Genomic DNA, 55723 nt, shown 5'->3' on the forward strand with positions numbered 1-55723 from the left:
TAGAATGAGTTTTCTAAAGTATTTTAACAAAAGTTAATGTTTACTTCATATCTTTTTAATAAAAAAACATAGTCAAATATAGATTTTATAAATTGGGTTACAGTCCAAGACGACAGAAAAGGGAGCAGTACGATGGTTCAACCTCCACAGCCAAAGCTATGGCGCTATCCAGCTAACAGGGTTTACCTATTAGGAGCATGTTAGCTGAGTAATCATTGGTCAACTGTATCTAAAGAAAGTGATATCTCGATATCTCTATCGAAACCAAGATCAACCCCTGAGAGCTGTCATGATAACCCAATCTACTAATTATCTATACACCCTCCTAGCCAATTATAAAACGTACGGACAACAGCTAATCATGCCCGCCCAACCTAGCTAGCTAGAGCCGTTGCTCGTGAACTGAACCTAAATTAAGCAGCCAATCAACGGAGATGATTCACGCCTGGTGCTAGAACAGAAAAACGTTTCCTTGCACGACTTCCCGCTGCTGATTGGGGCGCATGTGCGCGGGGGCGTTCGCTGCCGCTATTAGCGCCGGGCATTCGGGGGCGCGCAGCAGCATATCGCCATGATCCATCCACGCGATCGCGAGCGCATGCAAAGGCCTTCGCCTCCATACGTATGTGTGTGTGTGCTAGCTAGCCGTGAAAGTGAAATCAAATCATCGCGCCGCCCGCCGCGACGCCGGATCGGCCTGATCATCGCGCGCGATGCCCGCTTGGTGGCGGTGGCGCCTGCTGCATATTATGCGCGCAACATCCCGGAACATGGCGGCGAACGGCAAGGTTCCAAGGAAGGGCGCGCGCCGAGGTACGGTTGACACGGTTAATGTCTGAATTGATGGTCGCCACCACGGCGTCGTGTTGGGGTGGGACTTTGAGATGAGTTTGATCGCCTTGTAACCAAACGAGTGCTGCTGATTGAGTGATTGGTTTCGTTGGTGATTTTGTTGTCTCTAAGAAATGATACGAGCTATAAGTGGGTTTGTCACCAGCGTTACCGTTTCTTATGACTGCAGCGTCAACGGAAACAAAGTCATGCACTCATGCGTACATGATGGTGAGAAAGCACCTGGGATGTCAATTCGTAAGTCAACGTGTCATGTTTCTCACTCGCATTTTTCAACTAAAATTATCGTATACTCTCTCTCTCTCTTCAGTTTAACATTTTTTGTCGTTTTGGACAGTAATATGATTTTTAAAACTTATCTATAAATTATATACATTATCTTTTCTGTTAATGGAAAGGGAGGGGTTGTTGCCCTTCTTTCTCAAAAAAAATCTATAAATTATATACAATAAACAAATAGGTGTTTATTTTTATTAGAATATTATTAAGACTTATCTATATATGTTATTACAGTACTTTAAGTTAAATATTTTAAAAGTTATTAATAATAAAAGTTTTAAAAGTTTGACAATTTGACTGTCCAAAATAAAAATAATTATTATAAAATTTATTAATAATCAAAGTTTTAAATATTTGACTATATCATTATCCAAAACTACATGAATTATTAAACTAGAACAAAGGAACTAGAACATTAGCACCCTCGTCTCTACGTGCTTCTGCTTATAAGCTAAAATTTAATTTTCTTAACCTTAAATTTGAAGTTGAATTTGAGTTTTTTATAATATTTTATTTTTCTGCTAGAACATGTATATAAAAAATTTATTTACAAAATATTTTTCACTTGCAAATATGACATTTACAGGCCAATTGATCACCCCCTGTACGTAACTGGAGGAGTGCAGGCTCCGAAAGAAGTACTCTCTCCGTCTCTAAATATTTGACGTCATTGATTTTTTTTATACACGTTTAACCATTCGTCTTATTTAAATATTTTTTATAAAATATGTAAAACTACATATATGCATAAAAGTATATTTAACAATAAATGAAATGGTATAAAAATAATTAGTAATTATGTAAATTTTTTAAATAAGACAAATAGTCAAACGTGTATTAAAAAGTTGACGGTGTTAAACATTTAGGGATGGATGTAGTATGATATATCTCAAAACTAATCCAAATACTTGAAAAAACTGATGTATTATTTACAAAGGCTTGTGGCGTGGGTTCATCTCGCAAATACAACCCGAAATCGCTAATAACAGAAGCACGAAAGTAACCAGAGCAAACACGAAGGCCTGCAGTTTTGAGTATGGACGAGGGGTGTGACCGTGTGATGAGCCTGTAATAGAGGATGCGTGAAAGATTGCGAAAAGCATGATTGAGCTTGTTCAGCGATGCGATACCGTTAGTGGGTGCTACTTGCACGTACCATATTAGCGAAACTATTATCAGCATGATTTGACGTGATGCACCGTTACTGCGAATGCACACCATCCGGTATCATCTAAAACATCCAAAGAGCACAGCGATGCGACTCTACGCCCAAGCAAGTTGATACACCAGTAGTAAAAATATAGTAGTAATACTATCGCAAGCCACAAGTGACCGCTTTGCTGTAACCTGTAGACGAGCAGCGAGCACCGAAAAGAAAAGGAGAAGAAACTGCAGTGTCTCTACATCTGAAGACACACTCCTGAGTAAGACGGCCCCACCAGCCCAAACTCCGCCCCACACGGAGAGAGAGCGTACCCGGCCCCGTCCATCCAGCCGAAACCCGGCGCAGCGAGCGTAACTGTGACCCGCGTCGCGCCGAGCAGCGGCAGCAGCAGCAGCCATCCACCCAATCTCCGAGCCAGCACGGCGCGCACAAACACGCGACGCCACCAAGACTCCACCCCACCCCACCACCTCCCGCAACAACTTTGAGGCCAAGATGCGCGAGCGGCGCGACCCTAAACTAGAACGCTGGCACCTGCCCCATCAACACGATAAATACGCACTCCCACGCTGCCGCATACGGACACACACGGAGCCCGAAACGCGAGCACACACAACGCACGGAAGCGGCCGCCGCACCGCACCACCGATACGATACAGCGAGCGAGCGCATCGCTTGCGAGTTGCGAGCAGTGAGCCGCGGCGGCTTTCGCTTTAGTGGTGAGGAGTGGCGGGGAGACGCGCGCGCGCATTGGCGCCGCCGCCGTCGCCCGCGCCATTTGTTTGACCCCCCCCCCCCCCCCCCGGAGGAACACAGGCATTTTTTTTTTTTGCCGGGGCGAGCTAGCTTAGCCGCGGGCGGCGGATCGGCAAGAGGCTCCCGTCGCGAATGGCGGGCCGCCGCCGCGTCATACTGCTGGTGGTGGCGGCCGCTCTCGTCGTCGGCGCGGCGTCGGCCGGGGCGAGCGGCAAGTCCGCGCGGTTCGAGCTGCTCCGTCTCGCGCCGGTGGCGTCCCTGGCCGACCTGGCGCGCATGGACCGGGAGCGGATGGCGTTCATCGCGTCGCGCGGGCGGCGCCGCGCGGCGGAGACCGCGTCCGCCTTCGCGATGCCGCTCTCCTCCGGCGCGTACACGGGCACGGGCCAGTACTTCGTCCGCTTCCGCGTGGGCACCCCGGCGCAGCCGTTCCTGCTCGTGGCCGACACCGGCAGCGACCTCACCTGGATCAAGTGCCACCGCGCCGCGGCCTCCTCCAAGAACGCCTCGTCGCTCCCGGCGACCGCCTCCCCTCGCCGCACGTTCCGCCCCGACAAGTCCAGGACGTGGGCGCCCATCCCGTGCTCGTCCGCCACCTGCAAGGAGTCCCTCCCCTTCTCCCTCGCCGCCTGCGCCACTCCCGCCAACCCGTGCGCCTACGACTACCGGTCAGTCCCACCACCACCATTCTCTTCTCATTTCTTATCATCCGCATCCCGCATTTTGCTCCTCCCTAATACAGAACGTTAGCCCGCGCATTCCTTATACCGCTAAATCTCGCGCGTAATGGCGATTCAACGGCGACCGATCGATCGGTCCGGGTGGGCCGCGGTTTGTTCATGGCATTGATGAGATGCGAGCAGCAGCAGCAGCAGTCGCTATTAGTGGCTGGATGGTGGGCGAGTCGGATCTCGCCTCGCCAATACGCTCAAGACCATCCATGGCAATTGCAGGAATCAGACACCCAGCGGGGCCGCGTTTAATGCGGCGCCATCGATGCACGCAGCAGCTCTCTGCTCTGCTCTGGGCAGCAGCTCCGGCCTGTCTCTCCACAGCGATCACTCCCCTTCTCTGTCTAATTACCAGTAGTAGTAGAGCACGGCATTGATTAGTTCCGGCAAGTAGAATACACGATGCAACTCCTCCTATGAAAGAGACGGGGAGTCCGATCTCAATCGCAGCTCCGGTCGAATCTGTTTTGCTCTCGTCGGATCGTCGCTTTCCCGGGGAGCAGTCATTGATTTCGTCGACTTGTCATGAGGTGTGGCGTTTGCTCAGACTCATCGGCTCATCGCGTCTGCTTCTTTCCCTTCCCCCGCTAAGCTAATCCGAGCTGTCAGTCCGTCACTCGCACACGCGCGAGGGCCAATCCATCATCGCGTGTGCTCAGCTCAGGAAAGGGATTAGCCGAATCACGCCTTGATGCTGATCTCCGGGCTCTGGAAAAAAGCGAGAGCTTTAGACACAGAGAGACCGATCACATCAGCTGCATCCCTGTGCTGCATTGGATCCTAGTAACACCGGAGGAAAAGGACGCACCTCCCATCTCGGCACAGGATATCGATATGCATGCCTGCCCCTGGCCCGGCCGTCCTCCATGTACTAGTATTTGTTTGCTGCTGCTGCATGCCTGCATGCACGTTGCCGGTGTTCATTCCTAGGCCAGCCATTTGTTGTTTACTCGGGAGTTTTTTTTTTTAATTAGCACTGGAACAAAAGGAAGAGGCGCAACGACGTCGTAGAACGGCAGGAGAGGAGCTTAGCTGCGGCCTGCGGCTCATCGAGGATGGTGTAGCAGCGAGTGCTCTCCCGGCTTTGTTTTTCCTCTCTTCGCCATGTGCAAGGTGGATTGGGCTATACTCCATTAGTGTCTGTTTCTGTCAGCACATTGAACATATTCCTTAGGAAAGTGGAGGGCGTAAACATCTACTACTAAATCACATATCATCCAGGCGTTTATCCTTTCCTTTTCGTTGCCACCAAGAGATATGTGCACAATTTATCATCACCTCCAAAGCACATACTCTAATCAGACCTTTGGGATTCCACAAAATACTGTGAACTCTCGAGACTGGACAGGCGTCATGGAGACATCGAGTTCGAGTACGTGGCGCACAACAATGTGTCCCAGTCCCACGAAACGGCCAAAAGAACAGCAAGAGACCGCCCACATTGTCATAGTTTTGGATTTTTGCTTTGTCGTGAACCAAGGGAGTTTAGTCTGTTCTTCTGTAAGGGAAGATACCATGTGGCGGGTTGGGGTTTGGAATTGGACGACCCAAAAAACAAAATGCTACCTTTAATCTGCATAAATAGTGTTTGATTTTGTTAGTGTAATTTTTCTCGTCTTCTATCTGCGCAAAAGTAAAAACAAAACTTGTTTCTTACACGATCTTTGCTATCAACTCTCACAATTGATCTATTGGTCCTCCTGGAGAGACGGAGAAAATGTAGCCCCACATAAGATTGTTTGTGTATTGTCTTAAGAGTACTGTTGGACCATACCTGGGCGGTTGGGCCACGTTCTCCTTGGTCAAAGCTTGTTTTGACCGTCATAAATTAACTAAGGGGTTGTTTAGTCGGCAAAAATTTTTGCTAAAGGGATCACATCAAACGTTTGACCGGACGTCGGAAGGGGTTTTCGGACACGAATGAAAAAATAAATTTCAGATTCCGCCGGAAAACCATGAGACGAATCTTTTGGGTCAAATTAATCCATCATTAGCACATATTAGTTACTGTAGCACTTGTGGCTAATCATGTCCTAATTATGCTCAAAAGATTCATCTCACGATTTTCCCGTAACTGCATAATTAATTTTAATATTCATGTATTTTTAATACTTTATTTAGGCGTCAAAAAATTCGATGTGATATTTTTGGAAAAAAAATTTGGGAACTAAACGAGGCCTAACCCTCCGGTTCAAAGGTAACTGTACTACCTGAACACAAAGAGATACCAGTACTTTTAAGAAGCACAAACATAGCTTGGAATGGAGTTGAGCTGATACTAAACATCATTTGCACCGTGCCACCGTCCACATCCTGATATCATGACATTCGACAGCTTAATCAGGTCGCATTGTGGCCCGAAAACTCTAACAGACAGCTTCCCGCATAGTTAACTCTTACCGTAAGTGCGGTTACCGTAGACTGTTAGCTCCGCTTCTTGGATGCTATGCGATACAGTTCACGGAAGGACATGGCTTTCCACTTGCTCAATGATTGTGCTGTAGAGGATTGCATTTGCTTCAAGGATGTGCTAGCTTGCAAGGCAGTCCTTGTGTGTGTGTGCCACTTGTGTTGCCTTTCGGGTGTCCAAGCATACTCCATACTGCACGCGTGAATGTCTGGCGTGTTTTTTTTTTTTGGGAAGCAATCACTCGGCCAAACTTTGTAGTTTTCAGGATGTAGTTTGATGTTGACGATAATTGAAGCATGGTATAACATTACCTGGGAAATCTGCAATGTTTTGTTAGAGTCTAAAGTGGATTCCTAGATGATGTTTAGGCAGTGGCGCGATCCTTGAATCGCGCCATGTGCCATGCTGTCAGTGCCATCCTGCACGTAATTAACCGCGTGTATTTTGACTTGCTCGATCGGCGGCAGGTACAAGGACGGGTCGGCGGCGCGCGGCACGGTGGGCATCGACTCGGCGACCATCGCGCTGGCGGGTCGCGCGGCGAGGAAGGCGAAGCTGCGGGGCGTCGTTCTGGGCTGCACCACCGCCTACAACGGCCAGAGCTTCCTGGCCTCCGACGGCGTGCTCAGCCTCGGCTACAGCAACATCTCCTTCTCGTCGCACGCCGCGTCGCGCTTCGGCGGCCGCTTCTCCTACTGCCTCGTCGACCACCTCGCCCCGCGCAACGCCACCAGCTACCTCACCTTCGGGCCCAACCCGGCTTTCTCCACCACCGCGCCGCCGACGCCGGGCACCGCCTCGTGCAAGCCCGCGCCCCCGCCCGCCGACGACGCGCCCGGGGCGCGCCAGACGCCGCTAGTGCTCGACCACCGGACACACCCTTTCTACGCCGTCACCATCAGGGGCGTCTCCGTCGCCGGGGAGCTTCTCAAGATCCCGCGCGCCGTCTGGGACGTCGAGCAGGGCGGCGGCGCCATCCTCGACTCCGGCACGAGCCTGACGGTGCTGGCGAAGCCGGCGTACCGCGCCGTGGTGGCGGCGCTGAGCAAGAGGCTCGCCGGGCTTCCCAGGGTGACCATGGACCCGTTCGACTACTGCTACAACTGGACGTCGCCGTCGGGCAGCGACGTCGCCTTGCCCCTGCCAATGCTAGCCGTGCATTTCGCCGGGTCGGCGCGCCTAGAGCCGCCAGCGAAGAGCTACGTGATCGACGCGGCGCCCGGTGTGAAGTGCATCGGTTTGCAGGAAGGCCCGTGGCCGGGCCTGTCCGTCGTCGGCAACATCCTGCAGCAGGAGCACCTCTGGGAATACGATCTGAGTAACCGACGGCTCAGATTCAAGAGGTCGCGGTGCACGCACTGATTGAACGTGCTCATCGTTCCCTCCACTTCTTTTATTTTTTTTCCCCCTTGTGGTGGTTGGTGGTCTGGCTGATTTTTTGTGTTTTACCCGTGTTCAGATACTAATGCAATGAGAAATGTATGGTGCAAAAAAGTGGTAATCTGTAATAAGTTTTCCTTTCTTTTATTTCACCCGTCTGTTCCTTCTCATTTCGGCGAATATAAGTGTATAGTTTTTCTTCGTCCAAACACGTGCCTTGTGCCCTCGTCACCTATTCACCTTGCAGGAACTCTATTCTAGGAAGTGCGAATAGCTGGTACTGTTATTGAACATTCAATCTACGGTCAATTTTTTGTGTTGTTCAAACAAGTTCCTAAACTCTATCATAACTTAATCTAGTTAAGTTCATAAACTTTGTCATAGCTTAACATAGTTTATGGACGCAAAAATCATTATGTGGACACGCTATGTCATACTCTCATATAACGCATTAGATACACATGGTATATCCAACATAATACAAATCGATGTTTCAGTTCATACACACACGGTTTCTATAGTTTGTTCAAAATAAATTAGGAGGATTGTACAAGCAAGATTATTGACTGTGCTTCGTTTATTTTCTTTCTTTTTTAGGTGCCCATCCTTTGACTTATTCAAGAATGTATTTGTAAATAAGAAAATAAATTGTAAATAAATTTTTTATATATGTGTTCTTACCGATCTAGAAGTAAAAACTAAAAATAATCTACGGTAGTAACCCTAAATCAACTCTAAATTTAAAATTGAAAATTTAAATTTTGACTTATAAGCATAAACACAAATGGAAAGATGAGGTGCAAGGGAATATTGACTATTCATCCTTCTAGAAGAGTAAAATGTTAGGCTGTTGGGAACGAATCCATAACATTTTGGGGCTTGGATCGCTCATGCCTGCTTCAGCGTCGCAACATATCACACTCCACTGCAAATCGGAAATACTAAGGATTTGTTTTAGCTATAAACTGAACTTTTAAGTAAAAGAAACATAAGCTTAAACAAAACAAACAATTTTTATTGAGTTCTTTAGAAGCCATAAACCATTGTTATACTATTCTCCAAAAGTTATTTTTGAGTATGTTTTTTGACTTCTTTCGAGTTAAGGTAGCACCCTACTATTAAATTTGAAATTTAAGATGTTCACCCTATAAACCATATAAGCCAAAAAAAATGAGCTAAGAGCCTTAAAAAAGGGCCTAAATAGGTTGCTCAGTTTGAGAAGCCCAGACTGAAAAGCCCAAGAAGAGGATGCGAGTCAAACAGAGGAAGTGGCCAGCGGAAAGTCCAGAGATCGAACCGGAGAGGCGGAGTCGCGGAGGCCCCGACGAAAAATGGAAGGCGCCGGAGCACCCGCACAGCCGCCGGCGCCGCACCCGGCGGTGGCGCCGCTGGCGTTCCTGCTGGGCAAGTGGCGCGGGGAAGGCGAGGGAAGCTTCCCCACCATCGCCCCCTTCCGCTACGGCGAGGAGCTCCTCTTCTCCCACCACCCTTCCAAGGTAATGGCCCCGCGCTGTACTAAGGATAGCCCATCTATCCCTTTCCTTCGCAAAAGCTTATTAGATGTTTTTTCCTTGCCTTGCCGGGTTCGCCTTTGGGCGTCGGCACACGCAGCCGGTGATCTCGTACACGCAGAGGACGTGGAAGGCGGCGTCCGGCGAGCCGATGCACGCCGAGAGTGGGTATTGGCGGCCCCGCCCCGACGGCTCCATCGAGGTAGTCATCTCGCAGAGCACAGGCCTCGCCGAGGTTCAGGTGAGCCCATTCCCTCATAACAATTCGCTCCAACCAAACGCACCATCAGCTCTTTGGGTACGATTGCTATGCTGGCTAGTGTAAGCATTTCTGCTAGTTAGTTTTGTAGGTTACCGAACCACTACTGGCTGATGCAGCAGGGCATGAATTGATTGACTTGCGCTGCTTCAGAATAGGGACACTGGTCTAATTGAAATGTGACCTTATTTGATGTGAAAATTGTGTTGACCTCAGATGTAGCTATTCGTATTTGGTAATACTCATGTTTTCTAGCTGAAACATATTGACATAATGTAAAGCCAAGAAAATTAAATTTCTTAGTTCTGACATACATTATGATTAGTACCTACAATAAGTGATTTGATGCGGTGATTCCTTCAAGGTTTTGATGCCTCCATGGTGCAAATTTTGTTCATCTTTGTGATTCCTCCCCTTATGTTCTTAGGAATAGTTGCTATTACCTTTTATATACTAATATTGGTTCCTACAACATCATGGAACATGTCTGTTGATAATGTTGAATGCCCAAAAGATAGTTTTTTTTCCTATACATATATGGTTAATAGGGCCAACAGGTTATGAAAACATATTCAGGTAATCAGGCTAGCAAGCTATGAATTAAGATTCATCAGTTCATTTATAGTGCATTTCTTTTAGAGTAAACTAGCATGGTGGCCCGCGCATATTGCGCGTGTAGCATCATTATAAATTTTTCTCTCATAATTACATATATGTTTTATGTTTATTTTTAAAAACATTAAAATTGGCAATATAATTTTTAAACTCTGCCTTGACTTGACCAAATTTATATGTTTGATATTTTAATTATTGACATAGTAATTCATATGTATATAAAGCAAAAGTGATGGATCTTTTACTATTGTCATATTTATAAAATAAATTAATGATATCTAACATCTATTGTATATTTGTTTATCTTCATTTTTCCATCTTTATCTTTAGAATATTAGTGATGTCTTCTTAGTATCAGAATATTATTTATTACCAATATTCTTATATTTTATTTCGTCGTTGTTGGTATAGCTTCGAGAATTAAATCTCATTTGTTAGTTGCATTTTTATATGGACACAATTATAAAGCTATTTTTATTTTCTTTAATTAACATGTGTAACAATTTTCAACTAATGTGAAATTATATTTCTACATAGACTTGTCTTTTAGTTTTCTCAGTTTTTTATTCTGAAATACAATTTAATCACCTGTATTTTTCTCTTAATTAATAGATAAGAGTCCATGTACAAACATTTCTCTCTATTGTGATTATTTTTAGTTTTGAATCCAAATTTTAGTTTTTTTTCCCTAAATTGTATTTCTACCTGGACTCTTATCTCAATACTAATTTTAAATTTTTATCTGAATTTTACCTTTTTGGAATTTGTATTTCTACGTGGACTCATATTTTAATTGTTATTCATGATTTCATACTTTTTTAAAAATCGTATTTCTAGTTGATCTCTGATTATTTTTTATTTTTGACATTAGTTTGATGATTTTTACACCGTCAGAGTGAACATAGTGTGTAGTCAGTATAATTAGCAAACAAATACTTGTATAGCTCCTAGTTGGTGAGAGACCATAAATGACTATTGTTTTCCAAATATAAAACATGCTTCTGATAGAAAAGAGTCCAAATTTTCTACGTCAATACATGTACAGTCTGATCGATCTTTTTTTGTTTTTCCTATTGTTCCTACGTAACGTAAACAATACATGTATAGTCCGATTGATGTTTTCCTTGCTTGTCCGATTGATGTTTTATTTTTTTTTAAATTTTTCTCCGATTAATCTCAGAATTTCTAGCCCGTGAGGAGCAATGTGGAGCCTCCTTTTCCTGTTACTTTATATATATAATAGATTTGACAGAACTATAGATACTTTGACCAAACTATTGTAAAACTACAGATTTAAGTCAGACCATTGCAAAACTACATAGTTAGTAAAATGTTTCACAAAACTATAGGTTTTGAGTCAATTTAATCACAATAATCCAACATTTGTAACTCTGACATAGTAATAGTGTTAGCGATTTAATCCCTAAAATATGTAGTTTTGTGATAATCTACCTTAAATCTGTAGTTTCATAATAAGTTTTATGTTAAATATGTAGTTTTATGATACATCTCCTTAAATCTGAAGTTTAATGATAATTTGGTTAAAGTATTTGTAGTTCTATGAAATTTACTCATTTTTGAACAATATAGCACTCAGTGAAAAAATTTTTAGGTTTTTACTTTCCTTTAGGACGTGTTTGTTATTGTTTACATATTCCTAAATCGTGTTTTGATTTATGGCCATGTATCCACTTCCACCAAATTGCAGAAGGGTTCATATGACTCTGAAAGGAAAACAGTGACACTCCAAAGTGAACTTGTTGGCAATGCATCCAAGGTACTTGCTCAGAAGAATATCGTTGATAAATTACCACATATCGTTATCTTCAAATGCACTCATTTCATTTGTCTAATACGGTGCACCGTTTGAAAACTATTCTGAATCTTGCTATATGATTTTACTGCATTTTGCCGTGTACATTAACCACCGGGTCTCTTAGATTGTGTCCAACCACTGCAAGCTGCTATACATTGGATAAATCTATAATGATATTGTTTTTTTTTTCCTGAGGGCTGAGGCTGAGATGAATTTAGCTCGTGCTTGTTCATTATTACAGATCTTGACAAGGTCGTGTGTTCTTTATCAGGTGAAACAGATCACGAGAGCTTTTCAAGTGGTAGATGGGGAGCTATCATATGTTGTTCAAATGGCAACAATCACAAGTAGCCTACAGCCACATCTGAAAGCCCTTCTCAAGATGGTTTGAACGATACTGCCCTCGTAGACCTGTGCCGTGGATGTCTGTGTGCCAGTCAAATATTTTGGTGTCCACTTACAACTCAAATATTTTGGTTTTCACTTACAACCTGTACATGCCATTATCTGAGAATTGGGACAACCTGTGCCAGACGCTGAATAATGAATATGTACTTAAGAGTTCAGACGCTGAATAATGTATAAGCATTCATTAGGGTTCAGACCTGAGACTATACAAGTGGAAGAAAATTTTGAATCACGCAAATGCCGACCATTGGTGCATTAAAGTACCCTAGGGGAATGGTGTGGTATTGAATTAGTTCCACCAAAAGCTCGTATCGACAGCTGACTCTGATTGCAAACACAAACATTCAACCGTGAGATAACTTTAGAGCAAGTTTAATAATATAGCCAACTACTAGCTTCAATTTATTTATAGTCAATCTAATAGTCAATTCATATAATAGTTATCTACAAAATATCAATACATGGTTTGTCTCACACGTCATAAACATATTTTGTCTTGAAGCCTATGTGCACTTGGCTACAAATTAATAGTCCACCTCTCTTTTCTCTCCCATCTTATTTCTTTAAAATATATTTATAGCTGGCTTATAGCCTGCTATTGTACCTGCTCTTAGGAGACTACCGAAATATGAATATATGGGAAGAAATGATACCTTGTGGTAGTTCCAATGCTACATTAATGATGGTTTCTATTCTCGTTAAATAGCTTGTCACATAAGTAAAATGATGATATGATAACATAATTAATGAAGAAAGAGGAAAAAACTTAGAAATGGTTTTCTCACGAAGAAACCCAATACACTAAAAAAACAATAAATTCACCATTAGAGATAAATCACTGTTTTTAAAAAACACATGTCATGCTCATCATTGGTGGAATATATAGAGTTAAGAAAGAAAGAGAAAACCATTATTATTTAAAGACATCTCTATTATGAAAAATTGTTTCTATAGATAATTTCTTATAATATGGCAACCGTATCGGTTTCTATCATTGGAACTGTCCTTAGAGCATCTCCAATAGATAACTAAAAACTTACCTTCAATAATCTTAGATTGGGGTCATCCCAAAAGAAATTGGCCTTAAGAATAACCTTCAATAATCTTGGATTGGGGTCATCCTAAAAGAAATTGGCCTTGAGAATAACTGCTTACTCCAATAATTCTCTTAGGATTGGATTCTAAAAATTTGTTGATTGACTACTTAGAAAATATTAGTTTACGGCAATCGTTCTTCTCTAGTTCCCATGGCACTGTGGCAATTGTTTTCTCTAGTTTCTGTGGCATTGTTTTAAGTAATTGTTCAAAGTCTCAAATAAATAAAATCAGAAAGTATTTCACATGCTAGTAACTAGTAGTATATAGCCATTACAAAGAAATGTTTTTTTTTGTCAAAGGTATACATATCATCTGAATGACACGGTTGGTTGATTTTTGATGAGAATACCAACATCCAACACAGCTATTGTAAAATTAGAAACCCGCTAGAAGACCAAAATTTGGTTCAAGAAATGCCTGATTTTAGAAATGCTAAAAACTTAGAAGCTTTTTTGGGCAATTGTTGGAGAAATCTTTTAGCCTTCAATATCAATATTTAATTTTTGGGACCTATATTGGCCTATTGTTGGAGATGCTCTGAGACCACGGCTAGCTACCACTAAAACCCAAAAACGAGAAGTTTGAACCGCGCACATTGGATCATAAATAACTGATTTAAGTTCACCATGGCTTGAAAGTACAGATTTTGGTAACATTCTTAGGAGATCCTAAAGTAGAAAACAAAAATGCTAAACGATGTGCTTCGGCTAAAGAGCCAATATAGTGACTGGTAAGTCTTGACTCGATACAGAATCAATGGTACTGCTTAGGACACAAACGATAGTTGAATCACGCTTAAGTCTGCTCCCTCAAAGACACAAAAGATAGTTGAATCACGCTTCAGTCTGCTCCCTCAAGCGACGGATTGTACTCCTGACAGTGACCGCACTAGCAGTGCTGCAGAAACATGATATGAAATATGCATCATTAAGATGTGAAAAGTTATAAGCTCATTTGAAAGGTTAAAGTGCTGGTAACGAGAACATACTTCATGGTGTAAGCACCGCCAGCCTTGACCTTGCCACAGTCCTTGCATCCCCAAATTCCAACCGCTTTCCTCTTCACAGCAAACTGTAAGAACACAGAACAAGGATTAGAGATAAGCATAGAGCTTTTTTATAGAAAAATTATACCAGCTAGATAATCCTACAAGAGGAAGATGTAAGATAATTATCCATCGTCTAATGGCAATACCATACATTCTAGTATAAGCAACTCCCTAAAAGTCTAAAATCAAGATTGAAACTGTGTGTCTACGATGTAACTACTCAAAATGGATCAAATAAAAAGCACAACTCTATCCTTCTCTCTTACCATAGCCAGTTAGCCACGACATCTTGATTTGCAAAGCATTTGACATGCATACAAGATACATGATGTAATTATAAGACCATCTTTCTAGACAATGATACCATACCATAACCAACAAATACAAATCATTGCACAAGATATTTTATTAATAGTTAAATGAATATATAATAAAAAAGGTAACTATTCAGCACTTAGCATAAGTTATATAGCAAATCAGACAAATGCACAACCAAGAAAGCTAAGAAAGACATACCTTCCCACAGAACTCACAGAAGTACTTGGAGTGCTGAGATACCTCCATCTTCTTGATTTGCTTACGCAAACTGGCACCATACCTAGTGCCTATAACATGGGAACGGATAAGTTTAGAAAGCTCTCGATACACAAATGACATGAGCCAACTTGCACAACCCCATACCGTATTTGCCAACAATTCCAGCCTTCTTGGTGCGCTTTGTCTGAGTAAACATTGTAAAGACAATTTAGTTAGAAATGAGGTACTAAATTATCAGTCATATTGAGCTGGTAATTATGATTGACAAAAACTGGGGCATTCAGCTAAAACAAGAAAAGTTAACGATTACTAATGTGGCAAACACATAATCAGGCAGAAAAGGCTTGTTACTTGCATGTGGACCCTTACAACCCTCTTTGAAAGTATGATGCTGTTAGGTGCAATATAATGTGAATTAAGGCTACTGGCAAGCAGCTACGGCCTTCATTATACAACAGAGAGGTGAATCATACAAGAACATAAGATGGAACCGAAGAGTTTGGTGGATAAAGGTTAACCTATGATCGTTTTCCGGGAATAATTCAGTAGAGAAATATAGCACGAAATAGGTACAGTAAGTACAGTGGGTTGAAAATAGTGCCTTGTATCTGGAAAAGTTAATTTGACATCACATTTCTTAAGAGACCTGGTGCTAAAAAACTAACAGACCGAAAAACAAGCAGCATCTCCTAACGTGCTTAATCCAATATCACATTTCTTGGCACTCTTTACCCATTGATACATACCAAACTGCGGCAAACTCCAATGATTAACCTATTATATCGCACAGATCAACGCCTACGGATCCACCCAAGAACACCAATACAAGAGCACAAGTAGTAGTACTAACCACAAAATACAGCGTTACCACCAGCACAAATTTGTGCCCCCAACAAGGGAGAGCACGCAAATATGGCACGAATCTTGGAAGGCCGGAGGCGAAGTGAGAAGTCTACGACTTTCCAGCGTGCGAGGAGAGGGAAACAGGGGAGAGAAGATGCGACGTACCATTTCGGCGACGGGGACTGGGACGGAGGCGCCTGCTGTAGCGAGGTCGTGGTGGCGGCGGCGGCGGCGAGCGTGTGAGGGCTCGATCCTGAAGCGCGAGACGGAGATTATATAGTGGAGGCTAGGGTTAGGGTGTTCGGGTGGCTCGAGTACACGGGCTCATATATTGGGCCAGCCCAAATGTACAGAAGTAATGGGCCTCTATTGAGGCCCAGGAAACTCGACACTGTACTTCTACGAGTAGGGAGTGCAATTCAAAGAGTTCGCTCCGCCGATGCCGCTGTCCACTTGTCCAGCAGTATTGCAGTAACATGATTATTGTATGGTAACAGAGTGTGAATTCAATCTCCAAAAATCTGAATTCAAATTTTGGGATAGGGATAATTTTAGGGTTAATTAGATTCGTGGCATTATAAATTTGCCAGTTTTAAAATATATCATTATTATTCGACTAATTGTAAAAATATCATTATAATTTCAGAATTATTTCAGATATGTCATTTAGACCAAATTATCCTTTGCACATGCCTTAGGCGCAGTGAACAGTAGAGAAGCAATATGGTCTAATTTTTTAAAAAAATACATCGAAAGGGTATGAAGTGACATATTTCGAATAGTATCCTTACAATTAATCGAATAGTAGCAAATTTATAATGGCATGGATCTAATTAACCCATAATTTTTTAATGTAGTTTTGTTACATTAATCACATGAGTTGCCACCGTGTTTGCATATTCTGAAGTGAAAACCGCCAATGTGCTTGTTAAACCAAGAAAATAAATTGAAATTCACAATAGGGATGGTTTTGTCATGATCTCACCATGGTAACCGCGCGGTTTGAAGTGAAAACCGCCTCTCGTTGAACCAATGAAAGATTGAATTTGGATAGATTTTATCCAAATGAAACCATTGGTTATTGTTACCATACCCCTATGATAAGCTCATTTCCATAATTGGAGGTTTCGGGAACCCAATCTCTAGTCGTTCAGTGCAAGTGGCAAATATTATGAAGTTCACTCACAGGGCACAACTACGTGCAAATGTCTATATAAATACAATTATCGTTTCAAGTACTCCCCGGTTTCATTTATTTTAATAATGTTTAAATATTATCTAGATTTATTTATTGATTGGTGCATACATTATATTTATTAGTGTCCATATAAATATAAGTAAAATAATGAATATTTATATTATGAAACCGAGAGAGAGTAACACGTAAATGAAAAAATCGCAGAAAACAAAAGGAAAGAAAAGCGAGGCAAGGACCTCCGAGACAAGGAAAGGACCTGAAATCTCCACCCTCGTCCGTTCATCGTATTCTCAGGATCAGCATGCAACGGATCAGGAAAGAGGAGAAAAAATTAGGACGGAAATGCGACACATCGTCGCGGCCACGTTAGGCGTTACAAGTCAACCAATCGGCAGCAACTTGACACAGATCCTTTGCTTACCTCTGACTCGTAATAACTTTATTTTTCGTTTTTCCGTATCGAACGTTTCGACGTTTGGCCATTTATCCTATTTGAATATTTTTATGATTAATATTTTTATTGTTACTAGATGATAAAATATAAATAATACTTTATACGTGACTAATTTTTTTAAATTTTTGTACAAAATTTTTAAATAAGATGAATGATCAAACATTGGACACGGAAAAACAAAAAATAAGGTTATTATGAGACGGGGTAGAAGCTACTTCTGGAGAGCAATGAAGTTTAGTTGGCTGTAATCACACGCACAGGACCATCGATTATACATGCTCGTGCTGCTTGATTGGTGTTAGCTGATGATGATGACAGGTAGCCAGTGCCAGATTAGGGTAGTGCCTTGATCTCGCACATGCTTATAACGAGGCTTATCAGCTGGTTGTTGGTTCAATTAATAGATGTTAGTGTGGGTAAGCACATGGTTATAACTAATAACTGGAGTATATGACATGGACTCTCCTACCCTGGCTCTCTGCCTCTCTGCTATGACTCTCCCTCACCTAAAACAGTGGCAGCGAAGCCCATCGGCTAATTCGTCGGCGTTTACTTAACTCAATCGACAAAGTACTTCTGCTTTAAGAACCAGATGCTTGTGGGTAAGCAAGCTACGAAGTTTCGGATGAATCTTATTTACATCCTTAGCAGGGCACGGCAACTTCCGTCAGGTGGGGACGATCGTTTGGCAAACAATATATTTATAAATAAAAAAATCTATAAATAAAAAAAATCTATAAATAAAAAAATTTATATATTTTCTTAACGATATAAAAACAAAGGCAGTAAAATAAACTTCGGTAAACAAATTAAAAATCAACTTTAAATTTAAAGTTAAGTTTTTTAAATTTTGAGTTATAAGTAGGAGCATAATCGAAAAGATGGGTTGATTGCTAGAACCGGCACGCCACAAGTTATATGAAGACGATGGCAAGGTTACATACATCCATGCGGTCCTGCAGTGGATCGTATTCAAACGCCATCGTTTACCTGCGCTTCATCTGCATGTATGTTCTTCTATCTGAAGAAACGTCAGAGTTCACAGGGTTCATGGGGGTCGGCCGGCGTGGTAGCGTGAGGATTTTCACCGTGAACAACGATCCATGCATGCTCGCGAACCAATTAAGACTGTCGTCGAATTAAGTAGTAGAGCATTAGGCAGATCGATCTCCCATCCAAGCCTAGATAAGCAGCTTTAACATGTGCTAAGCTGGCACCTTGCGTGTACGCTTCTCTTTTAGACAACATGACTATCTGGCGATGAACTTGTGTATAGAGCCACCATGCTCTAAATTCAGAATTATATAAAGAAGGCAGCATGTGCTTAAAATGGATTCTAAAACTAGATCAAGTTATATACCTGAAAGGAGTTAGGCTGCGTTCTTTGTGAGCAGATTATTTCTTAGTTTTATACTTTGCGCTTTCCAAACTGCTAAACGGTGTATTTTCTTAAAAAAATTTGTATGCATAAGTGGATCATCTCGTATTCCTAAAGTGGATTTTAACTTTGTAGTATTTAATTTTATCGTTTATGTCATGAAATAGCTATCAGAAATATCGTACAATTTTTTAGCTTTCATCTTCATCGAGCAAAAGAATGCAGCCTTGTTACTCCATTGCTTTGCTTTAGTACAAACTTTTAGAAAACTGGAGTAACATGGCATAAAAACATTTAGAGAAATCCTGAACTAGATTTCAGAATGGGATCAACCGACGACAGAAGATGTGAAAAAACGCCCCGAGGACGCCCAGAAAACATGCGTTAGACACCAGCACTTGCCGTTCCCTGGTGTAGGGTAGCCTTTGCCCACCACGAAGTACAACAGGCTGTGACATCGCAACAGCATGAGCATATATATCAATGTAGGTCCCAAGGCGATAGATATATTCTGCGATCAGAGAAAGGAATTTTTTCCAAGGAGAGGTGATGGCTGTACACTTGAGTACTTGACCACGGACTCGTGAAGACAACGATATATTCCGAGACAATAATGGAAAGAAATGAAAGAGAAGATGCCCTGGAAATAATAATAATAATAATAATAATAATAATAATAATAATAATAATAATAATAATAATTAAAAAGGCATAATGTTTTTTTTTTGCACACGGGAAAAGATGCTCTGGAAAAGCTATATATACCTATCCACTGGGCAAACATACTATGCACACAGGGCCATAGTACACCCCGTGCAATTGGCCATTCTTGTGTCTCGATGGCGATCGAATGGATAGGTTAATCCATCTGGAGTTATTTTGCAAATAACTGTCCACCGCCCTTTTGTCCTTTCAGAAAAGAAAGGGAAAAAACAACAAATCCCTCTCACATCCTATACCTTCCTTCCTAAAAACAATCTCATATGCCTTTTGATTACTCCCCTATTTTTTCGACCCACGAAACAGTTTGTATGTCAGTTGCAAGTGAGAATTCTCTCCGTCCCATGAATAATTAATTATTTTTTCTATTTATTTGTCCATAAAAACTTCATGCTTGAAACATTAATTTATTTGAGTTTGAGAAAGTGAGAGATAAATGCATTGGAGTTTTATAAAGTAAGAGATACATGTAATGAAATTTTAGGGCATTCACAATGTGTGCTAAAAGTGGTCCTTATAACTCTATATAGACTATTTATCAATGTGGAAGGGGGCATATAACATGAGATTCTTTTAGCTATATGGACTATCTATGAATTATAATATATTATCTCTCTCTCCTCTCTCTCTCTTCTCTCTTGTGAGAGACTTAGGACTATTAGATGTGATTTGTGAGTCTTACCTTACATTCATTGCTATCTTTATACATTGTGTAATTTGAAATAGCAAAAGATCATCTATGTAGGTCTCATCTATATGGACTAAGCAGTCTATATACATTAGGGATGTCCTTAGACAGGATGCAAATGCTAAGTTTCATTTTGCTAAATAATATCAATTAAACGGTGTATCAATTCCATAAATTGGATATAGCCATAAATAAATCAACTAAATTCTTTTATTTTAGAATTTCTTCTATCTAAATAAAAGAATATACCCTTCTATCCAAATCCAGTTTGCATCAATGAAATAAACCCGAATTCAAGTAGTAGATGAATAATTACAAATTTTTATGTGTACGAGATTAGAATAACTTCAAAATAACTGACATAATTTTTTAATTTTCCTGATTGGAAATATACATGAAAAATAAAGGAGATGGAAAAATGGATTTATGGTTAAAAAAAGAGAAGAAAATTGGGGTTATGTTGAATTCCAAATATTCAGTTTCATCAATAAGATAAGGAGACTTGCTTCACATTTTGAATTACCCAAAAAAAGATTTTTCATCGGAAAGAAGTTTGGAAGACTTTTTGGGAAAATGTCATAAACTCTAGTAAACTTATATTTTTGCTTTTGCTTATACTTAAAAACCAAAATTTAAATTTTCAACCTTAAATCTGAAGTTGATTTTAAAATACTTTCATCGTAGTTTAATTTTCAGGCTTGGCTTTTAGATCGCTAAGAACACGTATATACAATTTTTAGTCATAAAATATTTTTTGTTTCCAAATATGTTCTTTGGTTTTTTTTTTTAGCAAAAGCCAAACAATCACCCTTTTTTTTGGCTTTGTATTGGCATATGGTACGTCTAAATAAAGCTTTTTTTTTGTGATGAAGGTGGTAGATAAGAAACTCACTGTTGATTGGTTGCTCTGTGCCACAAACTAGATCCAAGGCATATCACCTACAAGATGTGTGCTTAGACACCGATTATGGATACCATATCAAGATTCTTCGATCGTGTATGGGCATCATATATGGGTTACCTTTCGCATTTGCAATGTGCTAGGATAGTGGTGTCATATAGTGTGAGCAAATAGTGGCCTTGAGTGGCATCGTGATGGGACCTGAGCAAAGAAGTATGTTAACAGGTAAAAGATGATGTATATCACCCAATGAAAGTGGCATTGTGGCCCTGGAAATGGCTGAAAGTTGATCGCATATCTTGGGATTAGGGTTAGAAGAGCATGGAAGGGTTTGAGGTGTGAGTTTTTAAAGGTACCCTTCAGTGATAGTGATAGTGAGCCGTCCATTATTTTAGATACAACGGATCTGATTTTCTTATACTACACGGGTAACATGTGTTATAAAAATTTTATATGAGTAAAATTGGAACTAAAATATATAACACTATAATAAATATGTGTATAATATATCATATTGAAATAGATGAATTGGTAAATATATCTTACCAAAGTTTAAAATAAAATATTTAATATACTTATAAAATATATAGTTAGATTTAAATTTTACTACAATGTTAGCTATGCTGGTAAAAGTGCCGTAAAAATGCCGTTAAGCTAAAGGGTTTTCTAAAGAACACACATGCAAGTGGGATATGGGTTGGTAATTTCAGAATACGTACGATTGGACATCGATAGTTGCATGATGTGTTCTATCTGCATGAAAATATGAAATGATCTAGATTCTATGCATTACCGTATAGTCACTGTAGCAACAATAGAAATAAGTTAGCCGAGGTGATTCGATGCTACGAACAACATCAATCCTAATAACTAATTCTCTTGCGTATCCTATGTATTATCGCAATAAATTATATCAACACTATGATCTCGTTGGTCTATATATTCTAGAACTGCTTTATAAAAGCATAGGAAATACTCTATACTTTTCATCTGCACCATACAAAATAAGGGGATTGATTATATATCGTACTATACTTTTGTCGTGCAATTGCTTGCATATGAAACCGAACCTACCTTTCAATGGTTGTTATTATAGTAGCTTACTGTAGCGATCTGTGTTCATATCAAGTGTCTTCTATAGATGACAAGTTAAATGGGATCTTGTTATGAAGAGGGGTTTAAAGTAGAGCTCTTCGAAGAAGATATGCACAAGTTCTACGCAGTAGTTGCAGTAGAAATTAATGCGTTGTGCAATTGTTATTATCTACTTTGCTTGTTGTCGATTTAAATAGGAAAAATATAAAAAACATGGAAAATTTACAACCATGTTATTATAACTTTGTAAAATTGGAGATATATCACTAGTATCTCAATGACATATAAGACACATATAAGCCAATAACACGTGGATTAAGATAACATATCTCAAATTTAACAAAACTATAATGACAATATTACAATTTTCTAAAAAACAACAAGTTACTTTTCTTTCTCAATCCGTTTGGCTTTTTCTTCCAGCAAGTGGAGCATCACGTAAAATGCTCCTGATAGTACGTTCCTAGTCACTAGGCCCCCTTTCTGATATCAAAAGCATACAAGAAAGACTGCCTTTACAATGTAAAGTAGACGACTACTGACTAGTAACTCACTACAAAATGTTCATTTTCAGTTTTCACCAAGGCACATGTTTGAGAAAACATTAAGCTTATTCGCCGGATTATTGAAACATACTATTTGCTCTAGCTTTAAAATACATGTTTTCTCAAAGAAAGTATAATGTATTACTTAAACCACCCTTAACATATATTTATTAAGCTTATTCTTTAAAAGGTATTTTAACTTATCTGTATGATCCTCCTATTCAATTATTTCAACCATTTTCGAGCACCCTATATCACTTGCAAGGCATACGATAGTTTGATTATTTGTGGAAGATTTTTTTCTCAAATCAACGATTCTTGAGAACAATAAGTGCAATCATTTATCTAGCACAAAGTTTACTGAAAAATAAATGTAAGATCAAACCTCATGCTTTTATTTTTCTTTGAAAAGTCTAATGCACCTCTCTCTGCTAAATGCAAGGTCCTTTGAAATTGATCACCCCTATTTTTTCGCTTATGCTTACGCTTATAAGCCAAAACTTAGATTTTTAACCCTAAATTTAGAGTTAATTTTAGATTTTTTCACTGAATATTATTTTCCAAATTTAGATTTTAGATCATTAAGAATACATATATAAAGATTATTTACAAATTATTTTCCGTTTGCAAATAATTTCCCTCGATGTGTGTACTTTCCAAGAACCATCCAAAATCATTAATTCTAGCACTGGTGTGTTTTAGGGTCGTATAGGATTCTATAAAATGTGACATTTTATTAAAGCATTTTTAGAATCATATGTTTCAAAGTAGCCATAAGAGGGAGTTAATAACAAAATAGAAAATGGTTGAGTTAGAGTAGGATCGGAATAGCCATTTTTTAGAGTTGAGTAGGAATGGCTGGTTCCGTTATTTCTTATTTGAAATGAATTTCATCGTGTGTTCATATCTCATAGGTAGGAATATGAGCTAAAGACTGCAATAAAAAGTAGGAGTAGAAACTACAACAAAAAAGGCTTATAACCCTATCTTTTTGCTTCTGCTTATGTTTATCGAACAAAATTTGATGTTTCAAATTTAAGTTTGGAGTAGATTTGATGATTTTTTGTTATAGTTTATTTTTCAATATTTTCTTTTACATTGCTAGGAACGCATGTAGAAAGATATGGCAAACTTAGCTCCATATCGCACATGCCTCTACTCAAAATCAAAATTAACCCATGCCACTGCACATATAATGAACTCAATCAGAAAAACAGAAGTCATGGGATGTTCTCATCATAGCACAAATACAAATCCCTTTGTACAACAACAATAGTACTTATCTATCCTAATGGATGTTTGAATGACATACTCATAATGCATAAAATTGACATACATTTCTAGCTAACATGATAAACTTATGACTAATAAAATTAAAGGCACACTTTAGTCAGAATAGTATAAAGATACCACACTTTTATAAGCAATGACATGTTAGACACTTATAATGATGAAAAAATCATGCTACAAGTGTGACATAAACCATCGCCTAAATCGGTCAAGTCTAACTTGAGTCGTAGACTTGTGGCATGGCAAGGTAGAATATGGCAATGAACCAACTAATTCCATAGATAACTAATACTGAATCCCAAAAAACTAATACTGAATGAGATATAATCTAATACTGCATATTGAAAAAACCCTAATACCTGATATTCCATTGAGTACTGGGCATCTACATTTGTACTCCATTGAGCACAGTGCCACGGCCAAATTACCAGCAAATGATTGGTCCGTCCGACCGGTCCAGATTCCCCTGGCCTCTGTACAAACCACAGCTGAAGTGGAAGCGGAAGCATGGGGCTCACGGGCAGCAGATCACTCGCCCTCGCCGTCACACCGCGCATCGCAAATGGTTGGATGGATGGGACGATTCAGTTTTATTTGGTTCGATGGATAATGTGTTTTATTTGGTTCGATGGATAATGATGGATGAGATGAGCATATTTAATTACTAATAAATAATAATATTAATTAATCAATATAAATATTATCATAATTTGTATAAATTAACAATGAAATATATCTATCATCACTAATTAACACTAATTTAAACTTGTTAATTACTAATTAATAACAAAACATGCTAATTATCACTAAACAATCACTAATGAATACCGTTGGTGAAGGTGGATGAGCTCATCCAACCAATTTGGCCAGATATATCCATCCAGCATCTTTATAGAATATTCCTATCCTGGGCCATCCTATCTAGCTTCGCCCACGAACCAAACACAACAAAAAAAACTAAGTGACCATCTCCCATCTAGGCAAGTCTAGCCAACCAAACACACCCTAAGCTAATTCCTAGGTCACCATAAAGGACTAACAGGAAACACCACCGTCTCCCGTTCCCCCGGCTCGTTTGCACACACTATAGCCACTTATTAGAGCAGGTACAATAACAGGCTATAAGCCAGCTATAAGCATATTTTAAAAAAATAGTGAAGAGAAGAGAGGTGAACTACTGATTTGTAGCCAACTACACATGGGCTCCAAGTATTTTTGTCCAAGACAAAATGTGTGTATGATATATGAGACCACGTATTGATGTTTTGTAGGTAACTATTGTATGAATTGCTATTAGATTGACTATAGATAAATTAGAGCTAGTAGTTGGCTATACTATTGCACTTGCTCTTAGAGCAAGACTAATAATATAGTCAACAAGTTGGCTATAAGATTTCTTATAGCCTTCTATTAGCTCATTGATATAGTAGTTAGCTCTTTGTAGTTAATACAGGGGAATGAGTTAGTGACATTGCACCGTGACATTATCGGTGACATTATGTCACTGACGTGTGGGTCCAGGCACATACGGATCTCACGTGTCAGTGACATAATGTCACCAAGAATGTCATGAGACAATGTCATTGAATCTGGATCCTAATACAAGACCCACTTATCACTCTCACAGAGTTTTTTAGTTCTTGTGCTAGAGCTGGCTGTAAGCTTATAGTCTGTTTCCCTTCTCTCTCCTCCTATCTCTTCTCCATCTCAGCATTTAGCCAGCTTATAGCCTGCTATTATAGTTGCTCTCATGTGTCGAAAGCCCAGCATGCTGCTCGTCGCTTTTCTTTCAGCCTCATTTTATTCTTTTGGTTACGTTTATAAGTTAAAATTTAAATTTTTAATCTTAAATTTGAAATTAATTTTAGAACTTTTTTATCACAATTTATTTTTTAGATTGTTATTTTAGATTGCTAAAACATGTATAAAAGTTTTTTTAGAATTGTTTTTTGTTTGCAAGTATTTCGTTTGCTTTTTGTCTATAAAAGCTAATCAGCCCTATTTAGTCTCAAAAACTTTTCCTAAAAACATCATATTGAATCTTTAAACACCTAAATAAAGCATTATATATATATGGACATTAAAACTAATTACACAGTTATGAGAGAAACCGTGAGATGAATCTTTTAAGCCTAATTATTACATGATTAGTCATAAGTGCTACAGTAACCAACGCATGCTAATGATGGAATAATTAGACTCAAAAGATTCGTCTCTTGGTTTATAGACGGAATCTAAATTTTTTTTATAATTAGACTACGTTTAATACTTGAAATGTATTATCATACGTGTCGATACGACATCTCCCCAAAAAAATTTTGCAATCTAACCGGCGCGTCAATCGCTCCCTTTCATTGCTTTTATTGAGAATGGAACAGGTGCATTGCTTTTCTTTCGTTCGCTACATAATTTATTGAATCAGAAGATGCTTGTTTTAGATAAACTAATTAATCAATAGATTGTTACACGCTGCGCACTGCGTACGAGTAGTGTGTAATAAAGTGATTATGCCTGTGTCTGGAACGCAGAAATTTTACCGCGGTTACTGGTTGGCGCCTTGTTTTCAGCGGAAGAGGAGAAAGACAGAAGTTGTACTGTAGAAGCAGCTATTATGCGTACAGCTTTGAGCTTTCTGTAGCGAAAGGCTACAAATATTCGGCCGCGGCAGCGGCAGCGGCTCTGCGTTTGCTTGCCCCCACTAGATTTCAGGAGAGACCGCTTCGGCCGCGTCCGTCCGTCCGTCCGTCCGGCGCCGCGCTCTCCCACCCCGGCTACGCGCCCGCTCGCCAGCCGTCCGATCTCGCCCGCCTCCCCCCACGTGGCCGCGCCCCCGCCGTGCGTCCGCGCGGCCGGCGGAAAGCAGGGTCTCCTCGGCTCCTCCTCGTCCGGCGGCCCGCAAAGCCGGAGCAAGGCTTAGGGTTCCCGCGAGAGCCCACCCTGCCCCCCCGTCGAGCTGGAGGACACGCGTAGCCCCGGGTTCTTCTGCGGCGACCTGTGGTGCGGCCTCATGGAACCCAAGGGCGAGCACGAGCAGCTGCGCCAGAACCACCACTGTATCCTTCTCTCGTGTTCTGCTGAGCTCCGCCGTTTGCTATCGAGGGGGTGGATCTGATGTGTTTGGTGGTGTTCCGGTGCGTGTTTTTTTGGCTATGGATCAATGATATTTCTTGATGTTCTTGGAGCTACTATAGATTTTCAGTGGGTGGTGTGGCTTTGGTGGTTCGGCTGCTACATGCGACCCCATTGTTCCTTCCTCTTGAGTTCGCTGATCCATGGGAAATGATAGTACTTTTTGTGTTTGATCAAAACTCTCGATTTTGTCTTGTAGTATTGTTCAGTGAACAAAAGTACTGGATATAATGATCGGCTTGTGCTCCTTTTCTTTCTGTGTTTTTTTTTTAGAAAAATCGGCGTGGCGTCTACTAGAGCAAAATCTCCAGGTTTAGAGTTGAGTTCATCCGAGCCTTGTTTGTTGAAAAAATCTTTGGTTTTGATCTGTTTCCCAACCTTCTTTTTGTTGGAAAAAGAACTTTTGGCTTTGATCAAAAAGTTATTATCTCTTTATCGCGGTTGCTATTTAGAAAAAATATGCGGGGCTATTATTTTTCATCTCGGTTGCTATCTAGAAAAAAAATATGTGCACTTTATCACGGAATTATGGCCGCTTGTATAGGCTTTGATCAAAACTTTGGTCTACTTCAATCTCGATATTATTGAGTTTTGCCGGCCTATCATGTTCCTCTATTATTAGGATTTGATTTGAGAGATGGTGAGAGGCGAGCCAACTCCCATTTATGCGGCAGGTACGGCAAAATTTTCTTTAGCGGGGAGGTACGGCAATTATTTGGTTTTTCTGTGACCATAGACTCCAACATCTTAACGGTTAGGTCTGGTGCAAGCCTTGTCTCCTAATCTCCACGAATCTCAGCTACTTGACCAGCCTCGTTTGCGAAATGGGTAGAAAATTTTGAAGTGATGTTCTTTTATGCTTATTCAAATGATCCGTGTGTTTATTTGTAGAGATGTTAATTTGATGAGTTCATGAAAGGCAATTATTAGCTGATCATGATTGCACTAGGGAAATGTTTATTTGTCATTCTGGCTTGGTTCGCGTACTTTATTGGTTGCTCATGGACAACGACCTTTTTCGATTTGTTTTGCGATCCTTGACTTTTTCTATCATCTAGCTATGCAAGAAGCAATGGAGAACTTGAAGATTAATGCTAGCACAAAGACAAGTAATGTCAACTTGGTAAGATTCCCCTTCTTAATGGATGATACACTGGCTTGCTTGTCTTAGCGTATAAGGAATATCTTTTTTCCTACTTTACTCTGGTTGGTTGGTTGCGCTATATCTGTCGTCTCCTCCCTGATTCCTTTCCTCTCCAACATCTGTAGCCTGCTAGAAAAGATGCAAGTTCTTCTGATGCAATATCATGCATTTCCTCGGGCGATGCAGCTAGTACTGTCAAGGAAAGTGAAATGAACCAAGAAGCTTCTGTGGGGGACCAAGGGATGTATTACTATGGATATTATTATCCTGGTGGGTAGATTAATACTTATGACGGCATGACCTGAAAACAAAGCATACTGTTCATCTATTTGATGATTCGAATGTTTATTGTAGCCTCATTTGGAGGATGGGATGAGAATGGATACTTCGTTGGATACAATGGACTAGAGGTGCACCCAACAGTAAGTGATCAACTAGCATACTTTATAAAGTGTAGCATATGCTTTTCTTACAGTATTCACAAGTGGTCTATCTAAACTAAATAAATCTGGGGTGGTATGGTGGTACCGACGGGTTTCGAACCTATCTGCTGTCATCTTTCCTTTGATGTTTGGGAAAGTGGCCGACATTTTTATGTATTGATACTCTTTATTCTTCAGTTGTTATCCTTGTGCAAAAAAAAAGTATCCTACACAGTTTTATGATTTTCTGGTGCACCTGTTGTAAGCACAACAATTTCATGAACAAAAGATTATATTACTGTAATGACTGAGTAAACTAAGATGAATGATGGAACCTTTTTATGTTCCATGCTATACAGGAATTTGTGGTCAAGTACTATGGATATTTTCACGACACTAATCTGTAATGATGAATTGAGATTATAGTGTCATTTGGAACAATCAATTAAACAGTTTATATTGCATTATTGCTGTTAATTTATTTCCTTTATAATTGAATACAGTATCATCCAGGTGAACTATTCCTTTAAGGTGCACCTGCAAAAGTGGCGGCATTACTAGAGAATTGTGCTTATATCTGTTCTACAATCTGTTTCAGGTGATTCAAGGTGATAATGGGTCTTATTTGTGTTATCTTCCGGGGTATGAAAATGGATATACTTATAGTCCGATTGTTCCTGGTGTTATTGCTGGTATGGATGGACAATATGTCAGCAAAGAGCCATATTACTCCACAATTTCTATGCAGGACCCTAGCACGCCTGGCATTTTTGCTCAACCAATGGCTTATGGACCTGAGCTAGTCCCTGCATACACATGGGATCCTTCTTTTGCTCTTGTTGATGGGGTTCAGGGACGCCCTGTTGGTGTGCATCAAACAAATTACCCTGCAAGACCAAAATACTCTTCTAATAAGCATGCTATTCCTTCATCAAAAGTTTCCCGCAACACAAAGTCTGCATCAGATACCATCAAAGGATCATCGTCAGCTCTAGACACGATGTCAACTTCTGCTAATGGCTATCCATCATCTAAGCCTGCAAACAAGGTACTTGTGAATTCCTGTAAAAGCATAACTTAGTGCTCTTAGCGATGAAAGTAGGAAACTGGTGCTGATACATTTATTCTTATGCTAGGCATCTGGTGCTTCCATTTCAAAAGGGTATCCTCTGTCTAGCAAGTTTGTGGTGCATACTAACCAAGGGAAAGGCAACCTTTACCAAAGCAAAGACATTGGTTTGAAAGAAAGTGGTAGAAACTGGAACAGTACTGAGAAGTTTAAGGCTAGAAGTAAGCTAAATGGATATGGTGACTGTGATGTATCAGATAATGATAACTCCAAACATAGTTTAAGCCCTCAAGCTGGTACTTATGGGCTATCAGGTGCAGGGGAGTGTAATGATGTTACACCTTCACCTGTTGCAATAAGCCGAGATGCATATAATCTAACAGATTTTGTTACGAAGTATGATCAAGCTTTATTCTTTGTGATTAAATCTTATAGCGAGGATGATATTCACAAGAGTATCAAGTACAATGTCTGGGCAAGTACTCCTAATGGAAATAAAAGGCTTGACAATGCCTTTAGACTTGCACAAGAAAGAGTTACTGAAAAAGGAACCAAATGTCCTATTTTCCTTTTCTTCTCTGTAAGTTAAATATTACTCACACCTAATATATTCACCTGAATATGTCAGAATAGGAGGCGCCTAAACCTTTTCCTTTACATTTCTAAATGAAGCTGATTGTTGCTTGGGTGCTTTACATCGGGAAGCCATGCTGTTTTTTCACAACTCTATATAGTAATACTTGTGATGATTGTGAACCAGTATATCCTGTCAGATTATTTTATTCCTTTGTTCTTTTAACTCAAATACTTTTGCTTTAGTTATTTCAGTTGTGCTGAGTGCCTGCTGGTTAATATGCATCAACTTGATACACACACACACACACACACATACTTTCCTTGCAATCTTGTTCCTTGTAGCAAGTTCAGGTTGCCCTTTTTTTTGTGAAAAATATACTTTTGCCAATTCACGTAACTTTGTTCTAAACTTATAATTATCAGGTGAATGCAAGTGGCCAGTTCTGTGGTGTGGCTGAGATGGTCGGTCCGGTAGATTTCAACAACAATATGAACTTTTGGCAACAGGACAAGTGGAATGGATTCTTCCCAGTGAAATGGCACATTATCAAGGATGTGCCTAATCCACAATTTCGCCACATAATACTGGAGAACAATGAGAACAAGCCTGTGACAAACAGCAGGGATACACAAGAGGTATTTATTCAATTAGCTAGAAATTCTTGATTTTTTTATAACCATGATCTCAAAACAGCTTGTATGTACATAAGATTCAAACATTTCCCATCCAGTCTTCCTAAATGAAAAAAAGTCTAAATAGCTAATATTTTCATTTACACTGCGTGGCAAATGGTGTTTGTTTTAGTACTTCAAACAAGTTAAGAAAATGTAATCTTTTGGCCTGTCATTTGCACTTGATTATACATGCCCAATGCTACCATCTTTTAAGAAATGCAACCTCTTAGGCTCCTGTGTATGCTGATCTCTACTTGCATCTTTTACAATCAGTTGTTCTATTTATTTGCAGTCTGAATATGTTATTACACTTAACCTACTTGCTTCTCACAATGTAAATCGCTACCTTTGTTTTATTTTGTTTCTAATTGAATGCCTGCGTGATCCAGGTCAAGTTTCCACAAGGCGCAGAGATGCTGAACATTTTCAAGAACTTTTCATGTAAAACATCAATATTGGATGACTTTGACTTTTACGAAAACAGGCAGAAAGTAATGCAGGACAGAAGAGGCAAGCCGCTTGCTACATCATTGGATCGCCCCATTGTATGCACCTATTCTTTGTTTTATCTCTCTTTTTTTTCAATGGAAATCTCTTCTTTTTTTATTTCATGGGCAACCTGTGTCCTCAGTCATATGTCCTACCTTTTGCTCTAGTTGATTATCCGCTGCTGATGAAATGGTTGCTCATGGTTACGCTTTTGCTTGATACGTTGCAGATTATGCCAAAATCCAATAATAACAAGAGTAATAAAGGAACAATTAGAAAAATGATTGGCTCGAACTGTTTTTCAAGGAGCAGCCACACTAGAACTACATGAATTATATCACAAAAGTATGTACTGAATACGGAAGGATCTACAGAATGAATCTGATATACAGATTACGAATCCCACATAATCACAACTCTAGGGTTCATCTCTCCTAAACCATACCATACACAAATCTTAAGGAAAGGGATTCAGTTAGCCAGCTAGTCATAGCTTCAACCATCTTGTTCTAGTTGCTGTTCATTGTATTTCTGGCACACAGAGAATATATTTACCTGTTGAAATGTCCTAATTTTACAATAACCTTTTCTTTTCTTGCAGCAGAAAACTGAAAAACCTGCAGAAACTAAGAAGTCAAGTCAATTTGTAAGTACAGTGGATCTTGATGTAGCCAAGACAGATGAGGAACCAATTGACAAGGTTTCAACAGGACTCGATATATCTGAGATAAGTGAGGAGCAGATAGACAAAGTTGGGGTGAAAGTTGACACAACTAACAATAGTGAGTAGCAGAGAAGGGTTGCTAAGAATGAATTACAAGATGGGCACTTGAACTGGAAACATAAGAGATGGTTTCTGAAACGGCCTTCCTACTTCAGACAATAAGCTTGCTATGTGGAATGCTGAGAATGGGTCATTCATCTCAGGAAACCGTCCATTGCTAAATGGAAGCGGAAAGGAAAAGAGAAAGCCATGGTGCCGTCTTCCCACGAGAACTCTCGATGACTGGGGAGATGTTCCAAGACACATCTAGCTAGATATCTACTGATCATGTATGTGTTACTACCTCTGGCGCTAACCGCTAATGCGCAATCCTCCCTCATCTATTTTTCAGCTAGGAGGGAAGATTTCTTCTTCTTTTTTTGCATAATGTCATGTCTTCTTTTGTTGTCTAATTCTACTGCTGGGATCTTTGTGAAGCAGACTAGTTATGATGCAAAGAAGCAAAATTCATGGTTGGGTATGTTTTAGTGAATGTTTGTAGGTGGTTGGGGTTGGGTTGTCATTTGGGGTTGTAGGTGTTGGTTTATTTAAGACATGTTTTAGGTACTGACATTGAAAAAAAAAAGAAATGGAATCATTTTTTGGACTTGCATTGCATCATTGGTGTAGGTACTGTCTTCTGTCACAATTTCTTCCATTAACAAGACAGTGAATAATAATAATAATAAAACTAGCTGTTGATTTATACTTCTCAGATAGGCAGATAACCACTTCTTTCAGCCGTGCTATGCACCTTTCATTTTCGCTTGTTTTTTTGCGGTCCGAAATGGTTGTTTGATTCGGACATTTGTGGTTGGCCTGTATCACGATTGAATATATATATGTGTAAAGCTGTGAGTACTTTCTGGATTTCTTTTGTTGTTCAATTGTTAACTCGTTCTCACATCGTCTTATCGGAAAGAGACCCTCAAATGTCTGGAGCAGGCTACAGATTTCGTATGTATACAGATCACTTAATTTGTTGTCATTGTATTCCGAAACGTATGCTTGACTTTTTTTTTTTGTTAATGAGGCAAGTGTAACATGGGGGGTTCGGTTCCTCTGCATTACTGCAGAGGGACATTGTTCATATGAGTGTAACAGGGATCTAATGCCATAAACAGCGCTAAAACATTGCAGCAACAGTACTTTTAAGGGGCATTTGTAAATTTGTCATTGGTTTTTTTAAATTGCAAGGATGCCACTCAAATGATAGTTCTAGTGGTATTTTTGTAATTTTCTAGTGGCAGTTTTGCAATAACATTTTAAATCAGTGGTAGATTTGCAATTGTCCCTACTTTTAAATACTGTTCATCACTGTAGCAAAATATTGTAGCACTAAATCTCATCTATCAATTTTAATCCAACGGTCGTGAGATATATCAAATTCATATCAACGTAGCTCTCTGCAGTAAGCAGAGGATCTCATCCCGACATGGGGATGTAGCACTTCCCTGAATCGGCAGACTGCCCACCTTTCTGCGAGAACCAAACAGATGTGGTTCATTGGGCTTTGCTGGTCTGAATTAGCTTTCAGCCCAACTAAATGACCTAATTACCCAAGTACTTTGGCCCAATATCACCTGAAATTTTCCTCCCTTTCGTCCCAGTTCTTTCTTTCTCCTTTTCTTCTTCTGCAGGAGAAATGAAGATGTGCAGATGATTTACAAGCGATAAGTGCATGATAGTTTCATAAGCTACTCATGATTCATGAACAATGATTGCCAGCTGTGAGCAAAGCTAGGAGTGAATTGTTATACAGTACATACCTGCCTGCAGCCCTGCACGGTTCAACACACCGACTAATTTCCATACCTCCTTTTTTTTGAAGCTGTTGTCGAAATAGAGAAACATACTTTTACGTGATAACCATTGCAGACAAAACCATAGGCGTTAACAGGTAATGATCATTACTGAGGAGTTTAATACAAGGCAATGGCATCTTTCTCAGTATATAAAATACAAAATAGCAAAGTCCTACTAGAAAAGCCCTAGAACTCCCTATACGAAACTAACCCCATAATCCGAACATATTGGATGCTCAAATTCGGATCACCTAAGCAGGAGCAACTAAATACTATACTACTTGCGATATGTGATTGAACCAACTAACATCGAGCTGGTTCATATAGAAATCCTGTAGAAAATCATACTATGTTCCGAAGGACTCCTGGACTGAAAATCCACATGTTGGCAGCCAGTCAAACCATACAAAAAAAAAAACAAGGGGAAACAAATTGACAGAACCAGCATTCAGCACTCACAACAGTGCACACATGGGTGCAGCATAAACCAAACCGAGCTGAGCTGCTCCGGGGCAGGAAGAGCGGGGCGTGCCGTTGCCCTCCGGGAAAGAAACGCCCCCATCATCATCAGAGCGCCCCCCCTATTACTCCCTAGTAAATGAGTCGCCACCCCTCCCACTGAATCGCCATTTCTCCCCTGCATGCTGCTCCGTCCTCCGTCGTCGTCGTCCTCCTCCTCTGGTGCTAGACCCTGTCGTTGTTGGCCGTGTCCATTCCTAGCTCAGGGACTATAGCTAGGTTGCTGCTGTTCATCAGCCAGAGGTGGTCCTGCATTGCATGCCATGCAGGTGCAGCTAGTAGTGCTAGCGTCTACCATATCCATACGCCCTGTTACTGACAATAGGAGGCTCGTGCAGATGAACAGCAACCCTGCATGCAGACAGACAACTGACCCCTCTCTGGGTGGAAGAGAGGCGCCAACATCGACATCTATATATCTACGGATAGTAACGAGGGAATTGTTCTGTAAGTACATAGTATGTGGACATCTAACCGTCTAAACAGTCATCTATTTTTTTTAAAAAAATAATAAGATTAATCATAGATATAAAGGGAGCCCGAAAAAAAGGCACTACTTTCGCTCTGGGGGCTAAAAATTACCACGTTAATTGGAGAAAAAAAAAACAATATGTATCGTTAGACCATGGTGAGTCCAAATTATAACAGTGTAGATTAATCGGAGAAAAATAAAAAATATACACTGTTAAATCATGGTGGGTCCAGATTATAACGGTGTAGATTAATCAAAGAAAAAAAATATTGATCATTGGATCATAACAGATCTAGATTTCGATGGATAAGATTTAACATAACTCCAACATGTATCAAGTATGAGAAAAACTAAGTCTGGACATGTAACCTTGTGAAATTAGAATCTGTTTTTTTAACTTTATAAAAATCACGTTGATTTATCATTAAATAAATCGTACAAAAGGGGAAATATATTAGCCGTTCAATTCTAAGATCTAGGTTTTGATAATGATATTTAACATAACCTCAATTGAAGACATAGAACAAATTTAGAAGCATGCACCTTGCACCTTACGGGATCAGAGTAAAACTCTAGGACTTTTACGTGATAAGGGAAGGACTAATCAACTAGAGTTTGCATATACTCCTACGAAATAAGAACACTATTGTCTTCACTCTATGATAAACTTAATTGCTTTGTTGAATCCAAGTAGAACTATTAAGGGAATACATACATGTATATTTGAATCTGACATAACTAATCACCACGGCAAATACATGTATGTATTTTTTGTGTATAAATTTGTGCATATATAGCCAGTTGATAAGAAGGTGATCTAGCGGCATAAGGTTATCTAATAAAAAATGATTTGCATATTTTGGAAACAAAATGATTCTTGATAATTAATTTAGTTCATTTTTAAAAGTTAAAACATGTTCTTATAAATTAATGCGGTGCTTTAATAGAATGTTACAATTGATTGGAATTGTGATATAAGAACCACATTATATTTATCAAGAGAGGACGAAAAAACATGTCAAAATTGCTCTAGGTTATAGAATATATCATATTATTTGGAGAATAAAGGAAATATATATTGTTCATCGTGGTGGGTCTAAATTGAATGGCTCATACACACAAACACATTGTGTACATAAAGTAATTATATTTATGAAAAGAAAAAGTTTTTAATTGGACAACTCTAAGAGAGAAAAAAAAGAGAGAAGAACGGCAAAAAAATATTTTTTTAATAGGACTTCGTGAATACCTAAACATATCTGATAGAGATTAGGGAGTGCGACCTTATATGCAGTCCGTTAATAGAAAAGTTGCACGCACAAGCGAAAGGGTCTGTAGCCTAGTGGTTACTTAAGGCTATAGTAGCACTTGAGGTCCTGAGTCCGACTTCTCGTTGGAGTGAATTTTTCAGGATTTTAACGGCTGCGTGCGTTGTGAGCGTCGCGTGCCGGAAGAGCTATCATCACAATTCACGCTATAAATATAATTTAGAAACATCTAAAATTCTGATTAAAAAGAACCATTAGAAATACAGTTTAGGAATTAAAATAAAGAAACATAAAAAGAGTCCATGCGTAAATATAGTTTAGAAAAATTAAAATCTCGATTAAAATTTTGAAAATAATTGATATTGAGAGAGGAGTCCATATATAAATACAATTTAGAAAGATCTAAAATCTTGGTTAAAAATGAGAAAAATTAAGAGAAAAAAATCAATATATAAATACAATATACAAGTATATAAAATTTGAATTATAAATTAAATATTATATAGAAAAGAGTTTATGTACAAGTATAGTTTAGACTACAGGTAAATGGGGTTCCACGTAAAAATATAATTTGAAAAATTTAAATTAGAATTAGCAATTAAAAATAATTATTGTCAAGATAAGAGACCCTATAAAATCTAATTTATAATGATGCTAGCCGAGTAATATATGCGGACGACCATAGATATACTACGAGTTCAAATCCAACATCTACCAGTTTTTAAAAGGCAAATTAAACAAAAATTAGTATAAACACATCCACAATTATATTTATTCTTTTTGTTACATCTTATAAAAGTTAAATTTAAACATTGATATATCTCATATTAATTTATATTGTTAATTTTTTATATTTTTTAATTAGGTGACCGGAAAGAAATAAGTTAAATGTCCAGCTAAAAAGACTTTTCCATAGTACTGACTACCGAGTACACCACCAGCAGCAGGCATTGATTTTAAGTAAGTCTGCTCTTGCAATTATTGGACGTGATATTTGACTGCCTACGAGGAGGGCTACGAGCCATGCAGTCGAAAACGGCAGGAGAGGAGTGTCCTTGTAGGATCATGGCGTGTTCAGTCCATTCCTACCTTGAGGCGGCTGCCGCTGCTGCAAAGGGTTGGGCAGTGTGGAAGTATAGGTCGAAGAAGGAAAGCGACGCACGTTGGCTGGAGTATTTTTTTGAAGCTACAGTGTCTCCTTTTCACATACCTGTACCTGTACGTCAACCGGCTTCAAATCCTAATCTCGACGGACAACGGATGCCCCGGTGATGGATCCATCATGCATGGTGTGATCCGTAAGTTCGTTGCCCACTTTTACCGACTGGTTTGGAACGCACGAATTTAATGCTGCCTCTATTTTAAAGTATAATAATAATTTTATTTAGCAAATAGTAAAATGATCATTTTTTAGCCACTTTAGTATTCAATTTTTAAATTTTCAATCGATTACATTTTCCTTTCCAAACACATGACTTGCTCTGTATTCATGAAAATATTTAGAGCTACAATAATTAACATAGAAATATTTATATTATGATATAAAATTTAAATACTAAAATGTTTATATCTTATAACAGAAGGAGTGTAAGAAGGTATGGCAAGGTTTTCACCTGTATAGATATTGAAAACATGGATACCGTTTAACATGGCAGGCGTTTAGGTCGAGGAATCGCCGAGGCGATCGAGCGGAAAGCGCCCCTCCCTCCCTGAAAACCACCGTGATCCGTGCACTGCAATCCTACCTACTATCCGGTGCGCGCGCTCGCCGCCGCGCTCAGCTCTACCGCGGCGCCCGCGTGCGCGCGCCAGGCGGCGCATGCTGCAGCGCACCGAACGAGCCGTCGTCGCGGCCTCGCGGTACGTGCGCGCCTGCGAGGGGGGCGGGGGAGCACGGCGCCGCGGACGGAAATGGATAGGGCCGGATCGATCGCGTGGTGCAGCGGCACGAGGCCACGAGGGAGATCGATCAGCCCGACGGTTTGCGTGCGTCTCTCTCTCTATCTACATCCCTCGCGCGCCTCTGTTTACGCCAAACCGCGGGAGAGCCCGCGCGAGAGAGACCGGTCACAGTTTAGTTAATTACACAATCGAGCGAGAAAAAAAAGCGCGCGGTGCGGCGAAGAAGCCTGATCTGATACGGCGCCGGCGCGGCGCGTGCAGCCGGTACGTGCTGCGGGGTAGTACCCCGTGGGTGATGCGGGCCGGCGGCACGGCACCCGGCCACCCCACCGATCGCGAAGCGCGCAGCGGACGGGCTCGCGCCTCGCGGGTGGGTCGCTGCGCTGGCCTTGTTGGTTGGCACTTGGCAGAGCAAGCAGGGAGAGATTTTTGTGTGATCCTGGCCAAGAGTGCCGAAACCTATAGCCGCCGAGCCCCGAGAGGCACCAGCATATTCTGATCGACTACCTACTACTCCATCGTGTTACTGGAGTAATAATTTTTAAGACCGTGTTTATAATTAACTAAAAGAAAGAAATATACTAGAGAGGTATCGGTTGACTTTCGAGAGTGGACTGGATGGATGGATGGCTAGCTTGCACCGTTGGATTATGCTGTAGGTACGAAATAGTAGTATATTGTTGTCCTGCGACAGTGCAATGCTACTGTATGAATGTATATATTCGGCGGGATGTTTGCTTGCACAGTTATCCAAACCGTGGTTTTCAAAAAAAAAAAAAGGAAAAAGGAATTTGCACTTTCATGCCGGTCTGCCTGGTAAAATTGTAATCCACCCCTTCAAATAGATGCATGTTCTTCTTGCTACACCCATATTCGAAAAAAATCCACCATAAAAATCTGCGAAAAATAAAAAAAATCATTTGAGAGAATATGCATCTACTATGACACAAAACTTCAGATCGATTTCAATACATGCACCGATCGACAACAAGACGGAAAAAACAGTCTTCAAATAAATACTCTATTTGTATTCAAATACAATTCCAAACGATAGACATCCATCCTTTACTGAATGCTAACCTATATATAACTCCAGCCCAATACTATGCCAACGGTAAACAATATGTACATGTTGTGTCATGCATCTTTAGTTTCACAACTGCAATGATCTCGTGTGCACTACTAAAGGAGGAGGATAATTACGAATGTGCTTAAGAATAACAAACCCCTGAATTAACTAACCACATAGCCAACCCACCCTGCTAAAAAAATGGCCTTTTTAATCTCTTGTTAAGTAATCTCTGCAAATCCCCCACTTATCTTAAATACTCCCCCACCAACGCCCCCCTCTTCCCTCCTCACCCCAGCCCGTCCAATCCAAGCGCGAGTGCTCGACTCGACTCGACTCGTCTCTTCTCGCCAATGCCCATCACCACCACCACCACCTCCTCCGCCCCGGAGCAGCTGCTCGACATGCCGCCGTCGAGCGTCGCCGCCACCACCAATGGCGCGCGCGCGGCGAGCAGGCGGAGGCGGAGGCTGCTGCTGTTCGCCAACTACGCCGCGCTGCTCGGCGGCTCGGTGGCGTCCAGCCTCCTGTCCCGGTACTACTTCGCGCACGGCGGGCACAACCGGTGGGTGGCCACCCTGGTGCAGTCGGTCGGGTTCCCCGTCCTGCTCGTGCCCGTCTACGCCGGCCGGTCGCCGTCGCAGCCCCGGCCGTTCGAGTGGTTCACGAGGCGGCTGCTGGCGGCGTGCGTGGTGATCGGCGTGCTCATGGGCGTGAACAACCTGCTCTTCTCGTACAGCTCGTCGTACCTGCCGGTGTCCACCTCGTCGCTGCTGCTGTCCACGCAGCTCGCCTTCACGCTCGTGCTCGCCGCCGTCATCGTGCGGCACCCGCTCAACTTCTCCAACCTCAATGCCGTCGTGCTCCTCACGCTCAGCTCCGTGCTGCTCGCGCTCCGGTCGTCCGACTCGGGCGAGCGCCCCGGAGGAGGGAGCCGCGCGAGGTACTTCGTCGGCTTCGCCGTGACGCTCGGCGCCGCGGGGCTCTTCGCAGCCTACCTGCCTGTGATGGAGCTTGTGTACCGCAAGGCAGTGTCCGGCGGGTTCCGCATGGCGGTGGAGGTGCAGGTGATCATGCAGGCCGCGGCCACCGCGCTGGCGGTGGCGGGCCTGGCCGCGGCAGGCGGGTGGAAGGAGGAGCTCGCTCGGTGGGACCTCTCCCCGGCGGCGTACTGGGTCGTGCTGGCCTCGCTGGTCGCGACGTGGCAGGCCTGCTTCATGGGAACCGCCGGGATGGTGTACCTCACGTCGTCGCTGCACAGCGGCGTGTGCATGACCGCCGTGCTGACCGCCAACGTCATCGGCGGCGTGCTCGTGTTCCGCGACCCGTTCGGCGCTGACAAGGCCGTGGCCACCGTGCTCTGCGTCTGGGGCTTCTCCTCCTACCTGTACGGCGAGTACAACAGCACGCAGCAGAAGCAGGACGGCGACGGTAAGGTGGCCGCCGCGTCCACCACCACTGGAGCCGCCGGCGGCGCGGACAAGAAGAACCCCACAGGTGGCGGCGCGGAAGAAGGTGGCTCAGTACTTGAAGCCGTTTGAGCTAGCTAGCTAAGCTAACCTTTTCCTTTCCAGAAAGAAAAAAAGAAAGAGAAAATGTCAAGCGAAGGAGACACGGAAGAAAAGAAGTCCATCTCAAGGGTTAGCATGCAAAGCAAGCACATCAATCTGGCCAAGCTGCACAATGCATCATATATTCATATGCGTGGTGCATCTAAACTAATTAAAAAAACATGCATATATCATGTATGGCACAAGAGACAAATGCTGCATACATATATATGTTGCACATTAACAACGCATTGTCCATGAGATATAAACAGGGTTGGTGGCTGTGGTTTGGTGTGGCTACTACTTGCTTGTAAGGTTTAAGGTTTTAGTATTGTGGAGACATGGATGAATATATATCAATGGATGGATCGATAGAAATTTAACTACTACTATTACGTACAACGTAATACATACGATTCCGATGTGACGTATGATCGAACAGTTTCTTCCTTGGAGTTCTTTTTGCCATTTTAGGTGAGATCAATGTTAGAGCTAGCACTGTGAACCCCTCTCATTTTGTGCACCTACATGAACAGTTCCCTAGCACTACAATAATGTGGATGCTACGTCCCTCCTAAAATAAGTTTATTTTTTAGTTTTTAATACAATATTTAATTCTTCGTTTTATTTAATTTTTTTTACAATTATATATACACCTAAGTAGTATGATATTTCTTATGAAGGTACTATGATATTTACTGTTGATACGATGTGATGTTACTGTGCCATGCATCCCCTAGGTTTGGATTAACATTTTTGTAAGTTCAAACAATCTTTTGGTCATGTATAGTCTCTGGTACATATGATCTGTGATAACAGCAATACAGGGCGAACACCACATGTTCACTGTGCTTGCATGCATGGCTGATCAACTAGTTTGTGAATATGCATTTGTCATCAGCACAATGTACATGTAGCTTCTGGAAAGCAATAGATCACTACCTTGATGTGAACACCATCATTATTTGGGGATCATGCCCTGAGGTGATTGGCTTGAGTTCATGGCTTCCAAATGTAATATTTAGGGCTTGTTGGCTGTCCAACTCCACATTAGAAAATGGGGGGGGGGGGGGGGGGGTGAAAGGAAAGTGATGCAAGTTGGGGTCAGCTTGATGAGGGGAATAATCAGCCTGAGAATTAAGTCCACACACAGATCAAGGTGGACTATATATAGTGGCCATACAGTTACAAATGTTTACTCACGCCCAATCATGTCTCAAACTCACTAATGGAAAAGTAGCAGCAGAAAAAGGAGAAAAAACAGAGCAATTGTGTGTTAGGGAGAGAGAGTGTGTTTTGTGCGCGCGCGAGACAGAGATGGTGACATTAGCCAATTAATGATGTTACGGGTTCATCATCAGCAATATGGAAATGCACGATCTCGCGTTTCTATTGTGCAGTTGTACTTTCATTAGTGAGCATGACGACCATGTGCACGCTAGTCCCGTCATACATACGACCCAATTGTACTACCTACGTATGACTGAAACACTACAACCATCGATTAGGCAAATGAAATTAAGTGAGTAGCACTACAACCGTTGATCAATTGAGTCTTACGTAGGTTGGATGGTTGAGTCGTATGTATAGCAATTTTCATGTACACGAGCACATATTGTTGTGTGGGGTATACTGCTAAAGTTCTAGTATTAGCATCCATGGGGACGTGAAGGGAAGAAAAACATAATTAAGTTATTCGATGCAGGGACATTAATAGCAGTCACATATATGCTTTATACATACGATGTAGATACGCTTTTGGCGAGAGTTGGATGGCTTTAGTCGGAAAGATTAATCGTTAAGCTGAGAGGTAGTGGGTGGGAGGTTAGCTAGGCGGTTATGATGTTTAGTTCATCATTTTTGGACTAATCAACTCGAAGTGGCGGCAAATGCGTGTATAAATAAACATCGGCAGTTAGAGCAGCACAAACAACTATAATAAAAGTGTGTAAAGTTGTTTTCTTGCAAGAGTGTCTATGTTGAGCAACTCCAAAAGTTTCAGTTTTTTGTTTCCCAAACCTTAAGTTTAACAACTCCCTAAATATTATGGCAAAGGAAAAAAAAGTTTATCTCCAATAGTTTGGCATATATTCACGCAACTGGATGCGTGCATATCACGAGCGCCCATATATGCACGCTGAGGAGGGGATTATGCGAACTTGGCAAAAATAGAGAGGAGAGATGGCAAACAATTGGAGATTGTTTTTTCTCAGATTGCCAAAAAATCAAGGATGGGGAGGAGGGATCGCAAACTGTTGGAGTTACTTTAACAACGATAGCTCACATTGTTAGATGTTGCTTTGCTGCGATTCCAAATATTGTATGTTTTAGATTTATGCACGGTAATACAAGTGTAGAAATGAATTAATTTAACGACTTCATTTATTTATTACACATGAAAAATGCATACATGCTACCCTCCCGTAGACCATAGCACGGGAGAAGTATGTTTTCTCTCAAAGGCCGCGTTCGCAAGGATGGGTTGAGGTTAGAATTAAGGGCGCACGTAGAATGAGAAATATCATTACATATGTTTAGTTGAATATTAGCTATTGTAAACTTTAAAAATATATAATCTAATTTTTAAAGCAACTTTCATATAATTCTTTTTAGCAAAAGACACGTGTATGCAGGAAAAGAGGTAGAGATTAGACCGGACCAGCTCTTGCGAATGCGCACAAAGGGTCTCGGCTCTCTCCTTTCCACTAGCTACGGTGCAGCTTCCTCTTCCTCTTCCCTAATCCCTCTCCTCCCCGTTTGTCGGTGGCTTGCTGCCGGTGAAGGGAGTGAGAGGGGCTGACCCTCTTCGCGCTTCTAGTGTTAGGTTATTCCTGTTTTACTTCTCCTTTTGTTTCAGGGGAACGTCGGTGTTAACCTTCATGGCTTGCCTGGTGGTGGATGCTATCGATTCTCTCCTCAGCAATGGGCCTCCTCGGATCTATGCAACCAAAGAGAGGGGGTAGGTTGAATGGTTGGAACACTAAAAATCGAAAACTTTTAGCGGAACTAAAAGTTATCATTGAAGTAGATGGAGCTCGGTCTAGCAGATGTTGATCAGTCAGTCTAACCGCTCTGGTGCCCCTCTAGTTTGACCACCTTAAAGCCGCCAGTCTAATTGTTGCGATGCCACTGGCCTAACTGTCGATGTCTCGTTGGTCTAACCGCCGAAACTGATAAAACACAAATTAAAAACTATTAAAATAGACCGATATTTAGTTCTATTTATGTTTACAAAGTGCAACAAAGACACTTCTCTCACAAAATTTGAATAAACTTAAAATCCTAACTTTTCTCAACTCACTATTCATACCCATAGGTATGTATCCTAAAGCCACGAATCCAAGGAGTCATAATTCACTAGGAAACCTTCCCACACACCTAAGAAACTTATCCTATTTTTCTAAGTTTGGACTCCTTCCAAACTTAACTCATCTTTTCATATGCACACAATCTCATTGTATGCCGCATGAGTAATTTTGATATATAATATTGTTGGCTTTTCAATCTTTAGTCTCTAATTCTGACTACTCCCTTTCTATTAGAATATAATGAGTAATATCTAACAAAACAATTGTAATGTAATATTACTACAATATTTTTTAAACTAAATACTTTAGGAGCTTTTGGTGGTCAAAGTTTTCAAGGATTGACCAAATAAAGTCAACAATATCATATACTATCTCTATTCCAAAATATAAGTATTTCTAGTATTTGATTCTTGCCCTAAAATATAAGTATTTTTGGCTACTATTTATCTCATCAATCACTTTCCATACAAGACTTTTTGTATTTTATCTCCATCTATCCTTCCACCCTTATCCATTACTCATTTATTATGGGACACCACGATTTTTTCTTCTCAACCATAATTCCTGCTAAACAACATATAACTGATTATATTTTGGAATGGAGAGAATACTTCCTCCGTCTTAAACTAATTTCATTTTTTAGTTAATTTATTTTTGGGATGGATACAATAGTATTTAATGGACGAAGTACCACTTTTTACTGTATGAATAGTCATAGAATTGAGAAAATTTTAGATAGGCTGCTTATCTGGTTCTCTTAAATATGCCACTGGTCGTTTGCTTATATGCCATTAGATAGAAACATTTTGTCCCTGATTTGCCATAGCCATCAACTCTATCGATTAACGATTACATGGACACAGATCACAATAACCTTGGCCATCCTTCCGGCGGGGGGGGGGGGGCGCAAGTTTGTACTTTGTAGGCGCACATGTCATATTCCTCTCCCATCTATATCTTTTAAACCACATGCCTGGAGCATTTCTACCCACCCAAAATAGAATATGAAAGGCAATTTTATTATCCTTGCTTATGCAAAGATTAAGGTAAAGGCCAGATTTTGTTTTAGCACTCCCTCTAGTTCCATAGTTCTTGTTGTTTTTGATAATGTTGTTTTCGATATGGTTGTACTCAAACTTTGACTATTGATAATTTTAAAAATATTTAATTTAAAAACACTAGGACAACATGTATAAGTTAGCCTTAAAATACTTTAATAGAAGAAAATATTTAATTATTTCTTATATGCGTTATTAAAAATTATGCGAATATATGTTTTGAAGATCATGTTGTTGTTTAAAATAATAGAACATATCAAATTGGAGGGAGTACAACTCTGGCATCCTTGCCAATTAGAAAATACACACAATTTCAATTTACATCGCAAACGAAAAATCATGCTATGACTAACCGTAAAACAAGTAGCTCTGCATCACGGCCAATAGGAGACATCCCACATTGGCGCAACATTTGTGCACACTGATCACTAAAAGAAATTAATACTGTGTGCTTTTAGCAATTGTGACATGTGCTTGTTCGTGTTATATACTTAATAAGTTTAGCTCCATTTACTATATCTTCAAACTTTATTCTGCAACCAACTTGCCTTGGGAAAAAAATCATCAATTTATATGAACTAAAGGACTTAAAAAAAATAGAGATTTGCTCCGGTCTAATAAAAAATACCTCGAGGTACCGTACCTCAAGGTACCAAATCATTTATCACCATTGGATCTAGCTGAGTAGTAGGATGTGCACTGTTAGATCCAACGATCAGAAATGATTTGGTACCGTGAGGTACTTTTTGTTACTTTTTATTGGACTGTAAAATTGCTCACAAAAATATAATGCATATAGTACATATAATAAGTGCATAAAAATAAATGAGCATGACCACAACCATATCAAATCGTCTAGTGAAATCATCTTTCTTTTAGATCTTCCAGAATATTATAACGAACGACATGTTCCGCCTTTAAATATACCTATATACTTTCAGGATTTACCACTCCTTGCTCCACATGTCCCCACCATTACCAAGTCCTTTTCCAATAAAGGGATCTTTGTCACAAAAAACATTCTTAGTGATTCTTGACATGAAATGCAATGCTGTCCATCCATGTGGCCATCACATAAGAAGCCTTCCATTGGACAAGCAGTATTTTTACAGTCAGATGAAACTTAGAAATTAGAATAGAAGTACTAAAAGGTATTGCCGTATTGGTGCTTGCTCCTTCTACCTCCTATTATCAAGTGTTAATTTGGTAACTGCTCTTGCGACCTCCCATTATCAGCTTATTATAGAATATCTTTGGTGCCTTCAAGTACGATAAATACGTACCATCATCAAACGTACATTTACTTTAAAGCATGTCATGGCATCTTTACGTTAATTTTCATTTTAATATGATGGATAAAAAACGATGGTATACTGAATAATATTAACAATTGTATTTTAATACACATGTCAGGTCCTGCGGATATAGGTTTGTTCCTGTTCGGGGCCTTAAGATTTTGAGAAATGGTTGATGAAAAGTTAGTTTATCATAATATAGAGAAACTGACTTTTAGTTTATTTTCTGAATCCCACGGGTACTAATTCTTAAAAAGAATAGAATCTAAACTCTTTCAATAACGGTAGATTCTAGAAGTTGTAGCTGCTAAAACTCCCCAAACTGACTAATAGAAATGTTTTATAGCTAGCCTAGGCAAAATTGATTGGAGGCCATGACAATTTTTATCTCAAATACTTAAAAAAAAAATCAAAATGAGTCCGGGCGACCATCCGGGATGGCCAGGCGGTAGATACGTCCATGGCAGGACAGATGCTGACTCGATTAAGAAGCATGATCAACTTTTTAGGACTAATATATATTGCGCAATTGAGCAAGTGCCTTGGTGCATGGTGCATGGAGCTCGATCTACCCTCCATGGCTTCGATAATATATTGATCTACACGGTGGTCTAAGCAGCATATAGGCACGCTTTGGAATGGCATGTTACCTCCCCAACTAATGAAATTAGGCACATGAGAACTAGCAAAATCACCATCGTAATGGCCATTGCATTTACTTTCCATTGAAGTGCTATATGTTCTATTCATGTTTAAACTGTGGACCATGTCCTTTGTTGAACACAAATGAGAATACACCGAGAGAGGGGGGCATGGATAGGAGTGGTAATGGGTAAGGCCATTGGGTTCCTTCTCAACAATATTTATTTCTTAAAAAAGTTAGTGGAAAACTCAATATAATTTTATTTTCAACCCATTTTGAACCCAATCCTTAAAATAGAAAAAAAAAGGTTGGACCCATTAACACCCCTAGCCATGGGTCTCAAGTAATATACGCAATGTTGAATACTACAATGCTCTTAAGAACTAAAAAAAAGTCATTTTTTGGTTTTTTTATGAAAAAAACAAAATGACATATTTGCAAATAATAAATAATTTATAAATATTTTTTTATATATGGGTTTTTAGAGATATAAAAGAAAGTGCTAAAATAGCTATGATGAGAAAAATCTCAAAATTAACTTTAAATTAAAATTGAAAGTTCTAATTTAGTTTATAAGCATAAACGAAAAGGATAAGGATGAAAATCTCATCGTATATGACTACACCTTGAGAAAGGGTCTCTCCGGTATATTTTACTGGTAGTATTATACTACCAGTAGAGCTAATCTCATCCGTTGTTTTAAAATGGTATTTTGGTATTTTGTTAATTAATTGATTAGTAGTATTTGTAATTTTGTTTTTGGCCATAAAGATCACAATAAAAAAAAGATGATATTAGCCCTTCAAATTTCTACTACACTTAATATTGTTGGCAGTATAATTTTATCGCAGCCGACCGATAAAAATAGATCAATGATATGAATTCAATTCTACTACCAGTAAAATACACCGGAGTCGGCCTTTAAGGAGAGAGAGAGAGAGATTGTCCATTTTTCTCAGATCCTGCAAACTTCCTGTCATGGGAGGGCGAAGGAATGGGTGGTGTGTCACATAAAACTACGTTTTTGTGTGTGTTTTCTCAAGGTGTAGTCATATAGGGCTGTGTGGGTGTGCCGTGGGCGCGTGTAGAGGACACTAGCAAAAAAAATTCAAGAGAGTGAGAGAGCTAGCTGACAGTTATTCCGATAAGAACTTGGGGGTGGTTAGTGGAGGGGGCCAGCACAAGGTTTATATATAGCATTGACAAATTAAGGGGGTGCTCATGAGCTAATTGGTGGCTGGCCCAATCAAGGCAAAAAAGGCGACAATTTGTGAGAACAATCTGACCACACACACTCATGTTGCCTAAGAAAGACGAAAGCCACACACCACCACTTGAGATCATGCCATGTATCTATTGTACTTGGCTGGCTTGTTTCCTCTCAACGGCTGCCAATATGATTTGTCTTGTCCCATGTTGCTATACTAGACGGATAAATTTGTCGCACCATGTGTATGTCTTGTCCCAATTTGGACTTCCTTCGATCCTTTTCCTTTTTGAATTTTCGCTTGATCTTTAACTTTCTCAAGGATATATATTCAAACTTAGTTACCTACTCTCTTGTCCTATCTAATCAAGCTTAATTAAGACACGCACTAATTAACAGAACTTCTAAAGGAATATAATCTAATCCATATATACCAGCCAATCCATATAATCTAACACATTGCTCGTTTGGCTGGTGACTCAAAGGATTCTCCTTTGTAATTTTGACTTCGTCCCCTCTTGACCTGCGCACGGTGAGATCGCTTTCAACACACCATGCTAATCATCTCCATCTCATCTCCATTTGTATTTGAATCATCCGACTCAACATTTTGAAGCCGGTGACTTAACTATTGCGAAAATTTGTTTAATATTCTAGGTTAAACTATAAGTTCTAACTATTCAGTTCTTCAATTTTATAATTTAAGGTTATTATTTCTACTTTGATGTTTACTTGTTTATTTTTTGTTGTCGCTGGAAACAAGAAAATTGTTAATGGAAGATCGAAAGGGGTTACACGCCGGTGCTGATCAGCATAAGCAGACATATATATGCTTATAAGCATAAACAGTCCCATCGATTTGCTTATAAGGAATCATGGATGGTTACAGGATCTTCCGTGGCTTGGTGGATCATATCAAGGGAGATCTATTTGTTAGAGTAAAAACTGTGAATTGAATGGTTGTAGGGGTCTCACAGGAGTTAGCCATAGATTAGTTTTTAGCATTGGTCAGGCTCGCTTTTATTTAAAGATCCGGTTTGTTTGAAACTGTTATTGTGAAGTTAACCTCACCAATACAATATGAAGAAGTTAGCAACATCAAGTCATTTCACCTCTGTCCCTACATCCAAACATGTCACACGATCCCTCCGTCCTATCTTATCCCTTCATTAAAAAAACAGAGTTTAACTCATCCCTTTAATTAAATAAAAAAATAGAACCAACCTATCCAACGATCCTGGATTGACTATAACACATCCTATCTAGTCCACAAACCAAACACATCCTTAAGCAACAGTTATCCGATGAGTCCGTAGGAAAAATAGCGTGGAAAAGGAGAGACGGATGTGGGAAGGTAAACATAATATCTAGAGTTACTAGGCCCCTAAAGAGTAGAATCCTATCCTTAAATCGGTGAAAATTCTGAAGTAATTTACAACATCAAAACATAATCACCTCAATGCTAAAGAAACATTGAATCCAATTTTGATCCACACATAGGGAGATCGAAAGGACACACGTGGTTGTGAATAGTAGCTAATTCAAATATGACTTATGAATAGATAGATTTCCGCTGAATTAGGTATAGAAATGTTGTGGTGTGCATGGTAGATGAAATATTGTACCAATCTTTGAAAATTGTTTCGAAATTTGTAATGAGTTATATATGTGTTTCTGAGGTGAGGCAAGGAGCACCAATAACATTCTAACCTGGTAGAACTGGATATTCTCCTGCGTGCAGGGTGTTGGGATGCCAACGGATTGCACGGGTGGCAGCTACCACTTGTGTGTATCTTGAGCAACTTCACTATAGCACCGATTCTTGTCTTCTACAATATGTCATACAAGGAGGCAACTAGCAAGTTGACATCTTTCAATTCCCTTTTCATTTTTGCATGATTTGTCCACGTCTTGTATGTAAAGAGCTCCATAGTCATCTCTCTCTCTCTCTCTCTGTCTAAAAAGCCAATGGTTATTTTCCTCTGCAACTTGTTGCCAGCACATGAGTACTTTCGGCACTGCTCAGTACTTATCCACCTTATCCTAAACGGTGAATACACTATAAGGCGTATACATGATTCATAATTTATAAGATCTCGTTTAGAAAAAGATGAAGGATTGCAAAAGAAATATTCAGTTCCCAATCTTTAGAGAGAGTTTCCATGCGTGTTCTGATTTCCGAATAGCACATGATGGTAAAAGGGAAATGTAATCATACTTCTAAATTTTAATGGAAACATTCATGGTTGTCACAACCAATCTCAACTGGGATGAATTGAAAAAAAAAAGATTTTTGCAGTTTGCTACATCGAAGGCCTCCTCGCAGCTCCTGGCCCATGTATTCTGTGCATGACGTAACTTATGAAGATATTTGAATCATAAGATCGACTTCCTATGAATTTTACAGATTTTTTCTAAATGGGATAAGATCTGTCCTCTAAACACACCAGATCTACACAATCACTGGTGGAACACACGGGTTTTACAATAACCATGGATTGAACTCAGGTAGGCTAGGTGCACCATGGATATGCTAGCCAACCGAGCAACCTCTAGTTGCCAAATTTACAGAAAATTATTTGACTCCGGCGTAAACAAGGAAAAATAACCATGATCAAATGCAGCATAAAGTTTTAGAGATATTTCAGCCTGTTGTAGTAATCTTGGTCATTGAACTTGTCACTGTAATGAGCATTTTTTCCATTCTTGAGGAGTTACCATGAGGTACCGCTGTTTTCTATGTAAAATTTGGTATCTTTTAGTATCTAAAGTATTAAGAGATACTAAATTTTATAGAAAACAGTGGTATCTCTTGATACCTTCTCAAAGATAGTAAAATTGCTCCATTGTAATACTCTGCCCAATGCACACTGTATATACAGAAGCACCACCTCTGCCGAAACCCAAAGCTAGTGCTGACATACTCAAAAAGGTTGCTACGAAACTCTTACAAACAAACAAAGTTCCCAACTGTTTGATTCAGCTATAGGTTTGGCAACTCGACATCCATGCGGCCATGCATGCCTCAGAAGCAACCTAGTGCTTGTGCTACTTAACCTACGCGGTTAGTTAGTGACCTGGAGTACATAAAACATCTCGGAGAGCTGAGTGTGCATAACGATAACGATCTCTCAGAAGAAAACAACGACAACGACACGATTATTCAGCAGCACACACCGCACAGGCATATGATTTGTGTAGTGCATGCTGACGCGCCCATGAGCTCAATCACTCGCTCGCTCGCTAAATATTCTTCTCTTTTTTTTCACTTGCGATCGATAAGACCGGGCAGCACGTAATGACAAGCACCCAAAACCCATAGTTTTCTCGCCCGATTTGGCCTCCCTGCGCACGCTTTCTTTCTTAAATTCCTCCAATGGCTCATTGCACCGCACCGCACAGCGAAACGAAGTCGTGCTGTGCTCAACTGCTCATCGAGTAGTTAATCTGAAGATTCGCTTCATCGGTTGGGCAGAAAAAAAATTTCTCATCCTTTCGAATTGTTGGTGGATCAGTGCATCTGTTTTCTTTGCAGTATAATGCACTGTCTGCATTTGGCATAGGCTGGTTTGAGTAATTTTAGGTTGAAGCAAACAACTGATAGATATTCCCTGGAGTATATTTAACTGTTAGTACTTAGTCCTTGTTCAAACTAGCTTTTGTGCACCCTCTCTTTCTCTGTTGCAAAGGAAAAATGCTTTTGACAATAATGGAGGTCAGGCAACTTGGCGTTTTACTAATGAAAAGATTCTCCAAACGGATTGGAGGGCCTGTTTGTTCTGAAATTTCGTCAGCCTGTCCAATAGAGCTCTGCTCTTTATCAGAGCGGAAACTGGAAAAATATTCTCCATTCACAAGTTTAGGCTGAAAGAGGTCAAGGTAAGCATGTACTATAATGAATCTAACACATCCAATTTTACTCGTTGACGAAAATTTTAGTTCAAAATGCTAGATTTTGCAGATGGTGAACTTTTGCAGTTTTTTTTTCAGAAGGGGTGCAGTAGTTCTATCCCTGCATTAATAGGAGGAAGGTGAAAACAAAGTCCTAAGGGGGTTACAGGTTGTGTGATTACAATTTACTTAGATTCAAAGCAACCTTCTAGTTGACGTAAAAAACAACATAAAACTGAGCATTACTCAAATAAAAAGAAAAGGCATCTAGTTCAATGATCCTGCGCATATTAGTTAATCAGTTTTTATAAAAAATGTAGCATTCATGACGCTCTTTTTTTAAGAACCGTTTCAGCACATAAGCATGCACCTAGCTAGTACCATAGTCCACTACAGCAAGTCATACAAAAAGTTGAACCTGCATTATCTTTTTAATCAGCTGTCATGGATTAATATTTCTCCGCATTGACAGATACATTGTTCCAAGTACACACAATAATCACCCCGTAATGGCCACTCGAATCGCACAAGCCCGGAAAAGACAGAGTGAGAGCAATGCTGATGCCTGATAGCCATTAGGAACCGAAAAAAAAGACAGAGACAGAAAAGAAAAAGAAAAAGAAAAGAAAAGAAGACGTTCAGAGACAAGAAGAAGAAGCTCAGCTCCATCTTTTCGCATTTGCTTATGCTTATAAGCCAAAATTTAAATTTTTACATAAATTTAGAGTATAATTTCTATTTTTTCATCGTAATTTATGTTTCAGTCTTAATTTTTAAATCGTTAAAAACACATATAAAAGTTCTATTCGAAAATTATTTTTTACTTCTAAATATGTTCCCACGATCACCCCCGCTGACTTTTACACCAAAAGGCAACCTTCGACGTTGCCCTCTCCAGAACACAAGAGGCCGTATCACGTCCTTTGCCGTGCGTCACACCGCAGCCCGTGCAGCGAGCACGTACGTACGTACGAACGTCGTGCAGCCAGCCACAGGGAGAGCAGAAGCTTCGCCGAGAGGGAGGGAAGCCACTGTCCCGGCGGCATCGCCGCTCGCCGGGTCGCCGGAGCTCGACACGTACACGCCCCTTGAGCAAGGACAAGACAAGACTGCACTTTTTTTTGCAGCCCTGGGCGTCGCAGAGCGGACGGAGCTGGCAGCTGGCTACGATCCATACGGACCTCCATTGCTAACAGTATTCTACTACCAGTTGGAGGCAGGGCTTATATGTAGCTCTGGTCTCTGGAGATGCAGATATACCTACACAAGCTGGGCATCTCTCTCTCTCTCTCTCTGTTTGTTGCTCTGTTCCTGAAAGCGATCAGCGCAACCGAAGCAGCAGAGGAGGACACACAGGCAGGCAATGATGGCGGAAGTTGGTCAGAGGAACAGCCGATCGAATATTCACTCTCTCATCAACAGCAAAGCGGAGACGACGACGTGTGCCTCACGTCGTTTTATATATATACATATACATATACTATTCATCATATTCATTAATCCATATGCATCTATCGTCTATGTACGTACGTATGGATGGATGTAAGTGTGCATATAGTATGGCGTTTTTATATTCCCGGAGCAAGTGATCGGCGCCAGAAAGCACCTTTGTGCCGTCTGCAGGTGCAGCCAAATTCTAATGCGAGGCTTGCTTGGCAGCGATGGAGAAAAAAGGGGAGGACAATGGCGAGCGAGAATCGTATGCGTTAGGATTAGCAGCAATAAACAACGCCTCGCCACCGAGCGCGCGATACGGAAGAATGCAAAAGCCGGGGGCAAATCCTATCCTCCTGAGTGGCTAATTAAATTCCTGCGTGGTCGGGAGGTTGTAGCTAAGGCTTTTTTTTGCACACGTTTGATGCATCGTTCTCCATCAGCCGGTGGGTGCCTGGGTGGGTCAGTGCCCACGGCTTCGGAGTTTCTGGTCCCGAAAACCTGTTTCATGATGTGCTACGTCTCGAAACAAAAAGAAGAAACTTTTGTGTTGCTGTTTTGATGGTAGTAATCCTGTTCGTTCCTTCTTTTCTTTTCTTTTTCTTTTTTACTTTGCGCCCGGCCATTGTAAGGTCAGTATCGGAGGTAGTAGGTGAGGTCACGGTTGTACGTACGTGTGTAACATTTGCTGCTGCTGCACCTGTACACACACGGACACACCATCAGCTGTTTTTCTTTTCTTTTTTTTTCTTTTTTTTTTTCTTTTGAGATAGAAGAGAACCGCACCGTCAGCGGCTCAGCTCACTGATAATAAGATCTCGCCGCAGCCGCCACGGAGCAAGCGGCCCAGCAATCGTGGCCCGATAAGAAGGCCCACTCACGAAGCGGCCCACCAAGATCAGCGGCCCGCACAAGATTTCAGAAGACTCGGGAGTCCCGATCCGTTCTCCACCAGCCGCGGCGGCGATGAAGGACCCGTTCGAGGCGGCGGTGGAGGAGCAGGAGTCGCCGCCGGAGTCCCCGGCGGCGCACGAGGAGGACGCAGGCGGGGCCCCCGAGGGATACGAAGGCGGCAGCGGGTCGCGCGCGCCTCCGCGGCTGCCTCCGTCGGGGGCCGCCGGCTCGGGCTCCGGCGGCGCCGCCGCGGCGGGGAGGGGCAAGGTGGTGCGGGTTCAGAAGGAGCAGGAGGAGGAGGATGACGAGGAGGAGCACATGGAGGTCGACCTCGACAAGCTTCCCTCCGGCAGCAGCGACCCGGACAAGCTCGCCAAGATGAAGTAGGTGCATGTATGCGCCCATCCTATACCTAGTTTTGCCTTTTGTTGGGCTAGATATGAAGTGTTAACTGCATAAATATCAGTTGAAGTTTTTTGTGGGACTAGGTTTATCAGTTGAAGTTAGTAACCATTTGACTGTCTATTGCCAAATTAACTGCCTAAAGATCAGTTAAAGGTAGGAACCATATGACTGTCTATTGAGTAAAGTACTCCATCCGTCCCAAAATGTAACATTTCTGTAATTGGAATCTTGTATCAAAATATAAATATTTTTGGTATTATTCACAGTAATACTTATCCCATCAATCACTTCGTATTCAAAATTCTTATCATTTTATCCCCACTTATCCTTTCAACCTCATTTATTAAGGAGCATAATAGTCTTTTTTTTCTCAACCTTATATTTTGGGAAGGAGGTGGTAGATGTTTTGACTAAGTTCAGTATTTTGGCGTCTTTGACCATCAACTTTGGTTATTTGTGACAGTAATGGGGTGATTGTACAACATATTTATAAATAAAAAATAATTTATATACGTATTCTTAGTGATCTAAAAGACAAGGCTGGAAAATTAATCAACTCTAAATTTAAGGTTGAAAATTCAAATGTTGCTGTATAAACATAAGCGGAAGCAAAAAAGATGGGGGTGAGACTTGACCTCTGATAATTTCTGAATTGGAAAAGGAGATTGTTGTCAATTGTCCATGATTGTAGTTACAAACAACTTGACTTTATTCTCTTCTAGGATTTATGTTCCAATATAGATGGTGAAATATTAAACC

At 40.5% G+C, this 55723-nt stretch overlaps 6 protein-coding genes across 8 annotated transcripts in view; 5 read left to right on the forward strand and 1 right to left on the reverse strand.

The window, feature by feature from the left end:
- Window positions 1–3184: 3184 nt before the first annotated feature.
- Window positions 3185–7777, forward strand: LOC102720760 (aspartic proteinase NANA, chloroplast-like). Its single transcript, XM_006646140.3, has 2 exons — window positions 3185–3720; window positions 6661–7777. The coding sequence occupies exons 1-2, from the start codon at window positions 3185–3187 to the stop codon at window positions 7553–7555; spliced, it is 1431 nt and encodes a 476-aa protein (XP_006646203.3). The 3' UTR covers window positions 7556–7777.
- A 1045-nt stretch (window positions 7778–8822) lies between these two features.
- On the forward strand, window positions 8823–12420 carry LOC102706982 (UPF0678 fatty acid-binding protein-like protein At1g79260). The gene is made up of 4 exons (XM_006644455.3): window positions 8823–9069; window positions 9185–9325; window positions 11667–11735; window positions 12046–12420. Exons 1-4 carry the CDS (start codon window positions 8905–8907, stop codon window positions 12163–12165), a joined length of 495 nt encoding a protein of 164 aa, XP_006644518.1. The 5' UTR covers window positions 8823–8904; the 3' UTR covers window positions 12166–12420.
- A 1435-nt stretch (window positions 12421–13855) lies between these two features.
- LOC102707258 (60S ribosomal protein L37a-1) lies at window positions 13856–15972 on the reverse strand. Of its 2 annotated transcripts, XM_006644457.2 has the most exons (5): window positions 15874–15972; window positions 15010–15049; window positions 14845–14933; window positions 14269–14351; window positions 13856–14177 (listed from the first exon to the last, which is right to left on the reverse strand). In XM_006644457.2, exons 1-5 carry the CDS (start codon window positions 15874–15876, stop codon window positions 14114–14116), a joined length of 279 nt encoding a protein of 92 aa, XP_006644520.1. In that variant the 5' UTR covers window positions 15877–15972; the 3' UTR covers window positions 13856–14113. The 2 variants fall into 2 exon arrangements, with proteins under 2 accessions (XP_006644520.1, XP_006644519.1); XM_006644456.2 differs by lacking the exon at window positions 15874–15972 and having other exon boundaries at window positions 15010–15061.
- Window positions 15973–26681: 10709 nt separating this feature from the next.
- LOC102707720 (YTH domain-containing protein ECT2) lies at window positions 26682–33347 on the forward strand. Of its 2 annotated transcripts, none has more exons than XM_040524028.1 (9): window positions 26682–27030; window positions 28165–28229; window positions 28376–28520; window positions 28605–28672; window positions 29271–29720; window positions 29809–30321; window positions 30741–30953; window positions 31382–31537; window positions 32086–33347. In XM_040524028.1, the coding sequence occupies exons 1-9, from the start codon at window positions 26985–26987 to the stop codon at window positions 32269–32271; spliced, it is 1842 nt and encodes a 613-aa protein (XP_040379962.1). In that variant the 5' UTR covers window positions 26682–26984; the 3' UTR covers window positions 32272–33347. The 2 variants fall into 2 exon arrangements, with proteins under 2 accessions (XP_040379962.1, XP_006644521.1); XM_006644458.3 differs by having other exon boundaries at window positions 32083–33346.
- Window positions 33348–39578: 6231 nt separating this feature from the next.
- LOC102708006 (probable purine permease 4) lies at window positions 39579–41209 on the forward strand. Its single transcript, XM_006644459.2, has one exon. The coding sequence runs from the start codon at window positions 39633–39635 to the stop codon at window positions 40818–40820; it is 1188 nt and encodes a 395-aa protein (XP_006644522.1). The 5' UTR covers window positions 39579–39632; the 3' UTR covers window positions 40821–41209.
- Window positions 41210–54600: 13391 nt separating this feature from the next.
- Window positions 54601–55723, forward strand: part of LOC102708287 (transcription initiation factor TFIID subunit 11) — a 2640-nt gene continuing 1517 nt past the window's right edge. The window contains exon 1 of the mRNA XM_006644460.3: window positions 54601–54942. Within this exon, the coding sequence (XP_006644523.3) occupies window positions 54632–54942 (311 nt within the window). The 5' untranslated portion in view covers window positions 54601–54631. The remainder of the gene's footprint in view (window positions 54943–55723) is intronic.

This window comes from Oryza brachyantha, chromosome 1 (assembly GCF_000231095.2).
Source record: "Oryza brachyantha chromosome 1, ObraRS2, whole genome shotgun sequence".
Lineage (NCBI taxonomy): Eukaryota > Viridiplantae > Streptophyta > Magnoliopsida > Poales > Poaceae > Oryza > Oryza brachyantha.

Bases quoted from the DNA above. Each gene is read 5' to 3' on its own strand.
- LOC102720760 (XM_006646140.3), top strand. From the start codon at position 3,185: ATGGCGGGCCGCCGCCGCGTCATACTGCTGGTGGTGGCGGCCGCTCTC. The intron at 3,721-6,660 runs GTCAGTCCCACC...GATCGGCGGCAG, and splicing joins CCGTGCGCCTACGACTACCG to GTACAAGGACGGGTCGGCGG.
- LOC102708006 (XM_006644459.2), top strand. From the start codon at position 39,633: ATGCCCATCACCACCACCACCACCTCCTCCGCCCCGGAGCAGCTGCTC.
- LOC102707258 (XM_006644456.2), bottom strand. From the start codon at position 15,061: ATGTTTACTCAGACAAAGCGCACCAAGAAGGCTGGAATTGTTGGCAAA. The intron at 14,934-15,009 runs GTATGGGGTTGT...CCCATGTTATAG, and splicing joins TGGAATTGTTGGCAAATACG to GCACTAGGTATGGTGCCAGT. The intron at 14,178-14,268 runs GTATGTTCTCGT...ATGTTTCTGCAG, and splicing joins GGCGGTGCTTACACCATGAA to CACTGCTAGTGCGGTCACTG.
- LOC102707720 (XM_006644458.3), top strand. From the start codon at position 26,985: ATGGAACCCAAGGGCGAGCACGAGCAGCTGCGCCAGAACCACCACT. The intron at 27,031-28,164 runs GTATCCTTCTCT...TCTATCATCTAG, and splicing joins GCTGCGCCAGAACCACCACT to CTATGCAAGAAGCAATGGAG. The intron at 31,538-32,082 runs GTATGCACCTAT...CTTTTCTTGCAG, and splicing joins CATCATTGGATCGCCCCATT to CAGAAAACTGAAAAACCTGC.
- LOC102706982 (XM_006644455.3), top strand. From the start codon at position 8,905: ATGGAAGGCGCCGGAGCACCCGCACAGCCGCCGGCGCCGCACCCGGCG. The intron at 9,070-9,184 runs GTAATGGCCCCG...CGGCACACGCAG, and splicing joins TCTCCCACCACCCTTCCAAG to CCGGTGATCTCGTACACGCA. The intron at 11,736-12,045 runs GTACTTGCTCAG...GTTCTTTATCAG, and splicing joins TTGTTGGCAATGCATCCAAG to GTGAAACAGATCACGAGAGC.